At 45.1% G+C, this 72089-nt stretch overlaps 1 protein-coding gene, 1 long non-coding RNA gene and 1 pseudogene across 2 annotated transcripts in view; 1 reads left to right on the top strand and 2 right to left on the bottom strand.

The window, feature by feature from the left end:
* Positions 1-1112, bottom strand: part of LOC127295377 (probable apyrase 3) — a 12615-nt gene extending 11503 nt beyond the window's left edge. Inside the window, exon 1 of the mRNA XM_051325323.2 lies at positions 921-1112. The gene's annotated coding sequence lies outside the window, so the exon portion shown is untranslated. The remainder of the gene's footprint in view (positions 1-920) is intronic.
* A 29245-nt stretch (positions 1113-30357) lies between these two features.
* LOC127295370 (uncharacterized) lies at positions 30358-33768 on the bottom strand. The gene is made up of 2 exons (XR_007847744.2): positions 33185-33768; positions 30358-32074 (listed from the first exon to the last, which is right to left on the bottom strand). It is a non-coding gene; the product is annotated as an uncharacterized lncRNA (long non-coding RNA).
* A 3378-nt stretch (positions 33769-37146) lies between these two features.
* On the top strand, positions 37147-39789 carry LOC127331861 (stem 28 kDa glycoprotein-like; annotated as a pseudogene).
* Positions 39790-72089: the final 32300 nt, after the last annotated feature.

Below are 72089 nucleotides of genomic sequence, written 5' to 3'. Positions count from 1 at the left end.
GGCGGGGCCATCAAAGAAGAAGAAGAAGTAGTTTAAAAAAATTATATGTTATTTGATTATGTTTTTTTGAAGTTTTTATATATAATTTGTTTATGTTGCACCGATTTGAATATTAGTACAGAGTTTTCTTCTATCTATTAAAATTTAAAATACAGTGTTTTTAAAGTTTGGGGGCGCGTTTGGGGGACGCGGCTGGAAAGCGACATCCCCCAAATGCGGCACGAACGAAACACTTCCGCCAAACGCTCGATCCGGCGCCGTTTGGGGGACGGTTGGGGGACGTGACTGGAAATGCTCTAATAACTACCTGAGCCTGAAATAGTGTAACGCATTAGGATCTCGCTCGACAGGAAAAGAAATTACTAGAGCCAAACTTACAGAAATTAAATTTGAAACAGAGTATTTCTATTTCAGTATATGAATGCACAGTAAATCAGAAAATTGGGGATCTCTTGATCGGAAAAGAAGTGTGAATGTATGAAAATCGCAAGAAAAAATCATATTCAAATTTGAATAAACTTCTTACTTTTCTGATTCAAAGCAATTTTCCAGAAGTAATATATCTTGTACATTGCTCCTTTCCTTTTCCAATTCATTACGAAAATATGAATAACACTTAACTATCCATTCACAGGAAAATACATGTCCTGTGCTCTTATATATCTTCTGTAGTGCTAACGAATTGCTCAAACTGAATCGTATCTTTCTTTTTCCTGCAGAAATCAATAGACTCTTATAAATGTACATGTATTCATTCTGACTGCTTTCGTGTGCATTGTGAGATGATGAACGGTGCTTGCATTCTTCTTGAATCGCACTCCGCTAACAACACAATCTCAGCCTCGAATCTTCGCACATGATTCCAATAGAAACACAATCGCCTGATACACCTTGCTCAATGAAGGAAAATGAGAACGAACCTTGCGCAAGGAAGGGATGTTAATTCGGTTGGCACGTCCGCATGAGGAGGAGGGGGCAATGAAGGTGGCGGTCGATCTCGGCCTGCAGCAGCGATATCCTTGATATGCCGCGTTCCTGGAATACTATGGAGGAGACGGAGAATTATGCATGCGTGTCTTTAGCGGAGCCCGCGCCGGACACTACAGGCTACAAATAGCACACATGTTTGTAACACCACGAGGCATATAAAAATAGGAAAATATGTTTGAGCCAATTATGGCAACCACAGTTTATCCTACATAACATGGTAACCAATCTAAAATTAGTAATTAGTAAGTTACCATGTCGTAGACATATAACATGGAAAATGATCTGATTCCCCCGGGGGATCAGACTCGTCCCGTCCTCCGCCTTGACAGCATGACGCGTGTCCCCGTGTCTGGTGAAAAGAGTGCTCCACGTGGTGGGTCCCACGCTCCTCATCCCCATCGTTATCCTCTACCAGCGCGGGTGGTTGCTTGGCCGCGGGGATGGGACCCAGCGCCGGCGGGTGCTTCGCAGCGAGGACGGGGTCACGGCGTGGAGGCGGCCACCATCTCCACCGGCCGCTCGCCGGCGTCGCCTCCCGAGGCACGCGCTGCCGCCTCCCAGCCGCTCGCCGGCGTCGCCTCCCGAGGCACGCGCTGCCGCCTCCCGGCCGCTCGCCGGCGCCGCCTCCCGAGGCACGCGCTGCCGCCTCCCAGCCGCTTGCCGGCGCCACCTCCTGAGCCGCGCGCCGCCGCATCCCAGCAGCTCGATGCGTGCGCCATGGAGCTCTTGGGCGTGCGTCATGGAGGTCCTGCGGCGCGTTGCCGCCGCGTCCTTGGTGGGCTCCGCCGCGTGCGACCGCCATGTCCATGGTGGGCGAACCACATGCAGCTACGGCAATCCCAAGCACCTCCATGCGCCGGCACCGCGCTTCTCGGGGAGTTTGCTGTCTTAGATCTTCTGTGTTGCTACCGGCGGAGGCCAGGACCTCCGGCATTGCTACCGGCGGAGGCCAGCCTTTTGCTACCGGCGGAGGACAGCTTTGCTACCGGCGTTTCCAGGAGTTGCTGCCTTTTGGTCAGATGGAGTTACTTCAACCTTGGACGACGCTAATACCGGCTGCAGGCAGGTCTTCGTTGTTTGTCTCCGAGGATTTGCAACATATGAATATTTTTTTGCTACAACATTTTTACAAGTTTGCTACTATTGCAAAATATGTTTGCTACTGGGTCTCTAGGGAGGTTTCCGGTGAGTTCCCCATCGATGTCTCCGACGATATCCATTTTTGCTACAATAGCATATTTTTTTTGCTACACGCTCTCCGGCGAGGTCTCCGGCGAGCCCAGCCTTTTTATTTTCTTTTCTGAACGAACCGTTTTTTGCTTCAGTCATTTGCTGCCGGGGGTGATTTTTTGCTGCCGGAGATGTTTTTTTGCTACATGCAAATCTAACCGTCAAAATAGTTGATCCGACGGCTGGGGACCCGGGGGCTAGGGAATCAGATCCCCCGGGGGACGCCCAGCAGTTTCCATATAACATTTGAAAATAAAGAAAAAAGTGAACATCAACGTTTCCCACGAGCATGATGCTCTGTCATAGCGCCCTACTAATTTTGACCCGTCATACCTACATCGAGTCATAGTGGCACCACTTACACTTTTTTCTTCAAATAAGTCCCCACGGCCAATCTGAGATGAATTTGTTGTCTTTTGATTTCTGAAACGTAATATTTTAGTTTATGTTGATATATATGGAGGTGGCGTTTTGGCTCATAGGAGCAAATGCTTCCATTATACAAAATAATTAAAAAAAAATTAAAAATTTCAAAAAAATCTAACATAAATTTCTTGGTGTACATCGTGATATTCTTTGTTAGTGCACAAGTTTTTATGGAGAAACAATATTTTATGTGGCGTGTACAAAAAAGACAAAAAAATGTCCTGTACGTAGTCGTGTTATAGCATCAAAATTTGTATTTTTATAGGAGCCACAATTTTTTTTAGTTTCTTCTGAAAACTTGTGCACGAACATAAATATGTAGATGTACATGAGAAATTCTACTTTAGATTTTTTTAACACTTTGAAATGTAAATTCACATAGTGGGAGCAAATGTTCCTATGAGCCAAAGTGAATATCCCGATATATTGCACCTACTCAAGTAAATATTTGATGCGCTTTGTTGATTCTTCACATTGCTCATACACCAGTGCGTACATTTTGAATCTTATCTGTTGTGATACCAATTTCATTCATTGTAGTTCCTTCATTTGAAAATAGGGATTATTACTCTTGTGCTCCTCATTTTTTAGTTATGCTTAGTTTTCTTCACGCTTCAAATTTTTGCTCACTTTTCCCCATTTTTTTAGTTAAAATTCTCACAAATGCTTAGCAGACGCTTGCCTTCTTGACCGTTAACTCTGATGAGTAGGGCAACGTTGCACTTTGTTGACTATTGTCCATGGACATGACGAGTGGCTTTGCTTGTTCGGCCGTGTTTGTGTTCGCATGACGGGCCATTTAATGCATGCCCGGCTTTGGCAACGATTTAGCCTGCTATGCATGCTTTCCGCTCGATTTACGTGCTCGCATGCATGCGTGTCGGCACACACGCATAGTTTCACTACGCATCGCTGCTTCCCTGCCGCACCGACTCAGTCGTCCACACGCAGCCGCCAGATGTGCACGCGCTTGATTCCATGTTTCGTTGTTTCACGCATGGAGTCACGCACGCTCTCAGATGTTGCTTCCCTGCCGCCAGACGTGCACGCGCTGATGTAGTTGCTTCATCGTTTCACACGTGGAGTCACGCACGATCGCATACGCTGCTTCCATGCCGCCAGACATGCACGCACTCGACTCAGTTGGTCGCATCGATTCACGCACTGATGCATTGATGCAGTTGGTGCCTTGGCTGTTGGCTCACAGATCGTCACGACGCCGGTTCCTCTCCCCCGGCTATTTAAATCGCCCTTCGTCGCCTCTTCCTTTTATACATCCATATGTGCCCCCTCCCTTCTCTTCTTCCCCAAAAGCCAAAGCAAACACTTAGAGATGCGAAGAAGATGCAATTCAATGTGCCGACTTTCCGCGTGCCACCCACCGTGCCGGAGAGGCGGTACCACCCAACATCGTCGTCGGGTCCTCGCTCCGCATGTGGGCGTTCTCACGCTGGAGGGGTCCTCGTGAGCTTGCCGAGGGCTTCCTTCGTGCGGGCTTTCACCACCTCCCGCCGGGCTCGCTGTCCATGTTCCGACTCGAGGAACATCGTCACCACTCCTGATAAGGGCTAAGCCCAAGGATGTGCCCGATCTTCACGGATTTGGGTGGAATTCGTGGGGAGGTGGATGAACGCGATGAACACGAGGAACGCGAGGGGAATCGTGGGGATACAACACACACACGCACACAAATCGGTTTTCCCTCGTTGGCCCGAACCACCAACTCGATAGAGGTTGCGAGAAAAGACCTTCCGGTAGAAGTCCCGCAAAGAGATCGACAAATCGAAGCTCGAGAGATCTAGAAGGGTGAAAAGACCGGAAGGTTGATAGAAGTGCAAGCAAAAGACCAAATAGGTAGAAGTGCAAGCAAAAGATCAAACAAACGGTAGAAGTCACCAAAGAGATCTTCACGAGTCGATAAGTGACAAGGGATTAACTTGTCAATGCCTACAGGTTGTAGACTAGGGTTTCGTTGAAAGTAGAGGGCAAGTAGATCTCGAAGGTTTCAGCCGAAAAGTACTCGACGATTATGAAAACTAGAGTTTGAGAGACAATGATTCGATGATTTCTTTGTCCCTCGACTCCCCCTTATATAGGAGGTGGAGCCGAGGGATTCGTGTCGTACAAGTTACAAAGTCCGGGAAGGTTTACAACTCATCCCGCAAGATTACAAACACCACTTCTATTACAATTCTAACTTTCCTTAATATCAATTTGGGCTTCCGAATCTTCATATTCTTCGGGTCGTGGGCCTTCAGTAAACCCAGGGTACTATCTTCGGCAGGCCTATTGGGGATGCCTATGTCAGTAGCCCCCGAGATTTTGCTTGAATCGCAGAGTCAGGGAAAATCTCCACTGTTTATTTTTACTCGACAACTTAAAACTTCTCTATATTTCTTTATATTGATTTCTATATTGTACAGGGATAATGGTAGTTGGGGCTAGTTCATCTGATGGATCAGGTACTAGTTAACTGCTCTAGTGGCAATCCGCAAAAACCTACTTCAAGATCACGTCCCTGGACATGATTTCGGGATACTGGTGTAAACTTCGATAGGTGCCGCTTAAGGTCTTACCATTCCGTCGAGTCCCAGTCATATTTATCGGGTACCTAACGCGTCCGTTAGGATTTTCTTCGTATCTGTTGATACGGATAAAAGTAGCAAACCGACGTCAGAGACGGCGCCACGCCACACAGAACGGATCTGGGGTCTTACCTTCGCAAATTTGCGGCATTCAGAAATTGATCGCAACTTTGGCGTTCTGAGAATATATTGTCGAGTGCATATTCGGCTGTTGGAATGGCACATTTTATTGAGTCAACGGATGACTTTATATAGCTCTCCCGATGGGAGTATATGTAGAGTTAGTTATAACTCGAAATATATTCTTTTGCTCTTCCATCTTTCTTCTTCTTTTTTTTTTATAATTTCATCGGGCACGCGGACAGCGTTCCCGATGGGAGTAGCCCCCGAGGCTACAACCAAGGACTTGTGCTTGGGTGTAGGCTCCACGCCTTATGCTGCTATATTTTCTTTCTCTCCCGAAGTTTTCAAATTTCTCGGGTGCGCGAACAGCGCTCCCGATGGGAGTAGCCCCCGAGGCTATGAACAAATATTTGTATTTGATCATAGACTCACGCCATTTCTATTTTGTCTTTCTTGATCTTTTCATTTTTTCAAAGTAGCCCCCGAGCATTTTATCAAAAACTTGTATTTGATCAAAGGCTCTCCAATATTTTTCTATGTCGCCTTTTTATGAAGCTGCTAAGTCGAATTTTTCTCCTGCTAAAGTGACGTTATTGCTGACGATAGCCACGATTGCAAGTTCGAAAATCGCGAGAAGTCTTCTCCCGCTGCCTTGCGGGCCCAAATTCGGCCAGCCGGAACTTCCGGTCCGGAGGGGCGGTACTTCCGGTCCCGGGCAGAACTTCCGGTTCGGCCGGGCGGAACTTCCGGTCGCAATCAGATCTGCGGGCTGCTCGTCGATTTGGGCGGAAATCCGGTCTGAAATCCTTCGAATTCGAGGAAAATTTGGCACTAAAAGGTGTGGGAAGGTGGGGGAATTGCAGATCAACACCAAAGACAAGTTTCTATTGGAGCAAAACCACCAAAAACATAACAAATCGCGAGATCGATCCAAGGCCAATTTGGGGCTATTTTTTGGGAAAAAAAATTTGGAATTTTTTTTGGGTGAATTTGGTGGAATTGGGTGATGTGGGGGTCAAATCCGTGGCAACCAAAGAGCTGCTGATACCATATGATAAGGGCTAAGCCCAAGGAGGTGCCCGATCTTCACGGATTTGGGTGGAATTCGTGGGGGAGGTGGATGAACGCGATGAACACGAGGAACGCGAGGGGAATCGTGGGGATACAACACACACACGCACACAAATCGGTTTTCCCTCGTTGGCCCGAACCACAAACTCGATAGAGGTTGCGAGAAAAGACGTTCTGGTAGAAGTCCCGCAAAGAGATCGACAAATCGAAGCTCGAGAGATCTAGAAGGGTGAAAAGACCGGAAGGTTAATAGAAGTGCAAGCAAAAGACAAAATAGGTAGAAGTGCAAGCAAAAGATCAAACAAACGGTAGAAGTCACCAAAGAGATCTTCACGAGTCGATAAGGAGCCCGGGTGGGTACAAGATCAAAGATCTAGGTAGGGTTCCCACAAGGGTGAGCTAAGCTCAGGTTTAATTTCACATCAAGTCTAATCTCAGATCTGAGCCAACAAGGCTATTTATAGGTGGGGCGAAGAGGTAAGTTACACGCTGAAAAGTGATGTCTCGCTGAAGTTCGATGGGGCGGAAGTTCCGGTCGTTCTGGGCGGAAGTTCCGGTCATGGGCGGAAGTTCCGGTCTTGCGGGCCGGAAGTTCCGGTCGGGGCGGAAGTTCCGGCCAAGTTCCGGCCTTGTTCCGGAATTCGGCCATTGCCTCGCAGTAACATCCAGTATGGTTTTGATGGACTTTCGGAACTTGGGCGGAACTTGGGCGGAAGTTCCGGTCCTCTGGGGCGGAAGTTCCGGCTGGATCCTTTTCCCTGGGCGCTGGAAGGCATCTTGAGGGCATCTGGCCGGAAGTTCCGGTCCTGGGGAGCGGAAGTTCCGGCCTGGACGTTGTAGCTCCATCTTCATCATTTCCAGCTCTCTCTCCATTGGCTTGGTCTCCATGGCTCGCGTCTTGGTCGATGTACCTGATTGAACATAGGGTATTGGCATGAAGTAGCAAGCCATCCAAAGGGGTATCAAAAGCATACGTGGAGAGGAGCGAATTCACCTCTTGGTGTAGGGCTTGGGCTCGAGCTCGTGTCAATGGACCACGAGGAGGGCTTGTCGGTCTTGATGTAGTGTCGACCTTGGGCAGGGCTACATCAACTCCATTGATAGGGATCGTCACCCACTTCACCAACAGGTTCGATGCGTACTACCTGCTCGGCCAGGTGTTTTGGTGTGGGTGCACGCTCATCGCATTCACCACCTACAACATCTTCACCGACTTCGAGAGCATATTCCCCACTACCAACCGAATGCACAGCCTCCCGTACTACGTCGGAGAGAACGTCCTGGATGAGGAGCAGTGAAGATGGTGGTGATGCTAGCGGTGTTGTTGCCCTACCCTCCCCTATCTATATGTACTGTGAGTTTGGTGTGTTTGTTGCCCATGAGGCGAGTTCTATCTAGGTTTCCCTATCTACAGTTATCTATCTGTGTCGTTATATCTAAGAACTTGTATCCCCTTTATTTATCTAAGTCATGTGTTTTTATATCCCTTTGTATTTTGTTTGTCCCAAGTTTAGACAGGCCTAATTGAGGTGGGGAAAACCAACCAAACTAACTAAAAATGAAGCGTTTTGGGATGCCTTGCGAAAGAAAGAACATATTGTACATGGCTTATACTAGCTTGTGAACAAGGAAAAAAATATGTCGTTTAAAAAGCACATATGATGAAGGGAAATCACAAAAATCACCAAAGCTTCATTTTGTAGTGAATATGAAGGATCTGAACTTACTTTTTCATTTTCTTGTTTAAACCGTGTTATTTGACGATTTTCAATTAAAAGCATAGTTTTAGAAGAAGAAAATGTAGTAATATGAATATTAATTCAATAAATAGGGAGACTTTGTTTTTACCCTATATGTATGGAACATGTCTTAATAAAAAAAATATGCCTCATTTAGACAAGGTCGGAAAAATTGATTACAAATAGGGTTTTTCACCCTAGCTTTTGAGCTCATTTCTAGCATATTTCTCATTGGGATTGATGACCTTAAAACATTGGACTTGAAATGTTCGGTCAAATACATAGCACGGAGCTATGGACCTCATATGTTGGTTCAACTTCAATTTTGGCTCAAATTCAAATTTTGGCTCAAATTCAAATTTTGGCTCAAATTCAAATATTGATTCAGATTCATATTCAAATTTAATGAAAGCTTTTGGAATCGTAGAAAGAAAATCATCAAAGCTTCATTGTGTAGAGATTATAAAGGATCTGAACTTACTTTTTCATTTTCATGTTTAAAACATGTTATTTGACGATTTTGAATTAAAAGCATATTTTTTCAAAAAAAAAGTAGTAATATGAATATTAATTCAATAAATTGGGAGACTTCGTTTTTACCCTATATATATGGAACATGTCTTAATAAAAAAATATGGTAGAAATAAAATAAACCAGAAACAAAAAAGAACAAAGCAATCGTTCAAAAACAAAAACAGAGTCATTGCTTGTTTCTGGGCCTCATTTATCCTTTGTGGGCCTATTGCAGCCTAATTCTCTTTGGGCTCGCAAACTACGCTTTTTTGTGCGAAAGAGAAGAGATGAATTCGACGTATTTGTGTTGCACAAGTAATGCTTACTGTCATCTGAAAGTGTCAAAAACAACTAACACTAAATCGCATATATTGAGAGATCAAGAGAGTTGCAGTTCCCTGCTCTTGCATTTGCGATACACACGGTGAAAGCTAAACAGTAGCGTCCGTTTGCGTCGCACCGCTGGAGATGCCCTTATTGGCCCTTGACCGACAGTGTACCAACCGCATTGAAAGCCGTACATCGCTGCATAGGTGGGTGGATGTCTGGATCTTCTGTCCACAAATTGGGAAAAATAATATCAATTGCAAAATTGAACGGGGGAGAAAACATGTAAAACTATATGCATGGTACCTTGGGTGACTGAATGATTGGACGGAGAACATCTCCAACAACTCAACGCAAATGGAACGCAGCTGTCTATTTTTTTTTTTTTTGAAACGGAGGCGAAAGCTTTGCCTCATCTATTAATTAAGAAGGGAGTGCTCAGTTTTTAGGAGAAAACCGAGCGAAAACCTACAACAATATGATCAAGCCTATGAAAGACCCGAACAACACGGTCACACCCACACTAGCCAACAAAAGGGACCATGAGGCGACACGAACAAACTCCAAGCATGACACTCGAACACCGCGCCGATAAAGACACGCATCAATCAACCGCGGATCCAGGGTAGGCAGCAACCAAGGTGGCGAGAAAATAGCAAACCTCTCTTGCGACCACAGCGTCGGGCGCTGTCGCCAACAATCCCAACTTAGCAACTCCATCGCCAAAAGGAACCACATGCACGCCAGACTTAGGCGAGAGAGCAAAGACATCATCAACAACACCACCCTTCTCAAATCCAAGCGTCTCACTCGGTGGAGAAGCCACGACTGAGGTCTCGCGCGAGTCCAACCTCACTTCCTCGACAAAAGGAGGTATAGCCACATGTAATGTCCCAGGTTTAGAGACGATCGAGGGGTAGATTTTAGAAAGGGATGTGCATTGCATTGTAATTTACGGGGAAATTTCGCGCTTTTAAACAAAAACTGCATCGAAGGGGGACAAGTTTCTCTCTCGACACTTTACAGGGTTAGGGTTTCGAGAGTGCGACAAACCTGTTCCTTATTCAACTAAACTAGGGTTTTGAGAAGAGAGTGGAGAGTTTGCATCACAAACTTAAGTTGCATGATTGAATTATAAATTAAGATGTATGATTGAATTCAAACCAAATTTGAATTTGAATTTCAAATTCAAACATCAAATGGATATCACATAATTCAAACTTGAGATAATTTAATAAACAATTATCATTAATCAAGATTATAAATAATATAATAATCATGTAAAGCTCATTAAGGAAAACTTGAGCTTTATTAATAATCACACATGATACATTGTCAATTACAATATTCAGAATAGAAATATGAAATATTACAACACATTACACAAATTGGAAAAATAGAAAATGAAAATAAAAGAAAAGTACAAGGAAAGATTATATCCTAAATACTACAAGGTAATCTTCATTGATCTTGGACCTGATGATCTTCATGTCCATCTTGACCAATTGCTTGATCCCTGCACACAAACAAAACCAACACAACATTATGCCAAATGGCAATGCCACCTGGCAGGTTAGCAAAAATAATGTATCAGGAGAGGATATGAACAAGGCTGTCGAGCTGATCCATCTCACCACCAAGTTCCAAGCCTGGTGCATAGTATCAGGCTTACACACACACACTGCCTGCTCACCAGGCACTGTGCATGGAGCACACCACACACACACAGCTAGTGAGTCACCAAGTTGGTGCCAGGCTAAGCTGTCGACCAGAGAAGTAAGGGCCAGCCATATATAAGCTTTTCACAGCCAAAACCCTAGCCATTTGCTTCATCCATCGACAAGCAACAGGGTAAGTCACCAAGAACACCAAGAACAGCTAGAACAAGAAGAACAGCCAGTGCTGTTCAACCTATCCAAACTCACCACTGAACCAAACCAAGAATCACAAGCCACAAGGAGGAGCAGGGCAAGTCAAGCAAACCACCAGAAGCAAAACCTCTACACCAACACACTATTTCTAGGAGCTGGAGTGAGGTATACATATAATCATGAACAGACCAAATGGTTTTGTTCATTAATTCCACAGGCATGATATCAAGCACACCAAAAGGGTAGGAAGCCCTGTTTGTGTCATCATATGGCTATCTAGTCATTTGGTTCAAGCAAACATAGAAAGAAGCCAGTAGAAATCATCCAGGGAACACTGGTTGTGTCCACACAGGGACACAACCAGAGAAATCCAACATGGATTCAAATCCCTGGCTAGCTACCAAGTTCACTTGACAACCTATAGCTAGCTAAACCATCAGACAGTTAGACAATCAAGTGTCTACTCATTTTTGTCAACATCAAAAGCATCTGGCAACCAAATATGGTCAGGCCAGTAAGCAACAATCCACCACAGCAAGTCACAGAGAAAGGGGGGAGCTACCATGACAGCACCAAGTGGCTGTCAAGGCCACCTCAACCCACAGCCACACTTCCAGCCAGCACATCATCACCCAAAGAGGGTTCAGTAAGAGCTAGGGTACCCAACAGATGTTGGCATCTCTCTAGCTAAATCAATTCAACTGTAAGATGATCACAACTGCCAGCAGTTCACATCATTTATCCACTTAGTCAAGCAAAACAACACAGATAAATGAATATACAAGAAATCAATACACCAGAGCTTTGCAAATGATCCAGAGGATCACTGCAAGCATCAGGTGATGCTTGAGCAAGCAACAATACACATCAGCACAAGCACAAGTGTCACACAGACCCCAGTGAGAGCACCAGATAAACACAGGCAGCTAGCAAAGCATGCTAGAATCAATCACTGGCATCACACAGAAGCTTTATGAATTAAACAGCCACAGATAATCAACAGATGCCTCACAAATAATCACATAAATAAGTTATAGTTGTACCTAGAAGCATACATGAATACACTTGAGCAATTGGCAAGGATAAGCACCACACAGGGGCTCTGGCACATGCATAATATAAGGACCATGTATCATAATCAAGTCAGGGCCAAGGATGTGCATACACAGGATGTCCTCGTGGCAGTAGCTATCACAGGAGCCAGGCAGTAGGCCACGAGCATCACTGGATGTTCATGAATAACCACAGAAGGGTCACAGTAGGAGTCCAGCATATCACAGTAGTGCATAGAGCAAAACTAGTAAAGCAGCAGTAGCTAGCAACCCACGGCAGCAGCTCAGCGCAGGCCATAGCAGTAGAGCAACAGCAGCAGCTAGCCAGAAATACAACAGCAGCAAACACGCATGCACATCAAGCGCAAGCAGTGGGCTCGGCACAGCATCTCCATGGGAGAGGCAGGCCAACCCTTAGAACAAAGCGCAGAGAAGGAAGAAGAAGGGGATTAATGGAGGCGTGTACCTGGAGCAGAGCACCGGCGTGCCATGGCGGCACGGCGGCATAGGCCACCCACGGCAGCGCCAAGCCGCGCCTGGCCTGGCGTCGCCAAGCGCGTGCGCTCCATCATCTCCACGTCAACGCCCACGGCGGCGTCGCAGCACCAGGGGCGCCGGCGAGCGGCGTATCGCCGCGGAACCTTGCGGCCGCGTGACGCAGATGAGATGGGGGCGAACGGTGGCGGCGATGAAGTATAGATCGCCGCGGACAGATAGATGCGCCGTCGTGCGGCCGTTCTTTTGCGACCTATCTCGTCGCCAGAGATGGCCGGAGACGGCCGAGGTAATTCGGCGACGGCAGCGGCGACCACGGATCGCCAGAGCGACGGGAGTGGGATAGGGTTTGGTCGCGCGTGAGAGGAAGAGAGGGGAATGGGGCTGGTCGAGCCGGACCGGGCCGGTCGGTTCGATCTAACCACTGGGTTGCACCGACAGGTGGGCCCAGGGGCATTTTTGCCATTTCACAATTCAATTAAAATGCATAAACTTTGGAAAGGCACAATAAATACTTAATAGCTCTAAAAAAATAATTAAAAATATGAAAATAGATCAGCAAAAAATTCTCTATCATAATAAAATACAAAGGGGAATTTTTGAAGACAATTAAGAATAAGTCTTCATTTGATGATTTAAATAATCATTTAAATCACACATATAATTTTCAATAATAAAAATAAGTCCATTAATGCATTTGGACTTTAAAAACACCTTGACAACATTTCAAGGTTGTATATTACTTTAAATCAAGTATTCCCAAATTATTCTTAGTAATAACCTCCTACATGAAATAATAACGACATCGGAAGGGGGGGACAAACCCTAAAACTGGAACCATGCATAATTGCTTCTTTAACCATTGCCCTTATCGGACAATGATGCTATTTTTCAGAACCAGAGGACAAGGGTCAGTCCACACCATCCAACTGCAAAACTTTGCAGTGTTCAGGCAAGTTCATCACTTGCTCATGTCATTTGAGTATTTCTATCAAATTACTTGCAAAGTATTATGGTTATCACTATTGCATAAAAATCAAAACCACTACTTTCATAACTATGAATATGACTATGTGGTGGGCAATGGAACCATGGATTGTGTTGATATGGTGGAGGTTCCATTGCAAGGGTTGATATCCATCTAGGATTAACAACAAATGTCGTCCAGTGATTCTTGTGCCGTAATACCCGTGTTAACCATAGGATCTGGAGTGGGACGGAATAGTCAATTGTATTTCCACCTCTTGTACATCAACGGATGCGCTTACCGTAGACGGTTGTATCTTGCGGAGCAATTGGTGGGTGGGGAGCCCCTTCTAATTCCCCACGGTATAGCTGTTGCTTACCGTAGCGGTTGCTGCTTGCGGAACAATTGGTGGGTGGGGATCCCCTTCTAATTCCCCACGGTAATGTGGTCTATGATGGGTTGCAGCTACCGACGAAGGAGTTTGGTTCAATCCCAGACTGTCGTCGTGGTCGGGGTCCACCCTGAAATTACGGGAATAATGGGACCGGCGAGGACCCAGGGTCGGGGTTTGCAACAAAGGGTGGGTGTGCGAGGTAGCGGAGGAATATGATTGACTATGACCTTATACCGGGCCTCACACCGAAGGAAGTGTGGACGGGAAAGCTGCCCGGTTGGCACCAAGGTTAAGATCTCTTATGGGTAAAGCAACACACCTCTGCAGAGTGTAAAGAACTGTGACCTGTCACTCCCTGTTCCGGGATAAGGAACTGCGAACGTGGTCGGAAAGGAGCTCCATGAAGTTCTAGTAAACCGGTGAAGGCTGACGGACATAGCTCTTTCGAATAAAAGCAATCTCTTGAAGAAATGTTTATCAAAACTTTGTTGATCGCCAAAACCCACCGGCGGGCAGCGGCCTGTCAACACGGTAGAGCCGGGAAGAGCCTAGAGCTGCGGCTGGCTGAGACCCCTCCGAGCGACGGCCCGCAATGCTCTTCTGGTCACACGCGGCGATGCGAAGTGCAAGGGCGTGCCACCTGACCTATACCTGGTCAGGAAGGTGATGGGGATGCCTCGCTTATGTTCCTGCATGGCATACACGTAAACATTAAATACGAGCCTCGATCGGCTCTCAGGTTATCCTGTGAATCGGCTCAAAGAGCCGATCCACCCATGATCCGTACGGGGTGCACGAATACTTGGTGATCCTGCTTGATCAAGATGAAGCTAATGAGATCTACGACGATTTAGGGTTTTCACCGCATAATCGGATCATCCTACTCCAGGTTGGGCCTCGCGGCCACGCACGGTGCTCATAAGCCGATCCTAAACAAGGCCAAAGAACCAACAATGATGTTGATCCGCGGAACATCCTGTTTAGGACTTGCGAACGCCACCCTACGTGCCACTGGATCCTCCCCCCCTTTGTAAGGCCTAACTATTGCAGATATTAAACTAATCCTTGCATAACAAGGAGCAATCGTAACGGATCAGATCTACTAGATGATGAACAAGCAGGGTGCCGCCCCCACGCCTGAGATAGGCGTGAGGGCGGCTAGACATGCAAGGGTTGCACTACGTAAGCATGTTTATACGAAGAGCTATGCTAACCCTAACACATCTATGATAACTACGTTGCGCGCCATCAAAGACGCTTCAGTACGCGCAACGCATGAACAACGTGGGGCTTGTGCTGCCTAGATCGCAAGATGCGATCTAGGCAGCATGTCGCTTACCTGATTGAAACCCTCGAGACGAAGGAGTTGGCGGTGCGCCGAGATTGGTTTGTTTTGGGGTGAACGTTGTGTTGTTGTTTATTCCATAAACCCTAGATACATATTTATAGTCCAGCGGACTTTCTAACGTGGGAATATCCCACCGTGCACAGGTAAAACTCTAACTTCTAACTTAAGATACGATCTAATAAATTACGTATAAATGGGCAATCTAGCCCAACTTTGCATATAAGGCCGATCTTCGTATTTTCTCCATATATAACCTTCAAGCTTGTCTTGATCGTGGCCCACCTCCGCCTTGGTCAAATTCTGGTGATAACACATGCCCCCCTGGTTTTGGAAATGACATTTCCAAAATCATTATGCTTTTCCCGATCGGGTCATGTCGTGTGAGCAGAACCATTGCAGTATTTTTCGTCATGATACCCTGTCTTCTTGGCTGCTCCGCATGATTTGACCGTTGTTGATTTGACCGTTGTTTTATGGGCACTGCCTCCTCGAAAACTGCTGTGGCATTGAATTTCACCATAGCCCCCTTTTACTTAACCGCTCTGAGCAGTTCGCCACTTCACCATCCTGCTCTTGTTCTGGCCATCGGCACCCAAAAACCCCAATCTCCCACAGCCATGTCTTCCTCTTCTTCCTCTTCTTCGTCGGTCTTCCACGACTCCTCCTCCGAGCTTTCCTACGGGTCCTCCTCCTCCCGCGAGACGCCGCCGGACATCCGTGCCCCGTAAAACATGGGATCTGGAAGACCATGCCTCCTCGGTTTGGTCCGAAGACGACCAATCCCTGACCAGCGGGGACGAAGATCTTCAGTTCCTCGCCGTCGGGGAAACGGAGTCGGAGAGCGAGGACGATCAGTTCCCCTGGGACGGCTGCCCCACCTCTGAAGAAGAGGAAGAGGAAGACGACGATGACGACGACGACTCCCTCGAGGGCTACCCGCCAGCGAAGCGCCTCCGCTTGTGGTGGGACGACGACAGCAGCGACGATGAAAACGAAGATGAAGCTCCCGTAGAGGGCTATGGGAGCAGCGACGAGGAACCCATCGGCAGCAGTGCCGATGAGAGTTCCGAGGATGACGACGAAGGAAGCAATGGCCCGTAGATTAGGATCTACTAGTGTAGGCCTAGCAGTAGTAGATTGGTCAATAGACCCTTCTTTTGTTCTTCCTTCTTAAGAAATCGGCTCTTTCTTTGTAAGAAATCCCCTTATCAATGAAGAAAATCCCTTAACTAATTTCGCTCCCTTGCCGATTGTCGAATGGAGTCGTCGCACAGGGAGCCGATAGCATAACATCGGCTCATATCGCTGCCTGAAGCCAAGCTGTTGTATAAACTTATTTCGCTAAAGTCGATATCAGCGTATCGGCTTTGTTTTCTGAAGTCGATGCCCACGCATCGGCTGTACTTTCATACTGTTAATCTCCATATGTCTTCTCAAGTCGATGTCTGTACATCGGCTGTGATTTATCTTATTATATTTTTTTCTTACTGGCCGATTCTGAAATCGGCCCCAACATCTTACTGTCCATCATCCCACATGCTTGGGAAATATTTCTTGAGGTGTTGACCATTTACAGCCACTGGGAATTTTTCGCCGCTCAACTCCTCCAGCATGTATGCATTACCCTTCAAGGCCTGGACAACTTTGTACGGACCGTGCCAATTAGGAGACCATTTGCCATACGCCTTATCCCTGGTGCCCAATGGCAACACAGCTTCCCACACAAGATCACCAACTTGGAACTCCTTTGGCCTAACCTTTTTGTTGTAAGCACGAGCCACCCTGGCTTTGTTCTCCTTAATCTTCTCCAACGACCAAAGCCTGAGTTCTGTTGCGTCCTCAATAGTGTCGCTCATCAAAGCTGCATATTCTTCATATTTCAGATCATTCTGAAACATGACACGTCTTGATCCAGCCGTAATTTCCCAAGGCAATACGGCTTCCTGTCCATAGACAAGTTGGTACGGCGAAGTCTTTATGGCTCCATGGCACGACATGCGGTAGGCCCATAATGCTTCTGATAACTTCTCATGCCAATCCCGAGGGTTCTCGTCGATTTTTCTCTTGATCAACTTGATCAGACTCTGATTGGACGCCTCAGCCTGCCCGTTAGCTTGAGCATAGTACGGGGATGATCGGATCAATTTAATCCCTAAGTCATCACAGAACTTCCTGAATTCTTTAGAAGTAAAGACCGAACCTCCATCGGTCGTGATAGTTTGGGGAATCCCAAATCTATGAATGACGTGTTCTTTCACAAATTTGATCACATCTTCTGATTTCACCTTTTTCATAGGGACGGCTTCCACCCACTTAGTGAAGTAATCTGTGATAACCAATATCCATTCATGTTTTTTACCTGACGCCGGATGGATTTTACCGATCATATCCATTCCCCACCCCCGAAACGGCCAAGGTTTGATGATTGGGTTCATCGCTGATGCTGGCACCATCTGAATCTTTCCAAACATCTGACACGCTTGGCACCCCTTATAATAATTGAAGCAATCTTCAAGCATAGTGGGCCAATAAAACCCGATCGCCCGATCAACCACTTCATCTTATGAGCCGATCGATGCGTTCCACGGGCACCTTCATGTACCTCATGTAAAAGCCGATTAGATTCAGTCGGTCCTAGGCACTTGAGTAGCAACCCTTCCAATGTCCTGTAAAACATGTCGTCTCCTATAAGGACATACTTCATGGCTTTGTATCTTATCCGTTTGGGTGCCCCCCGAGCCGAATCTTTTAAATAATCGAAGATCTCGGCTCTACAAACATTCTGTTCCAGGAATTGTATCTGAACTTCCGATCCGTCGGCTATATCTATGTAGCCTGACGCCATCTGTGCGAGATTGTTGGCATCGGTATTCTGGGATCTTGGGATCCAATTAAAGTTGATGTACCGAAACTGTGTCATCAACTCACGGCATTCCATCCAATATGGGAAAAGCGATTCACTTTCGCAATTATATTCATCCGTGAGCTGGTTAACCACCAACTTTGAGTCTCCAAAAAGCTCCACAGCTTCCGCTCCAGCTTCCAATAGCAATTCCATTCCCTTGCGTATTGCTTCATATTCTGCTACGTTGTTGGTGCAAGGGGTAGATAATCTGATGGAGAAGGAGTATTCTGCCCCCCGAGGCGACACAAGCAGAATGCCGATGCCACAACCACCGTCACAAACCGATCCATCAAAGAACATAGCCCATGCTCGTATAGATAGTGCTGCTATATTGGTACTGATCCGTTCAGCGATGAGATCGGCCAACGCTTGGCCCTTGACTGCCTTCGCCGGCTGGTACCGGAGATCAAATTCTGACAGCGCCAACATCCACTTACCGAGTCGGCCTTTCAAAACAGGAGCCGACAACATGTGCTTGACAACGTCTGATTTGCAGATGACGGTGATTTCTGCCGTCAGAAGGATGTGATGAAGCTTGGTGCAGGTAAAGAACAGGCAGAGGCAAAGTTTCTCGACCTCAGGATATCTTGTCTCCGCGTCGAGCATCCTTCTGCTGAGGTAGAAAACGACTCTCTCAACGCCCTCGTAGAGTTGCACTACTACCGAAGCAATGGATGTGTCGCCCTGCGACAGTAGATGTAGAATGGCCTGTCTTGTGGGCGGAACTAATACAGGCGGTGTCGTCAGATATCGCTTAATTTCATCAAACGCCCGTTGCTGTTCTGCCCCCCAGTGAAACTCGTCGTCAGGTTTAGTCTTCACCAACGCCATGAACAGCTCGATTCGTCCTGATAAATTAGAGATGACCCGCCGGACGAAATTGATCTTGCCGATGAGGCGTTGGAGCTCCTTTTTCGTGGTGGGCGGCTGCATGGTACGCACCGCCTCCTGACTTTTCAGGCCGATCTCAATTCCCCGCTCATGAACCAGAAAACCTAGGAATTGACCAGCCGTCACGCCAAAGGCGCACTTCTTCGGATTCATTCTCAGCCCGAATTTCCGAGTTCGGTCTAGGACGCGCCGTAAATCGTCCAAATGCCCCTCCATGGAGACCGATTTGACCACCACGTCGTCGATATAGACCTCCACCAACTTGCCGATCAGATCATGAAATATATAATTCATGGCTCGTTGGTATGTTGCACCAGCATTCTTCAGTCCAAAGGTCATGACCACGTACTCAAACAAGCCTACTGCCCCTGGTACTCTGAATGCGGTCTTGTGTATATCTTCCGGAGCCATGAAAATCTGGTTATAACCGGCGTTGCCATCCATGAAGCTCAACACCTTGTGGCCAGCAGCAGCGTTTATCAATGTTTACGCACAGCATTGGATATTCGTCCTTTGGGGTGGCTCTGTTAAGATCTCGGAAATCGATGGCCACGCGCCATCGGCCATCCTTCTTCTCCACCGAACGACATCGGAGATCCACTCAGCATACCCGCATGGCCTGATGAATCCAGCGGCCAACATTTTCTCGATCTCCTTCTTGACTTCTTCCAGGATCTCGGCCCTCATCTGACGTGCTCGCTGTTGGAATGGCCGAAATCCTTTCTTAAGGGGGAGCCGATGCTCAATGATGCTCCTGTCCAACCCAGGCATCTCCGTGTAATCCCATGCAAAGCAATCTGGGTATTCCTTCAACAGGGCTATCATCTGTCCCCTGAGCTGTGGATCTAACTTCTTGCTGATAAAAGTGGGTCGAGGCTTGTCCCCAGGACCGATGTCGACTTCTTCTAGCTCATCAGCTGATGTAAACCCGTACCCTAGCTTTCCGTCACCTGTGAGGTCGACGCCACATACCGGGAGAGCACGTGATACGGATACTACGGGCCGATCGCTAGCATCGGCTTCTACCTTGATCATCACCAAGATGTTTTGGCGGTGTCGGGGCCGATCGCATGGAGCAGCCTCCTCCTTATCTTTGCCACGAGAGCAGTTGCCCTCGCCTTTTTCTCCATCCAGGGGGTGTCCCAGTCCTATCATGTTGATGTTGAACGAGTGCCCTGGTTGGCACCTCCCAAGGCAGGTACCGTTAATCCTGTCAACGGTGCGTGACGGTGAATGAGGTACTCCTGGTGCCGCCGATGTGCACGACAACGGCAGACAGGGCTGGAGTGGCACTTCTCCTCGGTAGGTCCTGAGAGTTGGCTCTAATAGAGAGTGCTGATTCTTCATGACCTCCTTGACCAACCGAACGGCGACGTGCTCCAAAGTATTCACCAGGCTCTCGGAATGGAGACGCAATGAGTGAGCCACCATGCCACCAATCTCCTGGCGCACGGCTCTGGTACGTTCTTCTGACGGGACAGATAGATCCACTTCATCGAGTGCGCTTTCCGGTGAGAACCCCTTCCGCCTGACGCCATGTGAACGAGTTCTGTGATATGAGCCGATGAGGTCGGCTTCGAGGGTGGCCTTGATCTCGTCATGTTTCTTCTTGAGCTCAGCAGGCAGCTCCTCGTAGGTGACTGGCGTGCCGTCCGTCGCCATCTCAGATGTAGATGGCGATGTGGTTGATGTAGATGATGAGTCCCACCGGGCGTGCCAGAATGTGTTGATCGCCAAAACCCACCGGCGGGCAGCGGCCTGTCAACACGGTAGAGCCGGGAAGAGCCTAGAGCTGCGGCTGGCTGAGACCCTCTCGAGCGACGGCCCGCAATGCTCTTCTGGTCACACGCGGCGATGCGAAGTGCAAGGGCGTGCCACCTGACCTATACCTGGTCGGGAAGGTGATGGGGATGCCTCGCTTATGTTCCCGCATGGCATACACGTAAACATTAAATACGAGCCTCGATCGGCTCTCGAGGTTATCTGTGAATCGGCTCAAAGAGCCGATCCACCCATGATCCGTACGGGGTGCACGAATACTTGGTGATCCTGCTTGATCAAGATGAAGCTAATGAGATCTACGACGATTTAGGGTTTTCACCGCATAATCGGATCATCCTACTCCAGGTTGGGCCTCGCGGCCACGCACGGTGCTCATAAGCCGATCCTAAACAAGGCCAAAGAACCAACAATGATGTTGATCCGCGGAACATCCTGTTTAGGACTTGCGAACGCCACCCTACGTGCCACTGGATCCTCCCCCCTTTGTAAGGCCTAACTATTGCAGATATTAAACTAATCCTTGCATAACAAGGAGCAATCGTAACGGATCAGATCTACTAGATGATGAACAAGTAGGTGCCGCCCCCACGCCTGAGATAGGCGTGAGGGCGGCTAGACATGCAAGGGTTGCACTACGTAAGCATGTTTATACGAAGAGCTATGCTAACCCTAACACATCTATGATAACTACGTTGCGCGCCATCAAAGACGCTTCAGTACGCGCAACGCATGAACAACGTGGGGCTTGTGCTGCCTAGATCGCAAGATGCGATCTAGGCAGCATGTCGCTTACCTGATTGAAACCCTCGAGACGAAGGAGTTGGCGGTGCGCCGAGATTGGTTTGTTTTGGGGTGAACGTTGTGTTGTTGTTTATTCCATAAACCCTAGATACATATTTATAGTCCAGCGGACTTTCTAACGTGGGAATATCCCACCGTGCATAGGTAAAACTCTAACTTCTAACTTAAGATACGATCTAATAAATTACAGATAAATGGGCAATCTAGCCCAACTTTGCATATAAGGCCGATCTTCGTATTTTCTCCATATATAACCTTCAAGCTTGTCTTGATCGTGGCCCACCTCCGCCTTGGTCAAATTCTGGTGATAACAAACTTGCATTGGTATTAGACTTTCTGGTCTAATATTGTTGCTAGAGCATTAAACACATCTTATCTATAATGAACTTGTTGAGTACGCTCGTACTCATACCACTCTTAAATCCCATGCTTAGATTGTCTGAATCGTCTGGAGGAGGACTACGACAACAATGAAGGAGCCGAGATCATCGGCTATGAAGAACCAGACCTCTCTGGAGGTATAGAAGGCGTAGACTATCTCATCGTCTACGGATCCGGGGAGGCTTCCGGGGGAGATCAAGCCTAGAGATATCCAGTAGTAGTAGTAACCGAGCAGCCCGAACTCTTAGTATTTAGCTGCTCGAGGAAATAAATATATAACTTAATGAGACTCTTATATTGTAAGCTATGTTGGGTTCGCCTCGAACCCAGGAGTATTCCTCTTAGGACCCAAGAGGAGCTCCGAGATGACATATGTATGATAGTTGTAATAATAAATGAATGAGTTATGGACCTGCTATGTTCTGTTGTACTACTCTGAGGGATGTAATATTTGCGGAATGGTACTTCGTGAATGTTATATCAACGACTGGCATACTACAACATGCAGTGGTATGCAGGGTCACCACACCACACCACCACTCAACTCCAGGGGCTCAGACTCCATAGAAGAATCCCCACACAACTCATGTAGCTTTGGCGTGATCTCAACTACTGATGACTTTGGCTCAACACAGCCAAGCGGAAACGAAGCCTGCATAGAGGCGAGCTCCTGCCCACCAGAAGAACCCGCCTCCATCGGCTCCAACGAAACACCAACACGTGCCAACAACAACTTGAGACTTGCCACCTCTTCACGAAGGGGGCGAGACACCTCCTCGACGCGGTTAGCAACCAACAGAGCGAGCTCCATGCGCATCAAGGAAAACTGGCATTGAAGGCGAGAGTCAAAAGTGGCATTCACATTGAACTCCTCACAACACCTTGGAGAGGGCCTTGGTGGCGATGCTGGAGGCGACGACGGGCGGCACACGACCTCAACCCAACTCCGGGGCGCCGAGAGGCGATGATGTTGTGCGGCGGGAGAGCGGCTCCGCTGGGAAGGGGCACAAGCATCCGAAGAACGAGCACGAGCGTCAGGAGAGCGAGAACGGGCGGCGGGAAAGCGTGCACGGCAGAATCTCTCCCGGTGACCTGGACGGCGGCATCGAATGCATTTGAAGGGCTCGCGACATGTGCTGACTTGTTGGCCACGCTCGAGGCACCGAAAGCATCTCCCCCGAGCCCAACGCTTGAAGGCGAGACTACGCTCCAAGCCCTCCTTCCGAAGAAAAGACGAAGGCTCACGGCCAGGGCGGCCGCCCCGACCCACCTGCACCCAGCCTTCCTCGTCTCCAAGAGCACCAACAACAGTAGAGAGGCCACCGCAGGCCTTCGCTGGCACCTCCTCAACATGGCACACATCAGCGGTGCCACGAACCGAGCCATAAACACCGCCTTTGCTGGAGGCCAACGGTGACCGCGGAGCCAACTCTTTATCATCGTCGTCCTCGTCTGAACTCAACGAAGCATCCCAAAGCAAGCTTGGAACCAGCAGCGCATCACCGACACGAAGGGGCGCAACGGCAAGGCCACCTGAGGCAATTGGCGGCAGCGACAAAGACCCGAGCCCCTCGATCAACACAGCTGGGTCGGAGAGCAGCCCATCGAGTAGGCAAGAAATAGTTGGAGGAGCGGCCACCATCGACACGGATGCAGCAGCCGACAGGGGGTTGTCCTCTCCAACAGACTTGGTGGCAGCAGGTGGCGTCTTGGGGGCCAACTCCTCTTCGTTATCTTCGTCGTCCCAGTCATTGTTAGCATCATAGGCCCACGAAAAGGGGGCTGGTGGAGTGGGAGCAGCCATCAGCATCGTTGACGGCAACCTTGTTGGGATTCGCCCACGAATCGATCACATCAAACTAGACGAACAAACGCGGAGACAAAACTTATCGCCAAGGGTGCGTGTCGCACGCTCTCAACTTTTCTCTCTTTATTGATTTTCTGGTTTCTCTATTCAACTTGTGATTACAAAACTCCGCCTCTCGTTGGTGCGTGGAGGCGATCTCGGGCATCTTCCGCGACACGAGGGCGCCCGGGGCAGCAGCCTTGGGTTTGATGGAGGAGGTGGCCTCTTCTTCGCCGGAGAGGGTCGGCTTGCGGTTGGTGGGGGTGGATTTTTGATCTAGCATCGCCATCCGGCGGTGAGACGGATGTGCATGGAAGTCGGCGATGGTGTCGCCGGTGGAGGGTTGGGTTGGCCAGCCCGGGATGGTCGCCGACGTGGGGGTCCGGCCTGAATAAAGGCGGCGGTCCTAGGGCCTCTCTTGCGTGAAGAGGAGGACCTACCGGGGGCCTGGACTCGTGATCTGGCCGGAGGGTTGAGTTCCGGAAGGCTCCGCCGGCGAATGTAACAGTGCTTTGCCTGGAGTTTGCTGGATCGGAGGTATTCGGTCGTGCGCACCCATGCGTTTATTCCGACAGTTTGGTTCTGGAGGGAGCGGCGCGAAGCTCTTTTTCTGTGTTGACATCAAGTGACTATGGATCCATGATGAAAGTCGGAAGAAGAGAATTTCATGAAGGCCGGAGGGGAGGACTAGCTAAGGGAGGTTCAAGTCTCCGCGCTGTTGAGGGGCTTGCTTGGTGTCCGGGCTTCACAGCAGCGGTATGAAAGTGGGGGCGACAATACATGTGAAGCGCAGAGTCCTACCTTTCAAGGTGAAAACCCAAGGTCTGGCCTTAACTGGTTGTGCCTGGCAGTGACCTTAGTGGAGGCATTGTTTTGAGAGTGGGGACTATCTTCAGGGTGAAAACCTAAGATCTTTGATCGGGCGACGACGGTGTTGGAGCACCGTTCCCTTCTTGGAGGCGTCGTTTTTTGAAGAGTCTGCAATTCAGGTGTTGTCATGGTGGTGGTTGTATTGCTGTTGTTAGGTCGGTGATACTGTAGCGGGACTTTTGTTTCTTAGTTTTCTTTTCCTTTTTTTGGCTGTGTGCATCCGTAGTGCCATTAGGGTGGTGCGTTGTTGCAGAGGCTGGGTGTAATTGGTATCTCTCGATATTAATACATTCCCTTTATCGAAAAAATATATATACACGCTCCAAGGCAACCGACCTAAGCGAAACTAATTCTACTCGTACTTGAACTCTACAGATCTAACACGTACAAGACCTGCCTAATTAACCTAGTTGGACTAGTACTAGATAACCGACTAGATTAACTAGGACTCAACTCACGTTGCAAGCCAGACCGACTAGCTTGAACCTTGCCGACTAAACAAATTCCTAACTAGACTCTGACACACTAAGGAAAGATTACTATTGCTAACAATCTCTTCCTAATCTTGACTTACTGTATCCAAGCACTTCTTCTGTTCTTGACTCCTCGCAGATTCGCGGCTTGTCGACTCAACTCTAACGCATGATCCGGACTACCAGCCCACACGGTCGCATCTTCGCGTGCAACGTGCAAGACCGGACGCACCATCAGTCTTCACGTCGTTACTAATTTAACTGGTCAGTGTCCCACTACACGCCAAGCTTGATCTTCTCGCCGAGACACGCAGATGGCCTCCTAACCACCTTGTCTTCGCCCACGTCGATCCTTGCTCCCGGGCAACTCCTCGAACGTGACGCGCTTCAACTGCAACGGATCCTCACAGAAACGAGCACTTGGACACAACGACGACTCACATAGACGACGCCGACAACCGCACATATAGACGTGCACACACTTGACTCCTTGACTCATCGGATTCCTCCGAACACCACCTTGACAAAAACCCGCGGATGGTGATCTTGACGAGACTCCCGGTACCACACCTCGGCACCACCTCTCCCATCAACGATCATCCACCTCCACCGTCTCGCCAACGACAACATCCTGTCGCCCCTTCCGTGTCGCTCCACCGAGCGACGATTGCCCGCCCCGAGGCGCTAGTACGGGTCGCCTCCCCGGGGCAAGTGTAGTTTCAAATCTTCGACCTCGCTCTGATACCAATTGTTGGGATTCACCCACGAATCGATCACATCAAACTAGACGAACAAACGCGGAGACAAAACTTATCGCCAAGGGTGCGTGTCGCACCCTCTCAACTTTTCTCTCTTTATTGATTTTCTGGTTTCTCTATTCAACTTGTGATTACAAAACTCTGCCTTGATGTGTGTATATATACACGCTCCAAGGCAACCGACCTAAGCGAAACTAATTCTACTCGTACTTGAACTCTACAGATCTAACACGTACAAGACCTGCCTAATTAACCTAGTTGGACTAGTACTAGATAACCGACTAGATTAACTAGGCAATAATGCTACAGATACGGACAGAAAGTTACAGAATCTACTTACGGAATGACGTGTATCAAATAAGAAGGATTACAACCCCTTGAATCACGGGAGGGAAAAAGTTTTGCACCAACCAACAACTTCCACCTATTCCCGTAAGTTTCATTCCGTAACAACAGTCCGTAGGTTTAGCATTTTCGTTAACTAGGACTCAACTCACGTTGCAAGCCAGACCGACTAGCTTGAACCTCGGTAATCCTGAACCTACGGAATCTTGCTTACGGAATAGTTTTACGGACTGACATGGATGTACATGATTGGTGCAGTTGATTCTGCTTTGCATGATTTCAGGGACATATAGGCTGCCCAACTTGATGCCACGTCTATCCGTAAGAGTGATTTTGTAGAAAATCATCCGTATGTGTAGCATTACTCCTTGAACCTTGCCGACTAAACAAATTCCTAACTAGACTCTGACACACTAAGGAAAGATTACTATTGCTAACAAACCTCGCTCCAAGAGAGCACGAACACATCAACGAATAATCTTCAGCAGGCCTGTGCGGGGAGCTCCTGCCTGAGCGGAGCGGCTGCACAGCCGGCAGCCGCTGGCCCGAGGAAACACCGGCGACGGGAGCAGAGGCAGCGGGCGACGGAGCCGGAGCTGCAGCTTTCTCGCCCTTGGGGAGGAGCGAGCACTTGGACAGCTTTCCTTGAATAGCTGCGTCGGACCTGCGGGAGGCGAGGGTGGCCGCGGCGAGCGCGGCGGCGGTGAGTGGCGCAGCCATGGTGGCTACCCCAGCGGGCAGGTGGAGCGCAGGGTGCAGCTGCTGCTGACCCGGCCGCTACATGCCGCTTGCCGCACCTTGCTTCTTACTGACAGGTGACGGGAAATGGAAGGCGGCCGCCTCGACCCTGGGAGGAAGCGCCGGACTTTGGGAAGATGGAAAGAGCGCGTGGAGGAGAGGCCGGATCTGGTCTCTGCGGTGGAGGAGGGTGCCGGCAGAAGGAGATCAGGCCACCGGCGGCTGCAATTCGCTCCTCAGCGCCATGGTCGCGAGAGCCCTATGCGTACCTGGGTATCATGGATTTTGGATTTCAAAGTGCAGTGTAACGCAGCTGTCTATTTTAATTCGTGCGAACATGAGGACACCAAAACAGAATGGAGGAGAAAACATGTAAAACTATATGCATGGTACCTTGGGTGACTGAATGATTGGACGGAGAATATCTCAACAACTCAACGCAAACGGAACGCATCTGTCTAATTTGATTCTTGCGAACATGAGGACACCAAAACTATAACCCAGCAGCCTGACGTAAATGGATCGATGCATCCATGACGATCCATTTGTAGCCTAAATTTGGACAACAAATGCGTCGACACGGATAAAAACGTGGACCACTCGCGTGTCTTTTCGTTGTCGCCCGAGCCGACATGGTATTAAGTCAGCGACCACTTCTGCTCCTGCGCGCTAGTCACTATGATGCCATCAATGCCCCACTTCAACTTCAGCGGCCATGCCAGGTCTAGCGTGCGGCAGCTGGTCTTTTGCGCCTCGATCAAAGGCATGTGCGCTTGGAGTCCAGTATATATTAACATTTATAGTGATCGTGTCCCCGTCCTTTTTAAAGGACAGTGCCCTCATCAACACTGATCCTTCGCCATTGTCACTCTCGCCTCCTTTCATCCTAAGAATACCGGCAGCCCCCTCGAGATGACCATGGGAAAGCGATCCAAGTCGTGGAGGAAGCCGAACACGACCATGAGGCCAAGTCGTCGACGAAGCCAAAGAACCAACCTGCCCGCACGTGCCCATCCACGTGGATGTGGGGTGGGTTTGTGAGGGGTGGGGCAACGTCCACCTCCCCAGCATATGGCACCTCCGCGCCCGGAGGGTGCCCATGCCGCGACAGCGTCCGGCGCGGCGCGAGGAGATTGCGCGCCGGTGGACCCTTCTACCTCCGGATCTCCTTATGGCCCCTCCCATAACTTCCAATCCATGTTGTGGGACACCTTCGGCAAGGTCGAGTGGGATCCTCGGCGCCGCTCTAGATTCTTCGGCGACGGTGAGTTCGAGTACGACCCTCCACCGGGCGTGGATGTGAAGATGCATGCCAAGGAGGAGCCGACGTTGCCCGAGCGGGAGCCCGAGAGGGATAACACGGAGGAATTCATTGGTCTACCTCACCTACTTGGCAAAGGAGGCCAAGGAAGAGGGGGCGGAGGACCAGCTCCCCATCTTGCCGGAAGGGGTGGACGAAGAGGAGACGCTCAGGCTCGCCATGATGGACAAATTCCTCGGCTAAGGCATAAGCAAAAGGCTAGTGGAAATGCAACCAACAAATTTCCATGTTCAATAAGAAATCATGTCATATTTCACTCACTTGTCACATGTGTCATATTACAGTGGTAGTTGTTGCTAGTTTACTCATTTACATGTATGCTTTATATTAACTAGGAAGTGTGCGGCGCGGCGCACGCCGCGCCCGTGCTGTCTAGGATGGAAGAAGATTTTGTTGTTGATGGTTTTTCCATAAAAGTGAATTGTTCTGCTTCGGTGATGCCCAAGACGATGAAGCTCTGTATACAGAGTTATTTGGTTGCGGGCAAGGCCAATTTCCGATTCGCTATTTGGGTATTCCGATTCACTATCGGAGACTTACAATTGCGGAATGGAAATTAGTGGAAGAAAGATTACAAAAACGCCTCAGTAGTTGGAAAGGTAAACTGTTGTCCCTGGGTGGAAGATTGGTACTCATTAATTCAGTACTAACTAATATGGTACTGTATATGTTATCATTCTTCATCCTACCCAAAGGAATTCTGCACAAACTCGATTATTATCGATCCAGATTCTTTTGGCAAGGGGACAACGAGAAAAAGAAATATCGACTGGTTAAATAGAGTATAGTTTGTAGTCCCAAAGATCAAGTAGGGCTTGGAGTTCATGACCTGGAGGTCAAGAACTCAGCGCTACTGGGTAAATGGCTTTTTAAGCTACTTACTGAGGATGGGATTTGGCAAACTATACTTCAGAGAAAGTACATCGGCTCGAAGACATTATCTCAAGTGGTTTGGAAACCTGGGGATTCACACTTCTGGACTGGTCTTATGGCGACAAAAAATGTCTTTTTTCGACATGGGACTTTCTCCATTAAGAATGGTGCACAGATACGGTTCTGGGAAGATGCTTGGCTCGACAATGCACCCCTATGTGAACAGTATCCCGCTTTGTATAGAATTGCGCGTCGCCAGGGTGATACCATTGCAACTGTAATGGCTACCTCACCCCCGAATGTGACGTTCAGACGGGTTTTACTAGGACAAAGGCTCGTGGAATGGAACAACCTAATTCTGCGGCTTGGAGATATTCAATTATCGCCAGAGCCAGATGAATTTCGATGGAACCTCCACGTAGATGGTTCCTTTTCTGTAAAATCTTTCTACAATGCGATGCTGCTCTCTGATTTACCAGTTGATAATAATAAGAAAATTTGGAAGATGAAGATACCATTAAAAATTAAATTTTTTGGATGGTATCTTCGTCGTGGGGTTATTCTCACCAAAGATAATCTTGTTAAGCGGAATTGGCACGGAAGTACACGATGTGTCTTTTGTCATCATGACGAAACCATCAATTATTTATTCTTCCAGTGCCAGTTTGCGAGATCTATATGGTCAGTCATCCAAGTAGCGTCTACCTTGTATCCCCCGACTAGTGTCGCTAATGTCTTTGGCAATTGGCTGCATGGTATCAACTCAAGGTTTAAAATGCTTCTTAGGATGGGGGCGCTAGCAGTTATCTGGGCGCTCTGGCTATGTAGAAATGACAAGATCTTTAATGACAAAAATTGCTCTTTGTTGCAGGTTATCTACAGATGCACAGGTATTCTCCGTTCGTGGTTACCTCTTCAGCGGGAGGAGAACCGAGACCTGTTTACGGAGGTCTGTACACGGTTGGAGGATACGGTGAAGGATACTTTTTCCCTACATGGGTGGCAGCATAGTCTACGGATAGAAGCTCCACCTAGCTCTTAGGCGTTATATGATTCATCGTTCTGATATGTATTTCGCCTCTTTTGTTTTATGTAACTTTGGACACTTGAGACAACAAACGGATGTGTGCATCCTGGTTATGCAGGCTGGATGTAATTGCTTCTTGAAGTAATAAAGCATCCTTTATCGAAAAAATTGTCTGAAAAGAGAAACAATTGGATTGATAACAGGGTGACTTGGAGAAGCCTGGTAACTATGTAATTTTATCAAAAGATGACTATACAAATGTAACGTATATAAATGGTGAACAATAGAAGGATTTTTTTTCTCTGCAGAAGTTTATAACTGAAATGATGGCCCCAGTTTAGTTCCACATGACATCTTCCTGAAGAAGTTCAGAGTGACATTGCAGATACATCTGTAAAGAAAAAAAAACCCAACTTAACTTATCATGTGAAGTAGGTCTAAAACTGATATTGGCACTTATCTACCCAGTTAGAGCGCATGCAAATTGCGCCATAGTTGTATCATGTATAGGTATACAGTGTACATTCGGAAAAAATCATGATGCCACAATAAGATCTCAAGATAAAGAGACAACAAAGATGCATTAAATTATTTACATCTAGGTATGAAATCTGTATAGTGAAAGAAGACAACAATTTATGAAGATATGCACCGCGGCACCGCTGAAGCCAAGCTGACAAAAGAGTATATGTCAAACAATCCGGTGCAAAGCATAATGAATTACATGATATCTTATGAAATCATGAGAATCCAAATTAAATCATGCCAACATGCATGAAGAAATTCAGCTTGCATACTTGTCCCATGCAGAACTTCAGTGCAATACAATAAAATACCATTCCCTGAAAAAAATTGCAAGCCAACCTAAATAGTCCATGTCTCAGTTATCTATGATAAATTTGATTTATCTAAATAAAAAATAAATCATGAGCACAGGAGTAGGTTGGTACGAACAACTAAAATCTGAGAATCAAAACATAGTATTTATTCTTTCCTCAAAACCGTCAGCTAAATAATATATTCTTGCTATCGACAGAACTGCTCCCCAACAATAGTGACATCATTTCATAAGGAATATTTGAAGGCAGTGGTCTACCTTAGACAGAGGATTCAAATGTAAGCAAGAATAGGATGTAATCGTATTCATCAGATTAAATTGCCTACGCAAAGTGGAAAAGAATTAACCAGGATTACTCTTTCCAGTACACAATGCCCGAAACCGAGGGGGTGAGAGAGATGATATTTCAAAAGAGCTACCTAACACCTGCTGCAAAATGAGAATTATGGTCAGATAACGTGCCAAAATATAATAGAGTAGATCTAACATGTACAGCAGAAACCTATCTACAGTAAAAAATGAGAGTATGAGATTTACGTCCCAGTTCACACTATTTCAGAGTTGAAATCCTGTTTATGTGCAGCTTACATATTAATAGGAAAACAGATTGATGGAAGGGGGAATTACTTTACATGTAGGTATAAGAACTACCAACTCTGCAACAGCAGAAGACCACAGGTAAAATAAATATGTGGCAAATAGTATTGTTTTAAGGTATTGCAGAAAGCCTTTTAAAATGAACAAATGAACGCAGTCCAACATGGGACCAAAACACTTCTAACTTTACTGGTGGTAAGCAAATATAAATTGATGATTATCAGCGAAAACCATAAAAAAAAGCCCACATATGTGTCAGCTGACTTTCATCTATCATCATTTCACCAAGAGTAGAAGAAGCTATGCACTTACTGGGAGAGAAGATGATAAGACAAAATACGGAATGCAAAATTTGAAGATGTTGACAAAAAGGTATATGATCCAATATAACAGGGGAGGGAAAAAACCTGAAGATCCTAATAGGAAGATTATACGACCCAATTCAAGAACAACACTTGTAGCATTTGAAATACATATAGAATTCGAACATTAATTATCTGAAAAGAAGAAAATATGTCTTGTTTAACACACATAATTTAGTAGCATAGTATAAAGAAAATTAAATATGAGTGCAAATTACGAATCATATACTAATCGTAAGATTTTTTTGGTTTCTTGAAGGGCATAACTAAAATGGTCCTCTCATCTATTGGAATACCAGCAGATGAGTATATGAGATACATGGGTATATACAGGAAAATGAGCAGCCATAAGTAAGCTACGACACCTAGACACCAATTATCAAAGGTGCATTCACAAATCACAATAAGAATCACTCCCAAATATGTTTCAAACTGATCTCTCATCGGTGTTATGCAATTTCCTATATTCTTACAGAAAAGGAAGTAAAAGATAGACTACTTTTTTGTAATAAATGGGAACGCATCGGTGCAAACAAAGAAACATGAATATTTCCGTAGATTCAGTTACGTTGCGAATAATCCAGATATGAAAGGATTCAAGGGAAATGAATGAGTTTACTATATTATATATTGATTTCATTGTAGGATGAATATCTCTGTTCTCCGAAAACAGCAGGTCGGACAACAGTAGAGGGAAAGAAGTAGGTACTGCTAGTTTTTACAAAAATCGTAGACATAATTACACAAGGCTTGCTATTAAACATATGACACTAAAGCCTTGTAAAAATCTAACCATATATCCACAGATCTAAAAAGTGCATGGCCATGTTTTACAAAACTCATTTCGGCTATACTACTAAAATTGAATCCTTTCTTTCACGTTTGCCAAAAAATTCTTACAGAAGACCAAATCTATATGTAACTACATTGCTGGAATTCCAACGTAGTACAAAGAAATGACCGCAATAAGATAAATTCAGCAGTTCATGAAACCAGTTAGTCGTCAATCAATTTTAACTACCAAAGAGAGCTAGAACTTAATCACAGTTTATGTGGATATACACATCAAGATAAATCGAATGACCCTGTGGTCCGTGAACACACCTTATCAATGCTCAAAGAGGAAATAATGTGTACTGGTGATGACGTGATTTTCTAACTTGACTGAACAGAAAAGTTAGGAGCGAGATGAAGAGATCGAGAGGAAAGCGGAAATAATGAACGGTGGAGAGATGAATTTGTCACCTGGGCGGGCACGGCAGATCTCCCGCACCGGTGGTCGTCGGACTCCACCGCCACGCTTGTGGTCGACCGTCCACGTTCCTGTGGTCTTGGAGCTCCTGAATCTTGATCTGATCGGTTGCCATGCCGCCGGCTTTTGTCCTGTGTCGCCAGCGGCACTCCTACCTCTCCTCTGCTTTCTTTTGCACGAAACGGCGACGGCCGCTGGGCGAGATCACGGGGAGGCAGGAGCGGAGGACGGGAGGAGGGCGACTGGCTAGCTGGACGCAGTGACCGATGACGGCGGCACGCCCGCAAACGAATCCCCAAGCGACTGCATCGGAGACCATGCTAGATAGTGTTCGCCCAGGAGGCCTGCCGCCTGCGCACCTCGTCGGCGAGCTCCGTCCGACCAGGCGGAGACCGCAACGGCTGGAGGGATGCGGCCGCCCTCTGCTTCGCCGGCACCAGGCGACATCAGCGCCCGTTGGCTCAGGCTGTCTTTCGATCCCGCCTCTCTCCTTCTCCGCCAGCCGGGAGCCCTCCTGTGTGTGTATGGTTTCGCTTTCGCTTTCGCTCGCGTTTTCATATATGGGAAGGCCGCTGGAGATAACGGGACGGACTGACGGAGAAAGAGATGGACACTCCCAGAAAATTCGAGAGATAACCACACCGCTTGACCTCCGTAGGCAAGTTGGAACGGAGCGCCCATCTATCTACAGTAAAAATCGCTGAGACGTCGAAATTTGATTGGATGAAATGCTACCATCAACAGTACCTAAATGCCCAAATGCCTAAGATTTCAGCAAAAGGGGTCAGCTTTTATATATAGTATATGTGGTTTAACATATAATAATCTATATACACATTTGATGGTAAAAAAATGTATGTCTGCCTAGGCCATGCCTAGGGCGCTTAATCACTGTCTAGACACTAGGCGAAAGCCAACCGCCTCATTTACGCTTAGCATCTTTTCCAACCTTCTACAGGAGACGCCAAGCGCATAGAAGCATCATGCCATTCCCCACATGCTGGAAGGGACAGACGAGGCGGAGACCAATAATACTTTTCAACAGAGACGGTCGGAGGTAGCATTTCGCCCATGTGTCCGTATTTGCCGAGTGCATGAATGTGGCACTCGTCATATATTTTCTATTTACCAATCGTCGGCCACGTGGCACTCAGAAAATCTCTGGGGTTCAGCCACTAATAGGAATGGCGCATCAAAAGAGTGGTGCACCACAGCTATTTAGCCGTGGCGCATAGGCATGTGGTGTGCCACACCTATCTACCCTAGTTGTGACGCATGTGCAAAAGTGGTACGCCACGCCTATTCGTTGTCCTGGTTAGTAGGTTCAACCACCCTTAGTCGTGACGTGCCAGAAGGAACTGTGGCACGGGTATCGTTGGTGCCCGTGGCGCACCAAATATAGATGCACCACAACTGTACAAAAATTAAAAATTTGAAATTCGGGTCAGCATAGGCGTGGAACACGGGGCTTGGTGCGCCACAGGTAAGCTTGCCAGGGTTTGGTCCCCCACCACACCCACCCACCCCCACGCACCCCTGGATCGCCTTTTGAAGTTTAAGAAAATCAGAGAAAATGATAGAAATTTTAAAAAATAAAATAATTTGAGATGGCCATGTGTTATATCATCTAGTTTTAAGTAAAATTAACAAACATGAATTTTGACTTTTGTTGCAAAATGGTGCCATCTTTGGTAAGCTGGCTTCAGATTTTGCATATGACCTCCAATGAAAAAGTTTTTTGTATGAAAATCTAACTACAAAAAAAGTTATATCCGAATTCAACCGACTACGACCATTTACCGATTTTTTAGATTCCTAAAAAACGAAAAATAAATAGAAGTTTTTCATCTTTTGGTTTTCGTACCAAAAAATTCTAAAACTTACCCATGGCGCACCAAAATGGTGGTGCGTGACGCCTAAGCTTAAATTGTTCACCTACCTCTCTCTCTCCATCCACACGTATCTTATCCTCAAACTTCTTATGCCCACGCTCCTACCTCTATTTATCCACATATAACTTCTTCCTCCCTCTCGCTCTCACCCAAGCTCAACACTCTTCCTCCCCTACGTCGGCCTCCACGTGTCTTGCCCCGACCTCTGGCGACCTCCACCTCCATGTACCTCCCTGCCATGATGCCTCTGCCTCGAGGATCTCCGCCTCCATGCACCTCCCTCTTCCGCACGCCCTACCCCGAGGACCTCCACCTCCGGCGACCTCAGCCTCCAACTCCACGCGACGTCCACACGCCCTGCCCAAGAGGCATCCACCTCCACGCACGCAGAAGCAACCGCCATGGAGCCAAAAAAAGAGAACAAAAGAATAATTCAAAAAAAATGAGCAAACAAAAACTCAAATTTCAAAAATGTTCCGTGGTATACCTATTTTCCTTACCTGTGGCGCACCACCTATGCATTATCTATGGCGCGCCCAACCGTGTGCCACGCCAACCGTGGTCCGCCATGGTAAAAAAAATAGGTGCACCACGGGTAATTTTTTTCCTATTAGTGAGGACACCCAGGATGTGCGACCTGACGTGTTGCCAATTATATATGCTAAATTGCTAATACACTCGGCAAAGCATGGCCGTTCTTACAAGTGTACTGACCTATGCAATTGGCAAAGGCCCCCCATGAGCTCCCAGATGGTGCCGAGCGTCCATTTTGCCATGTGCAAACAGTCGACAAATTGACCAAAAACAAATGTTTTTGGAAATTCGTGTAATTTGAAACATATGTATATACATAATTGAAAGCATGGCACACTAATTACACTAAAACATGGCACACTAATTATATAATTTTCCTGCAACATTCTAAGAATCATGTGTTCCAAATATGCCTTCACGCACATGGAATGCTTTAGAGAATGAGATAGACCAGTGCACCGCTGCATAGATGAAGTTGAATATTCCTGGATCCTCACAATATCATCCATTAATCCCCTATTATACCGCAAATTATTTGTGCATGAAAGTACCACGAGACATCTCGATCGGATCACACATCCTACACATCATTCCTCCAGATTACACAACTTTATATGGTTCTTCGAAATATCAGATAAACCTTTGTGCGCACATTAATGACTGCAAGGCCCCTCCCTCTGCAATAATCTAATTTTTGAGTTTTCCCTAGCTTGCAGATGATAAACTTTTTCACAATTTTGTTAAATTGTGCATATGATATCTTGGAAAAGCGTTATTGTATCAGGATCACATGACGTTAAGTTTAGTGAGAGGATGTTAGCATAGGAAGCCCCTAATATTAGTGGAAATTCATTTCGGCCCATGGGTGCGCATGAACTCATTGTTTAAGACCATATTTTAAAATGTAAAAAAATCACATGTACATCCGGACATTATTCGCGCACAATTTTTCGAGATAAAAAGAACATTTTTATATCCCCTATGAAAAAGATAAATTTTAATGCTCCAACATGCTTATTCGCGAATCATTTTTGTGTGTTTTTTTACGCAGGTCATGGCCGTGTCAGCATTACAAACGCACACAACGATTTATATTATTTAACATAGTACAGAGGAGAGGCACACATAGTCGATTTTGATCAAATGTGAGGTCGATGCATCATGCACCACCTACAGCCAACCCAATAGGTAGACAATGTGCCAACTGGAATGAAGGCCGTACAGTGCTGCATAGGTGGCTGGTTCTCTATTTGCTTGCTTGCTGTCCTTGTCTCCACAAAACTGACACTGGTCCAGGAAAAAGATTATGAATATATAGCAAATTCGAACGCAGGAAAATAATGTCTACAGCGTTCTACATGGCTTATTGGACTGTGAATATAGCAAATCAGCATCCCTCGATCGGATTACATCATACACAGCCTATCCGTGGCCTTGCGCTTCATGCAGTCACAAAACGTCTAGCGAGCTACCAAATCCTGAAAAAATATCGTCCCAACGTGTTGCACGCCCTGAATGCGACCCCGACAATGTTACCCACCAACCCCTCCTTTGTCAGCTATTTCCTCTCAACCTCCCTCGATCGGACCACCCTCCGGCTCTCCTATTTAGCATGCTAGCCACAGCACACTCCAGCACAAAGAGCAAGCTAGTAGCAGCCTAGCACACTGGCAATGGCAATGGCTAAGATGCTCCTCCTCGTCGCCATGGCTCTCGTGAGCTCCTGCAGCGCATGGGAGCTCAACATCCAGATGCCGACCAAGAGGCTCCAGGCCATGGACGAGGCCGTGGCGCCGCTCATCCACGCGCTGAGGCCGCTGCTGGGCTCTGGCGGGGAGCTGGGTGCTCGGCGTGGAAGCCCACAACGTGCGGGACTGGAAGACGGTCCCGGCCAACTGCGAGGGCTACGTCGGGCATTACATGCTCGGGAGCCACTTCCGCCGCGACTCCAAGATCGTCATCGACGAGGCCCTCGCCTACGTCGAGACCCTCAAGCTCGCCGGCAATGGCAAGGAGATATGGGTGTTTGACATCGATGAGACCACTCTCTCCAACCTCCCCTACTACGCCAAGCACGGTGGATGTGTACAAGTATATTGGTAGACTTGATGTTTATGCAGCTTCATTGAGGAGTGATTTTGCAGGTATTCCTTGCGGTCAGATAAAGTAATGATTTTGCACTTGTGAAATTTAACTAACGGAAAAGATATTATAGCACCCATAAACGTCGGTTCTGAATAAAGTGAAAAGTAACTAAATAAATGAAACATGGGAATGCAAAGGTATATGTTGGACATCATTGCTGGTCATCTCCAACGACAGAGATATCAGGTAGGACCATATGTCCTATGAAAGACGAACAAAACATATTTATTATATGCCAGATAGTGATGTGATGTGTATGTGATGGCTGGTTGGTTGTCCACTTGGCTACCTTATCTGCATACTTCCTCGGTCTAATCAAAGTTGTTTAGATTTGTCTAAATTCAAGTTCATCTAGACACTATCTAGTATGTGGATACATCTAAATTTGGATAAATTAAAGCCAAGTTTTATAGGATGGAGGGAGTATTATCTTTTATACATTAATGAAATGACATGCAATCTTGCATGCTCTTGAAAAAAATAACATATTATCTTTATGAAATAACATTGTGAGTTGTGAACATATATGAGCCTTCATATACTAATAATCACGTCATGATAAAAATAATAATTTGTACGTAATGGTAAATATGTGTATATAGTTGTTTTTGTTTCTAAAAGGACAAGCAAGCTAGTGCATTACAATTTAAAGTAAATATTAACTATTAACAAAATTATAATGATTATACATTGAGGACATAGAATATATAGGTCGCTCATGCTTTTGTCATGAACATGATATATCAAAAAAGTAGTAAAGCCTAGGTAGAAAACATAAAAGATGTGCAAAAAAAACCTTATCACATACAGTCCATCTTAAACGAGGATTCGAGTAACTTCTCTTCACCATAATCATGACAAAATCAACCTTTTGTTGAAAGTTAGTTAAAGAGACAAAGTTAAAAACTTTGCAATAAAGCTGGATGGGCCAATGGTTGAGCTGCTGCAAACAGTGCATGATATATACGCTCTCACAATGTGGGTGAATGATTGAGGTGCACGATGAAATTAAGTACTCCATTGTACAGTGGCGTACTTAAAAAGCAGTAAGCTTGACATTGTTCTTGGTGCACAATATAGTGGCGTGGATCGATAATGATATGATGTCGGAGTAGCTAGGATCTCTTATATACTAGTAGTACCTGTTACTTTACTGTCTTTACACCCTCCACTTGGCCGCCGTATCATCAGTCTCTGTTCGTCGACAGCTACACTGATCATGCTTTGGAGCTGGAAACGTACCAGAAAATCTCGAGTTTCTTAAACTGTGTCACTACTCACTAATCAGTAATACATTGTGGCATGTATTCGCACGCGCAGGACTACGCTGTTCAACGCGACGAGCTTCAACGCGTACGTGCTGGAGGGGAGCGCGCCGGTGCTGCCGGAGACGAAGCGGCTGTACAGCAAGCTGCTGAAGATCGGCGTGACGCCATTGTTCCTCACGGGCCGCACCGAGGACCAGAGGGCCATCACCGTCGCCAACCTCCGCAGCCAGGGCATCTACGGGTGGAAGGACCTGCTGCTCAAGCAGCCCGGATTCAAGGGCTCCGCCGTGGCGTACAAGTCCGGCGAGAGGCAGAAGCTGCAGGACGCTGGGTACGTCATCGTCGGCAACATCGGCGACCAGTGGAGCGACATCATCGGCGCGCCTGAGGGCGCCCGCACCTTCAAGTTGCCCGACCCCATGTACTACATCGGCTAGACCAGCTCCGGCTACGGCCAATCGCCATTGGTTGCGTGTGATGAATAAGCTAGCTCAATGCCTTGCTAATAGCATGCTATAGCGCGGTATTTTATAACGCCCTATTTTGTTATAGCGTACTCTCTCCGGTTCATATTAATTAACTCTAATATGAATGTATCTAGACATATTTTAGTTCTAGATATATCTATATTGAAGTTAATTAATATGAATCGAATGGAGTATTATAAAATCGATGCTATTTTGTTATAGGGTCCTATTTTTTTTTCTTCATGTGCATGCTTCATTTTAACAATAATCACATGTATTTTTGCTTCGTTAATTTTCTGAGTTGAGATTTGGTTGGTAGCGCTTCCAAATTAAGAGTGCAACTAGTTCTCATTCAACGAAAAATTAGCTTAACTCTCATTCGGTGATGTCATCCTCACAATATTATACAAGGTGTGGGCCGGCTGCAAGACCTCACCGGCCCCAAGCTGCCCCTCCCCGCCGATCCCGCTTCACGTGAGGCCATCCCGCGGAGTCCACCCCTACTCTCGTGCGAGGGCCTTTCCAAATCCTTTGTTAGATTTGGTGGGCCGTGGGCAAGCTGTGCCGCCCTCCGGAGGCCAACATCCGGTGGCATGTGTGACGGGGTCGCGGCTCCAACCAGCTTCGTTGTTGCTGGGCTTTTCGAACGAGGTTGTGCATGTCCAGGTTGGCCCCTTGTGGTGAGATCTAGAAGTTGCATTCCGGTCGATTTTGTTGTTGGTGTGCGGGGCAGGAGCACCATGTACTTGGGTTGGTCTGCAGCTGTGGCCGAAGCTTCGTCTTTTCTACGTCCTCATGGTGGTTCAAGGCCGTTGGTGCTTAGGTGAAAACCTTATCTGACGGTGGCCATTGCTGGTGACGACGACACCTTGCTGGTGTCGTTTCCTTCCTGAAGGCGTCATCTTGAAGCCCATCTACCTTGTTTGCGGGATTCCACCCCTCCGCCTGAACCTGCCCTCTCGTGGCTCTTGTTGGCGTGCTCCCCCATGGCCTTGCCCTCCTCATGGTCCTCTAGCTTTGTCAGTCTGGCTCCTTATACACAGTGTTTTTTTTTGGCATTTGTCCCGCAGCCTAAGGGGGGCTTTCCGGGTGACGTCAATCCTTGGGAGACACCGGTGATTTCTTCATTATGTTGTTGGTTGACATGTGTTGTTTGGTCGGTGACTTGGTCGAGTTCTTTGGTTCGAGGCTAGGATTTGGTGAAAACTTTGTAGGATTTTTGACAGACCTCTATGGAATTTGGAGATTTGGAGATGCACTTTTAAAAGGGAACTTGCAAAAATCTGGACCGTGATTTCCACTAGATCAAATCCAAGTCCCAAAAATTTGAGCCCAGAGTTCCATTCGCATTTGGAGCAAATCTGCAAGATCTTGGCTTCCCAACTACACGTACTGGACACCAACAATTTGAATCGTCAAGACATTATAAATTACCCCAGGAAACTCAAATCCCAATGAATCCCTACATCCCTTGGCTCTATATGGAGGGAAAGCAAGGTGACCCTGTGAGCGGCCATAGAAGGTGCCAGAGATATACTTGGAGAGGAGATAAAAGTAGAACGAAAATGCAAAGGTTTATAAATCTAATGCATATGTCGTAGAGTATGGCGTGCATTAACTTACTTTTTGAGTGTTCACCGGGGGAGAGCAAAACTCCCAACTCATGTTTTCATCCGTTTGTCTCTACGAACTTCGGCGTTTTTTTCCCACCGGGGCGTGCATTAACTTAACTAGAATGCTACATTAAGAGTAATTATCAGTGACCAATCTCTTTAGTCACAAAAAGAGAATAAAACTGCATAATGCCAGCAAACCAGTTAAATTATACAAGTCTTTAGTCTCTCAAAGTAGAGCATGGTCCATGAATCAACTACTCCCTCCGATCCATATTAAGTTTTGCTAATTTAGTACGAAGTTGTACTTGGGGAATGGTGTTTTTGCACCCGGGAGCATATGCTCCCGGTTGTTAAACTTCATTTTAAATACACTTTCAAAATGTTGAAAAATTCAAACACAAAATTTAGTGGGTACATTTCGAAATTCTACACGTTCACAAAGTGGTTTCACAGAAAACCGACATTTTGAGTGTCATTTGTAAAAAAAAGACAAATTTTGATGTAGAAAAAGGTTGTGTACGAGACGTTTTGTTTCTCTTTTTCACACAAGTCACGAAAATGTCGATTTTTCGTAAAACTTGATGTGCGCACGTAAAATGTCGATACGTAAGCGAGAAAAAATTTGTACGAATTTTTTCGACATTTCAAAATTGTTTTTCGGGTGGCAGGAGCATATGCTCCCATGTGCCAAATTGAATTTCTGGAATGTACTGAATCAGCGACACTTATTATGGAAGAGTTAAATTCTACAGGTTCTGTGACCACTGAATTCCACCAGGCTAGATGTACTATTTCGTCTCTGTTTCACTTCAGAGCTGACAATGGAACATGGTAGCATCAGTCCATCACATGCCAAAAAAATGGAAAGGAATTGCACCACGCTGTCAAGTTAACTCCCATCACCTGCGAAGCAAGCAATCCTAACCGTGAATATGGCTTTTACTACTTACCAATACAAGTATAAAACCTATCTCCCCGCTACTTGGATTGGAAGAAAATAACAGGTTCCCTTTACCAGATCGGATTGAGATCAATGAAAATAACAGGTTCCCTTTACCAGATACACGGTACTACTGAGACAAAATCGAGAAAAATGGGGGGGGGGCGGGGCAACATGTTGCAGTAGCTACTGGTACTAGTATACAGCATATGCGTGCCAATGGCCGGGATAAATACATGATTAATTAGTCCACACTTGCTTAATCGCTTCCGTTCTAGTCGAGGCAACAGAAGCCCAGCAGCCCATCTTCCCTTATGGCGCTTGTTAGAGTTGTATTTGTTTTACCTTTCGTATACCATACAAACTGTGTATTGGATACGGTTTCGTTGTGTACTTCTATACCCCTATATATTAACACGTAACCCGTACTAGCTCCACGTACGGTTCAACCCTAAAATTCACATGGTATCAGAGCAGCCTTCTCCCCTCTAGCTGTCTCGCCGACAATCCGCCGCCGCCGCCATTGGCCGGTGAAGCACCAAACAACCACAAAACTCTCCGGCCGCCACACGCCGCCAGGAGCCTCAAACACCAAACCAGAAAACACAGACAACCCTTCCGATCGTCCTTGATCGTGATTCAGAAAACCAAAACCCAAAACCAAGAAAAAAAAAACCCTAGATCGATTTGCCCGGCCGCCGCTGTTTGCCGCCGTGAAGCACCACATCCCACACACAACCAATGGCCTCGTCTTCGTCTGCTACCGCCGCCGCGAATCTTGCGGCCGCCCTTGGATCGCCGCCTACAGAGAAACTCACCCGCCAGAACCATCTGTTTTGGAAAACTCAAGTCCTCCCAGCCCTTCGTGGTGCTCAAGTCCTCGGTCTGCTTGATGGATCTGATGCTGCTCCCTCCAAAACCCTCGAAGTTGAAGACAGCGAGAAACAGAAGTCCACTGTTCCCAATGAAGCCTACGCTGTTTGGCTGGCCCGAGATCAAACTGTCCTGAGCTACCTGGTGAAAGGGCTTGACATCGATCTCCTCTCTCATGTTGTTGGTCTCGAATCTGCTCATCAAGTCTGGACAACCATTGAAGGTCTGTTTACCTCTCAGTCTCGTTCTCGCGTTAATATGCTTCGAGGTGCCCTTGCCAATACCAAGAAATTAGAGCTGACAGTGCCACAGTTTATCTCCAAGATGCGCGGCTTTGCATCTGAGCTTGCCGCCGCCGGGAAAATAGTTGATGATGATGAGTTAAAAGGATACATATTGGGAGGACTTCAGGGGCCTTATACCCCCTTTGTTGCATCAATGAACGCCACACCCAACACCACCCTCACGGACATGTGTGCTCAGCTTCAAGCGTTCGATGATCGTGAGGTATTGCTAGCTGAGTCCAATCAGATTAATCCTGTTTTTCAGACCTCTGCCAATGTTGCTGCTCGTGGAGGTCCTCCGCCTCGTTCAAACGAGCCACGTCGTGAGGGTGGAGGATACAGAGATGATGGTGGTTACCGTGATGGTGGCTATCGGGACCGCCGTGACGACTATCGTCGTGATGACCGTGGAGGTGGATACCGTGATCGTCGAGATGATCGCGAAAATTGGAGACGTGATGATCGTGACCGTGGCAATTACAGGCGTGATGATCGCCGTGATGTTCAGCGCCGTGATGGTGGAGGTGGTGGCCGCGGACGTGATGACCGTGGTGCACCCAAGGGAGGTCGTGGTCGAGGCCGGACCCCCACACGATTTGTTGATACCACATGCCAAATCTGTACCAAGTATGGTCACCCTGCAAATGAGTGTTGGTGGCGCTACTCTGATCGTGATGATGATGATGATCGCCGCAATGACCGTGACCATGCTGAAAAAGGAGCCTATGGCGTTGATACAAATTGGTATATGGACACTGGCGCCACTGATCATATCACTGGGCAGCTGAACAAGCTACATACTCATGATGATTATCGAGGTCGCGATCAAGTTCACAATGCAGGTGGTACAGGTATGGCAATACAGCATATTGGTAGATCAACATTGCATACACCTCATAGTTCCCTTCAATTAAATAACATTCTTCATGTTCCTAGTGCCACCAAAAATCTATTATCTGCTCATAAAATCACTCTAGACAATGATGCCTTTATTGAAATTCACCCATTTTTCTTTTTGATTAAGGACCTGGCCACCAAGCAAACAATGTTTAGAGGTCCATGTCATGGCGGCTTATACCCTCTTGTGCCCACTACTGCTGGTTCTGACAAGCATGCTTTCATCACCATCAAGCCGTCTTCATCCACTTGGCATCGTCGTCTAGGTCATCCGTCGTCCTTCATTGTTCAGCAAGTCCTTAGAAAGAATAATCTCCCATATTCTCCAGAAATAAGTCCCTATGTGTGTGATCCTTGTCAACAAGCAAAAAGTCATCAGTTGCCATACCCCACTTCTACTAGTGTATCTACTGTTCCTTTGGAACAAGTGTTTTCTGATGTATGGGGCCCTGCTCCAGTTTCTGTTGGCAAACACAAATATTATGTAAGTTTTATTGATGACTATAGTAAGTTTACATGGATATACTTGATTAAGCAAAAGAGTGATGTGTATCAAGTCTTTCTTAATTTTCAGCAACTTGTTGAGAGAAAATTTGGTTGCAAAATCATTACTATGCAAACTGATTGGGGTGGTGAGTATGAGAAACTTCATGGATTCTTTCAGAAAATTGGTATCACACATCATGTCTCTTGTCCACATGCTCATCAACAAAATGGTTCTGCTGAACGCAAACATAGACACATTGTTGAGGTTGGCCTTGCTCTTCTTGCCAATGCCTTTATGCCTTTGAAATTCTGGGATGAAGCCTTCCTCACTGCTACCTTTCTAATTAACCTTCTTCCCACCAAAGTCCTAAATCTTCAGTCTCCTGTTGAAAAACTTCTTCAAGTCAAGCCCAACTATGATGCTCTTCGCACCTTTGGCTGTGCCTGTTGGCCAAACCTTCGCCCTTATAATCAACGCAAGCTCTCCTTTCGCTCAAAACGCTGTGTCTTTCTTGGATACAGTCCTATTCATAAAGGAGTCAAATGCTTAGATATCTCCACAGGGCGCGTCTATATTTCTCGTGATGTTGTTTTTGATGAAAACATTTTTCCTTTTCAGTCATTACATCCTAATGCTGGTGCCCAACTTAGGAAAGAAATTTTGTTGCTTCCCGAACATCTCACATCATCATCGCATGCTAATTATGAGGGTGCACATGTTGATCTTCCTATGCATATTGTTCCTGTTACTAATCCTACACAGGTTCATGCTGGTAGCCCTGAAGAAAATCGCTCAACTTCTGATGCCAGTACTGAAGATTTGAGCTCAAATGATGAAGAAATTAATTCGCCACATAATTCCCCTGGCGCGGATCCCGAAGCAGATTCTGCTCCAGGGACAGAACCTTCCTCGCCTGCGTCGCCTTCCTCGGGTCGCGCCACGTCGCGCCCTGTCTCCAACCCTGCACCCGACCAAGCTGGGTCCCGCCGCGCACATGCGGAAGATGACATCGTCGAGCGCGGGAATTCCTCTCCGCCTGGGTCCCGCTCGCCATCATCACCCCCTGCGTCCACTCCTGGTTCGTCACGTGGCGCGTCAGCATCAGGCACGGCAGGCGGAGCTGATTCCCCTGTCGGCCAGGACAGTGCGGCCGGATCCTCTTCGCCGGCCTCTCCTGCGGCTTCTCCTGTGGCTACTGCCACGCCAGCGCCAGCTCAACGAAGACCGACTACACGTCTTCAGCAAGGGATTCGCCAACCAAAACAATACACTGATGGAACTATTCGTTATGGTTTATTTTCTGCTGCAGGAGAACCTGACAACTTGAATGAAGCACTTGCTGATACTCAATGGAAACAGGCAATGACAGAGGAATATACAGCCTTGATGGACAACAGAACCTGGCATCTTGTGCCACCAAGTGCAAATAAAAATCTTATTGACTGCAAATGGGTCTATCGAGTAAAGAAGCACGCAGATGGTACCATTGAAAGGTATAAGGCACGCCTTGTTGCCAAAGGCTTCAAACAGAGGTACGGAATTGATTATGAGGATACCTTTAGTCCTGTTGTTAAGGCTGCAACTGTTAGACTTGTGTTATCAATTGCTGTGTCTCAAGGGTGGAATCTAAGACAGCTAGATGTCAAGAATGCGTTTCTTCATGGCGTTCTGGAGGAGGAAGTCTATATGAAGCAACCCCCTGGTTTTGTTGATCCTCGCTTTCCGCATTATATTTGCAAATTGGATAAGTCACTGTATGGTCTTAAACAGCACCGCGTGCGTGGTATGCGCGGCTCAGTTCCAAACTGCAAGAGTTGGATTTCACTCCATCCAAGGCTGACACATCTCTTTTCTTATACAACAAGAGAGGTATCACTATGTTTATGCTTATATATGTTGATGACATTATTGTTGTGAGTTCATCTGATGAAGCAACAACAGTCTTACTTCATAATCTCAGTACTCACTTTGCTCTTAAGGACTTGGGTGAGTTACATTTCTTTCTAGGCATTGAAGTTAAGAAGTGCTCAAATGGAATTCTTTTGACACAAGAGAAATATGCTAAGGATTTGCTAAAAAAGGTTGGGATGTTACACTGTACATCATGTCCAACTCCATTGGCTACTGCAGAAAAACTCTCATTGACAGATGGTACACCTCTTGGCTCTGAGGATTGTACAAATTACAGAAGCATAGTTGGAGCATTGCAGTATTTGACCTTGACACGGCCAGATTTATCTTTTTCTGTCAACAAGGTCTGTCAGTACCTTCATGCTCCCACCACAGCCCATTGGACAGCTGTGAAGCGCATCCTGAGATATATTCAAGGAACTATTCAGCTTGGTCTCAAGTTTCATAGATCATCATCTACTCTACTTAGTGCCTTTTCAGATGCAGACTGGGCAGGAGATATTGATGACAGACGTTCCACTGGTGGTTTTGCTGTTTTCTTTGGTCCAAACTTAATATCTTGGAGTGCCAGAAAGCAAGCCACAGTCTCTCGCTCTAGTACGGAAGCAGAATACAAATCTTTAGCTAATGCAACTACTGAATTAATATGGATGGAGAAACTTATTCGTGAATTGGGAGTACCACTAAGGCAGCGTCCTTGTATTTGGTGTGACAATCTTGGAGCAACTTATCTTTCTGCTAATCCTGTGTTTCATGCTCGTACCAAGCATATTGAGATTGATTTTCATTTTGTTAGAGAAAGAGTTGCTGAAAGACTTCTTGACATCAGGTTTATCTCTACAAAAGACCAAGTAGCTGATGGCTTCACAAAAACCTTAGGTGTTAAAGATCTAGAAAAGTTTAAGCATAATCTCAACCTCTCCCGAGGTTTAGATTAAGGGAGGGTGTTAGAGTTGTATTTGTTTTACCTTTCGTATACCATACAAACTGTGTATTGGATACGGTTTCGTTGTGTACTTCTATACCCCTATATATTAACACGTAACCCGTACTAGCTCCACGTACGGTTCAACCCTAAAATTCACAGCGCTGTGTCTTCCCTAATCAAAAGGCAATCGGTACTTTTGGGCTTAGCAGATCAATTGATTTCCTTCATCGATGCCATCAGCGCCCTCTACATTCGCCACTAGCCGCCGCCGGCCGTCGCCACTCGCCACCTTATGACACTGCGCCGGCCAAAAGATCTAACATGGATACGGCCTGGCCGCCTCATCGCTCGTCGCTCCGGCAGTTCCTGCAACGCATCTGCATTACTGCATACTCCCTCCGGTCCTTTTTAATTGACTCGAATTTAGTACAAAGTTGTACTAAATCTGAGTCAATTAAAAGAGACCGGAGGGAGTAGTACAACCAGTGGTGTGCAATCTAGTCTCAGCCTCTCAAGGTACCTAATGTATGTGTATTAGTATTAATATCTAATCCGTATATACCACTAGTTTGTTTCTTGTTAGATCGAATATATACTACCATTACTAGTTGATACATAGAATCAAGAAAAGAATGGAAATTACAATTTATTTTTCTCAAAAAATGTGCTTAAAAATGATGAGAAAGAAACCAACGTTTTATCACATTTCATATTTTGATTTTGACACTATATTTAAGATGTCATCCACCCTGTTATAGTATCTTCTATGCCATTCAACCCTGTCAAAAAAAATTCTTCGACGAGTCAGTGGTTGTTGTCTTCCTCGCCCCCCCTATGGTCAAATCCTGGCTCCGCCCCTGGGCTTCGGCACGGGCCGGAACCGCCGCCGTGGCGGGGGCCTCTCGGCTGATGAAGATGGAGCCGGCGCTGCCCCCACAGCTGCTAAGCGCCGCCTCGACTCGGAAAACTGCGCCCCGCCGGAGCCCCCCGCCACCCGAGTTAGCTCGGCCAGGAAATCCTCCTCCTCCTTCGCCCGAGCTAGCGCGCACCGCCGCCGACCTCCGCCACCAGAGCTAGCTCGGCCAACAATCCGTCCTCCGCCACCCGACCTAGCCCGCAGCACCGCACTGCCGCTGCGGCATCACCGCGCGCTGGAGCACTCCAGCCGCCAGTTCCACAGGGTCGGGGTCGACCTCTTCTCCGCTTGGCCTCGGGTCGAGCAGGATTTTCGGGGAGAAGCCCGTACCCCAATCAGTGCGGAAGAGGAGAAGGAAGGGGAGGTGGCTGCGGAAGGTGGAGGCGCTGGATGGCGAGGAGGAAGAGATGGGAAGGAGCGATGCGGGGCAGAGGATTTAATGCCAATCAATGTCACGCGTCGGTGAGCAGAGAAATACACACCACATACCTCATATACCTGCTAGGAAATACACATGTAGTCTGACAGATGTTGCTCTCAAATTGGGTGCACTTTCATCCTCGCCGGTACCCGGGTTCCATTCGGTATTTTCGCCAAGCGGCTACATTATATTCCCTCTGTTTCACTATTACCTGTCATCAACCAACATGCACAGATGAGAAAAGCCTAAAACTGTGAATGAGTTACTATTAAGTTTCTACAACTACTTCACCTTTTCAAAACAATAACTATTACACAAACTGTAGCATTGGATCCATTAACGGACAGATATTTTGAGATAGTTCTTTTTCAGGCTAGTGATAGTTCTAGCGAAAATGAGTGTGTGCAAGTTAGACTTGCTAAGAGAATATCTGCCACCAACTGTATAGCACTAGAAATGTGAAAAGTCAATGAGCACAATAGTGATTTTCACCAGTAAGATAGAAATTGGCCGGACCCCACATGTCAGCGACACAAAGGGGGGCATATGATGGAAGGCGCGCGAAGGGGGGGGGGGGGGGTTATCGTGTATTTTCCCAGGCACTGTCGCCGGCGAGGCGGGGGCCTGGGAAGGGCGGCGGCGGATCATCCTGACTGGACTGTGTAGATAGGAGAGGGGAAAGAGTACGGCCCTAGGCCTGCCTGTGAGTCTGGCTTGGCCCGAACAACAGTAACAACACGACGAGCCCATTGCTCCCTTGACCGATCTGGCCTGCTGGTGATTTTGACAAAAATAACCCATATGTTAAAGAAAAGCACGGAATAAGCCTCTAGCCAAACTATTTCACTGGACTAACCCTTTTGTGTGGCGTCCTTGCGAGCGGCGCACATTTGTCTGTGTGGCGTCTATGCGAACGGCGCCACACATCCAGGCCGACGTGGCGTGGTCGACGCTGCGTGTCGTTGACCAGCCGACGTGGCACGACGTATGGCGCCGATCCCATGTACGTCACACATTGAATGTGTGGCGCCGCTCGGAAGGGCGCCACACATTCTATTATGTGTGGCGGCCCGAGCCAACCTAGCCCAACCACACCACACTCTCCACCCAAATATTCTTCCTCCTCGTCCGACCAGCCACCCCACCTCTCCCTCCCCCCACCCAAATCTCTCTCAAATTTTGGTGGATTTTGTTGGATCTGTCTGTGGAGTTTGTTCCCAACCCGTTCCTTGAGATAATCTCCTTCGTTCCCCTTCTTTTCATCCAATGAATTGATGGATTTGGTTGGATCTAGATGTGAAACCCTAGGTATAAAACCTTAACTTGATTTGGCAAGTGAAGTTGATGGATTTGGAATCTTAGGGTTTGTTGAAGTAGGACAACTGGTAGGGGTAGGTTGTATGGGTAGAAACCCTAGGTTGATTTGTTTTGACTATGGCTAACTAATGAACACATGTATGTATGTGTTGTTCACATTATGCTAGGGGGTGGAAAGAATTGTTCATGTTCATCATGTGGACAAGGATGCTTTCTCGAAGGGAAACCTAGAACCGGACCCGGAAGAGGTTGACTTGGTGTTTGACCGCAGCCCTAGCTTTGTCGAGGTGGTAGCACAAGTGAGGATTGACTTGAATTGGAATGAGCCAAATGATGATGTTGAGCTAGAGAAAAGACATAATGTATGGTCCGGAATGCACATCCGTTGGAAGACAAAGCGTATCAACTCCGAGCAACGTTGGTCTGTTTACAAAGAGATGGTGGCTGAATCACAAGATAAGGCTCTGGAGTTGTTTGCAACCAAGACGGTTGATGCTCATTTCCAGCTTGACCTTAACCGATGCTCCTCTCCCGTTGATGCTAGGAGTCCACCACCCATGAACCAAGAAGAAGCCACGGAATCTCCCATTATCCAAGAAGCACCGTTGGAGAAGGAGTATGACGATCATGATGATGGTGACAATGATGTGAAGATGAATTACAACAATGTTGGTGATTTGGACGCATACTTGACGCAAGAGGACATGGACCACTCCATTCCTTATTCCCGATATTATGCATCGTACTCGGATGATGATGGTCCCGATGAACAAGTTGATGAGGATGGCTTGATGGCTAATGAAGCCGAAAGAGCCGACATCTTCAAGAAGGTAACTAGACAGGATATTCGGATACCGTTGTTCCAAGATGTTAGTCTTGCGGATGGGGTCGTGGTTGATGGTGGCAAGAGTTTGGTTCTTGGAGCTAGGCCAATTTCCAAGCGGGATGTGGATGCCAGGACGAATGTGATAGTTAAAGGGTTGACGTTCGATACATTCTTGGAATTGAAGGTATGGATCAAGGAGTTCTCGATTAAGCATCATCGCCCTTACACCGGTGTTCACTCGGATTTGAAGAAGCGGTTCCCGGTAAAATGTGAATATAAACGGTGCCCATGGGTTGTCCGTGCAAGACCTTTGAAGGGAGGGACCTCTTGGCACATAACAAGTTGTGTATCGACTCACATGTGTCTGGGGAAGAAGCTTGATGGCACGGATGCGCAGCCGGACCACCGTCAACTCACATCTGAGTTCATTGCATACAAGCTCTCGGCCGAGATATCATCACTTCCAACCTTGAGCATTAGGTCTGTGCAAGATACGGTGAAATCCCGCTTTGACTACAACGTCAAGTACGGGAAGGCATGGAAGGCCAAACAAGCCGCATTCAAGATGTTGTACGATGATTGGGAGGAAGCATACAACTGAATCCCTAGGTTGTTGCTAGTGATGGCCGCTACTAACCCGGGCATGGTTCATGTGGTGGAGCCTTCTACTACCAAAATGACATTGCATAACGGTAAAAGAGTGATAGTATTTCACCGTGCATTTTGATCGTTTGAGCAATGCACGAGGGCATTCGAACATTGTAGGCCGGTCATCGTCGTCGATAGTACCTTCTTACCCGGACAGTACAAGGGCACACTATTGGTGGCAATAGGAAATGATGTGGCCAACCGTTTGGTACCTTTGGCTTTTGCATTGGTAGAGGTTGAGAACAATGATAACTGGGAATGGTTTTTCCACATATTGAGAATGAGGGTCATACCACCTTCAAAGGAAGTGTGTGGCATCGATGTCTACGCACGCTTCTATTCTTGTAGACAGTGTTGGCCCTCCAAGTGCAGATGTTTGTAGAACAGCAGCAAGTTCCCCTTAAGTGGATCACCCAAGGTTTATCAAACTCAGGAAGGTAGAGGTCAAAGATATCTCTCTCAAGCAACCATGCAATTATGATACAAGAAGTCTCTTGTGCCCCCAACACACCCAATACACTTGTGAGGTGTATAGGTGCACTAGTTCGGCGAAGAGATAGTGAAATACAAGTAATATGGATAATTATAAGTGATAATTGCAATCTGAAATAAAAATAGCAGCAAGCAAACATGTAGCAGAACTGGTTGTAAACGGTGTTTTAATGCTTAGAAACAAGGCCTAGGGATCATACTTTCACTAGTGGACACTCTCAACAATGATACCATAACTGAATACATAGATATTATCACTTCACTATGCTACTCTGAACCACTCTCCTATTTGATAATAAACACAAATTCACTACGTAGGGATACATAAGCATTCGTTAAAGTTCTCATTCCCAATCTATGGACACCCCACAATATCACCTTGAGCATACAAAGATGATACTAACTAGACACCACAATTCATAAGTATTTCTGTAAATTAAGCTTAAGAAACAAACACAGTGTGCACGTTGTCAGCTTCACACCGTTGGACAAGATGTCCCCGGAGATCACATAATAAAACCACTTGAGTAGCATAATAGTTGAAGAATAACATCTACATATTTAACTAGATTACAAAGCTCATGATCACATAAAGATCATACATGGAGAGATAGATAGACCACATAGCTACCGGTAAAGCCCTCAGCCTCGGGGGATAACTACTCACTCCTCATCGTAGGATTCAGCAACGGCGATGAAGATGGCGGTGGAGTCGATGGAGATGGCTCCGGGGGTAATTTCCCGTCCCAGCAGGGTGTCAGAACAGCGACTTCTGACCCCAAAACTTGTCTTCAGCGGCGGCGGAGCTACGAAACTTTTCTGGACGGAGGCTGATTCTTTAGGGTCACGCGTCGGGAGGCTCCTTATAGGCGGAAGGGCGAGGTCGGTGGGCGCTAGGGGGGCCACACCATGGCTAGGCGCGGCCACCACCCCTAGGTGCCCCCTTCATCTCAACTTCGGACTTCCTCTTTGTTACGGTAAAATATTAAATTCGGCTTTTGTTTCGTCCAATTTTGAGAATATTTCTTGTACAACTTTTCTGAAACCAAAAACAGTAGAAAATAGGGAACTGGCACTGTGGCATCTTGTCAATAGGTTAGTGCCGGAAAATATATAAAAGTGCAATGAAGTGTAAGTAAAACATAGAGGAATTGGTATAAAATAAGCATGGAGCATAAAAAAATATAGCTACGTTTGTGACGTATCAAGCATCGCCAAGCTTAACTCCTGCTCGCCCTCGAGTAGGTAAGTGATAACAAAAAAAAATTACGTGACATGCAACTATCAGAATCTTGATCAAGCTTTTGTAAAGCATTGTAAGCTTGCATCAAAGTACTCTAAATATAAGCATGATAGATATAATTCTAACAATAGAATTTAGCAACTATTACAACATGAAAAGTAACTCAAACAAAGGATCACGAATAATTATGCAATGAAAGCAACTGTTTGTTTATGAGCGTAGAGAAAACATAGCAAAGTGGTATTCAGCTTGTCGTTAATGGAATAGCAAAACATAAATGTTAGGACACAATTAAAGTTCAAAGGGTGACTAGATACAAGTAATTTAAGAACAAGCAATAGCATAATCATGAATCAATCAGTAAGTCTTGGGACTATGCACATTATACTCAGAATAACAACTATGCTCTCTTAATTGGTGCATAAAGCAAGAAGATGAAGACTCAACATAAAAGTAAGAAGTGTCCTTCGAAGAAGGAAGTAAGAATCAACAATTTTGATGGAGCTTTCAAAAAGGTAAGGCACTTATTAGCTTTGATCTCTCATTGCCCCTATCATAAGCATCTTGAATGGTTAAAGTTAATGCGAGGGAAAATATGAGTCATATGCTTGACAAATCATAAGTTGAAAATCTCATGCCCCTTGAATACGAGTACTTACACCTCATGCTACTCAACTTAGGTCCCAAATAAGTTCTTGTCATTGTAAGAATACATGTATTATTAAGAACGCAAAAGGGGTACCTCTTGCCCCATGATATAGAAGTACTCCTTGAGATATAGGAGCAATCCCACACCAAAATGACAAGACAAACAGACAATGAGCATCTCAGCAATCCTTTTATTTAAGGGTATAGCTTTTATTGAAGATGCTTCATAGAATGCTCACCATTGAATGATGTAAACTTCCACCACGAATGATGCATGGCTTAGGTTAGCGGCCCAGCGTTTCTCTAACACATATACAACCTCCATGAAATTACAAGTTTCCTTTTTATTTAGCATCGATAGACATCCATAAACAAAAGATCATGACATCAATTAAATAAGAATAAGTGCAATATTGAAAGCTTGCCCCATGAAAGCATGGTTGTGCCAACTCCCAGCTTACAACTTGTAAGCATATAATCTACATAAGATAGGCCCAATGGTTCAAGTTTATTAAGTGCAAGAAAGTAAATGTGCCATCAAGTTCATGAGAGCTTTACTGACTAATTTTCTCATAATCAATTTGAAAGATATATAAAAACATGATGAATATACTTGGAATAGCAATAATGCTAATAGGTAGATATGGTGGACACAATTGGAAAACTTGGGTTTTTAGTGGTTGGATGCACGAGTGTAGCTCATACTCAGTACAAGCGAAGGCTAGCGAAAGATTGGGAGCGACCAACTAAGAGAGCAGTAATGGTCATAATCATGCATAGCGACAAAACATTATTAATCAAAGAAAAAGTGATATTACAAGTCAAAACTAAATGATCATAGAGGCTTTAGTTGATTGGTTGTAGTCATAACATGGTATAAACATGTGCCAAGTCAACCCAATAAAGCATCAAAGGAGAATACCACAATATTATGCTTTGTATGATGGAAACAATACATGATTCTTTCAATAGCACATTAAGCACTCTCAGCTATTTGAGACTAGGCATGGTACAACAATAAGTACTAAGCATATAATAAGAATAACATCCAACATGACATACCAAAGTCTATGCCACAGTCTAGACAAGCTTTCTTTTGCATCACTGTAGGCATGAAAAACTTTACTCGTCTCCCACACCAATCAACTTATTTGAAACAACTCTCAGAGATAATAATCAATAAAGACCAGAGAGCTAATCATACATAAATAAAGAGAACTAACAAGCTCTAAACAAAAAAGAATGGAAAACCAAAAGCTAAACGCGGTACTAGCAAACTAGAACACCCGCATAACAATAAGAGTGAAAACTAGAGTGTTCTATGCAATGAAAACGGAGCGTGTCTCTATCCCACACAAGAATGATAGAATCCAACCATGTGCTACAGCAAACAAAACTAAAGGAAACTAAAAAAAATACGCTCCAAGAACAACACATAGCATATGAAGCAATAAAAATATAGTGTCTTGAAAAGATGACCTGATATTTTTTTGATGAAGAAAGGGATGCATTGGGCATCCCCAAGCTTTGAAGCTTGTACCTCTTGAATATTTCTTGGGGTGGAAGGAGCATCCTCAAGCTTGAGATCTTATCCATTCTTCACCTCATTACATCATTTTTCTCTCCCTACACTTGAAAAATTCCTTCATACAAAACTTTACAAAATTCTTATTAGCAGCGTTAGTGCAATCAAAATAACAAATAATTTTGTTCAGTTTCAACACAAGTAAAACATCCATTAAAACATTAACTACTATAGCAACTTATTTTAAAAGTTCTTTCTCACAAAAGAACTCAAAAAGAAAGAGATTAAGAAGCAAATTCAAATAGTGGCAAAAAACTGTCAAAACAGAACATCGGGTAAAGATCGATTTTTTTCAAAAATCCTTTGTTTCTCAAATTGAAAAATGCAAAACTTAAAAAGTTAGATAATAACTCGGGGCATATGCTCAAAATATGACAGATCAAAATTACATTCTGTGTGGGTGTACGAATATTTATGGTGACGACATAGAATCTATTTCAGGTCAGCAACTTCCCCAAATCTTACTTTCTTCCTATTAGAGGCTATTCTTGGAACAAAAACAAAATAAACATGATAAGGAGAGGTTATTATAGAGGTAACAACTTTCAAGACTGAACAAAAGAAAAAATACAGAAATAAAATATGGATTATCTCCCAAGAATGCTTTCCTTTAACGTTTTTCAGCTAGGCTCGGTAATTTAAGAAGATGCTCACGTAAGAAATATGAATTGAAGCAAAAAAAAGAGCATCAGGAGGCAAATATAAAACAAATTTAAGTCTAACCCACTTCCTATGCATAGGAATCTTGTACACAAATAAATCCACAAAGAACAAAGTGACAAGCATAGGAAGATAAAACAAGAGTAACTTCAAAACTTTCCGCATATAGAGAGGTGTTTTAGTACCATGAAAACTTATACAACTATATTTTACTCTCTCATAATAATTTTCAGTAGCATCATGAATAAACTCAACAATATAACTATCACATAAAACATTCTTATCATGAGCCACATGCATAAAATAATTATTACTCCCCACATAAGCATAGCCATTCTTATTAATTATAGTGTGAGCAAATTCAACAAAATAGCTATCATTATTATTCTCATCACCATAATCATCAAATATAGGAGGCATATTATAATTATAATTAATTTTATCCTCAATAGTAGGTGGATTGAAAATAACATAATCATCATTGTAATCATCATATATTGGAGGTATAGTATCATCAAAGTAAATTTCCTCCTCCGTGCTTGGGGGACTAAAAATATCATGCTCATCAAAACAAGCTTCCCCAAGCTTATACTTTTCCATAACATTAGCAATAATGGTGTTCAAAGAATTGATACTAATAGCATTGCTACTAGTATGGAAATAAAGGTCCATAGGTTTTTAAATTTTCTCTTCGAACACCTCATGTCCTAACTCAAGATAAATACTATAAAGCTCTCTATTTTTGTTGTTGTTTTCCATTAAGCCTAACTAGAGAAAATAAAAACAACAAACAAAAAATAATAATTGCAGAATCTAAAGGAAATAACTTCGAGCACTCACTATCAACTAAAAGACTTAGTAGCCATAGGATGTGAGTACCTTTTTCCTTACCTCCCCGGCTACAGCGCCAGAAAAGAGCTTGATGTCTACGCTTCTATTTTTGTAGACAGTGTTGGCCCTCCAAGTGCAGAGGTGTGTAGAACAGCAGCAACTTCCCCTTAAGTGGATCACCCAAGGTTTATCAAACTCAGGGAGGTAGAGGTCAGAGATATCTCTCTCACGCAACCCTGCAATTACGATACAAGAAGTCTCTTGTGTCCCCAACACACCCAATACACTTGTCAGGTGTACAGGTGCACTAGTTCGGCGAAAATATAGTGAAATACAAGTAATATGGATGATTATAAGTGGTAATTGCAATCTGAAATAAAATGGAAGCAAGCAAACATGTAGCAGAACTGGTTGTAAATGGTGTTTTAATGCTTAGAAACAAGGCCTAGGGATCTTACTTTCACTAGTGGACACTCTCAACAATGATACCATAATTGAATACATAGATATTATCACTTCACTATGGAACTCTGAACCACTCTCCGATTTGATATTAAACACAAATTCACTGCGTAGGTTTGCATAAGCATTCCTTAAAGTTCGTATTCCCAATCTATGGACGCCCCACAATATCACGTTGAGCATACAAAGATGGTACTAGACACCGCAATTCATAAGTATTTCTGTAAATTAAGCTTAAGAGACAAACACGGTGTGTACACTGTCACCTTCACACCGTTGGACAATATGTCACCGGAGAACACATAATAAAACCACTTGAGTAGCATAATAGTTGAAGAATAACATCTACATATTCAACTGGATTACAAAGATCATGATCACATAAAGATCATACATGGAGAGATATATAAACCACATAGCTACCAATAATGCCCTCAGCCTCGGGGAAGAACTACTCACTCCTCATCGTAGGAGTCAGCAATGGTGATGAAGATGGCGGTGGAGTCGATGGAGATGGCTCCGGGGGCAATTCCACGTCCCAGAAGGGTGCCAGAATAGAGACTTATGTCCCCCGAAACTTGTCTTCCGCGGCGGTGGAGCTACGAAACTTTTCTGGATGGAGGATGATTCTTTAGGATTCTCTCATCGGGAGGCTTCTTCTAGGCGAAAGGGCGAGGTCGATGGGTGCCAGGGGGCCCACACCATAGCTATGCGCGACCAGGGGTGGGCCCGCACCTAGGGGTGGTTTGGCCACCCTGGTGCCCCCCTTCGTCTCTCCTTCGGACTCCGTCTTCGTTACGGTAAATATTGACTTGGGCTTTTGTTTCATCCAATTCTGAGAATATTTTCCCGTATAACTTTTCTGAAACCAAAAATAGCAGAAAATATGGAACTGGCACTATGGCATCTTGTCAATAGGTTAGTACCAGAAAATGTATAAAAGTGCAACGAAGTGTAAGTAAAACATTGTGGAATTGGTGTAAAACAAGCATAGAGCATCAAAAATTATAGATATGTTTGCAACGTATCAATCATCTCGGATTGTCATCAAGGAATTCTCAAAGCGGTGGAGCTTGACATTGCCGGGCATGCTCCCGTGCACCACCGATGGTGCAGGAGGCATTTTTGTGCAAACTTCTACCGGGCATGTAGGAACAAAGAGTTGTCTGACCTCCTTCCAGATTGTTTCCTCGCTTACTCCGAGCGCCGCTTCGCAAACCTATACAACGCTTGCTGAAGCACAAAGAGCTCAACGCAGGTGGTTACGAGTTTCTTGATAGGCACCTTATATTTCGCTCAAAGTGGGCTTGAGCTTATGATGATGATGGGATGAGGTATGGTCAAATGACAAGGAACATGGCTGAATGCTTCAACAATATGCTGAAGGGTGTTCGTGCATTGCCCATGACGGCAATAATTCAGTACACATTTGACAAGTTGAATGTCTATTTCTAGAACTACACCAAAGAAACGGAGAAGGAAATTGCTAGGAACTGCGAGTACCCAACTAAGGTAGAGGAGTTCATGAAATTTCAGTCGAGGAAGGCGGACTCACAAACAACTACATGTTATGATAATGTTGAGTGGGTTTATCAAGTGAATGAGCCGAGAGGCACCACACAAGGTGGTGTCCAACATGGAGGCCATGCTTTCCATGTGTCCCTAAAGACATGTGAATGCTCATGTAGGAGGCCATGTTTGCTTCATTTAGCTTGCTCTCACTTGCTCACAGCGGCACGCACTAGATGTGTGGACTATAATCACCCGCTAACCGTTCGGGAATCCGAGTTCTCCATCGAAGCGACAAAAAGGACATGGGTACCAAGGTTTTATTCCATACCTGGACCAATCACAATGGTCGGAGTATCATGGTGTCCAAGTTTGGCCAGATCCGGAATGGAAGGTTGTGAAACATGGCAGAAGAAAGACAAAGAAGTATCACAGAGATATGGATAGATGGGGCCATTCGGGAAACAAATTATTTCAAGAGGCTCGCAAGCCTACGCATTGTGGATCATGCAATAGTAAGGGGCACAATAGTAGAAAATGTTCAAATGGGAATATGTCGAAGGGCAATAATGCTATCATAAACCAAGAAGCTTTGATGACCCACAAGTATATGGGATCTCAACAATCTTCGAGGGAAGTAAAACCCAAATTTATTGATTCGACAGAAGGGGAGACAAAGAATACTTATAAGCCTTAACAGCAGAGTTGTCAATTCAGCTGCACCTAGAAAAACACTAGTAACAAGGGTGATGTGAAAGAAGCAGTAATATGAGAGTAATAGTAATAGTAACGCTGGAGCAGTAGCAGTAATGCAGAGGCAATGGCACCGGCAAATATTCGTGTGCATAGTTGACTGCAGAGCAATGATGATGACAGAAGGACCGGGGTTCCAGCTATCTACAATAGTGGTAACTCTCCAAATAACATGTGTTGGGTGAACAAATTATAATTGGGAAATTGATAATTGTGAGGGCATGACAATGCATACTATGATAAGATAAAGTTTACTGTAGTATTTAATTGGGCATTACAATATGATACATAGATCGTAATCCAACTGCGTCTATGACTAATAATCGACCTTCCGGTTAGCATCTGCACCCCTTTCAATATTAAGTTGCAAGCAACAGATTATTGCATTAAGAAAAGTATGTAAAGTAAACAATAGAATTATCCTTAGATAAAACATTGGTATTTTCTCCCTAGTAGCAACAACACATCTACAACCTTAGAAGTTATTGTCACTCTCCCAGATTAATATAGGCATGAACCCACTATCGAGCATAAATACTTCCTATTGGAGATACATGCAACTACTTGATCAGGGTAATCACAAGTACCGGAGAGCATTGATACGTCCCAAACGTATCTATAATTTTTTATGCTCCATGCTTGTTTTGTTACAAATCTTATATGTTTTATGTGCACTTTTCCACACTTTTTAGCATTTTCTGGGACTAGCCTATTAACGCAGTGCCACAGTGCCAGTTCCTTTTTTTTGCTGTTTTTGTGTTTCAGAAAAGTTGTACATGAAAGTTTCTCGGAATTGGACGAAACAAAAGCCCAGAGTCTTATTTTTTCGGGACGAAGACGGAGCCAGAAGGATACGCGCAGGAGAGCTGCCACGTGGCAGTACATAGGGCAGGCGCGGCCCCACCCTTGGCCGCGCCTGGCCCATGTATTGGCGCCTCATCGCCTCGTTTGCTCCGCCCTTCCGCCTATTTATTCCTCGTATCGGGAAAACCCCAGGGACTCGAGCCTCCATCCACGAAAAGTTCCGACACCGCCGTCAACCGAAACCCCAGTTCGGGAGGGTTCTGCAGTCCATCCCGGCACCCTTCCGGAGAGGTAAATTACCGCCGGAGGCCTCTACATCGCCATGTCTTCATCTGAGGTGAAATGTGAGTAGTTCTCCACGGGACCATGGGTCCATAGCAGTAGCTAGATGGTTGTCCTCTCCTTGTTGTGCTTCATGTATAGATCTTGTGAGCTGCCTAACATGATCAAGATCATCTATTTGTAATTGCTACATGTTGGTTTGATGTGGATCCAATTTATAGAGAGATTGCTTTGGTTGAGATTATGTATTATGTTATTATGATCTTGCATGCTCTCCGTTTCTAGTAGATGCTCTGGCCAAGTAGATGCTGATGACCCACAAGTATAGGGGGTGTATCGTAGTATTTTCGATAAGTAAGAATGTCGATCCCAACGAGGAGCAGAAGGTGTTGACAAGCAGTTTCGATGAAGGATTCACTGTAAATGCTCACAGACAAGTATTCAGGGGGTTTTGATGTAACAGTTGAATAAAGTACGAGTAAGTAAAGTGCGAGAGTAACAATTGCAGCGAGTGGCCCAATCCTTTTTAGCACAAAGGACAAGCCGGTTTGTTTACTTATAATGACCAAACGTTCTCGAGGACACACGGGATTTTAGTCTAGTGCTTTGGCTACATACGGCTAAATAATCTTCATTGTTATGATAAGTGTTGTGTGGGTGAACCTATGCTAATGTACCGCCCTTCCTAGGACTAATACATACTTGTGATTATACCCCTTGCAAGCATCCGCAACTACAAGAAAGTAATTAAGAATAAATCTAACCACAGCCTTAAACTCTGAGATCCTGCTATCCCTCCTGCATCGATATACCAACGGGGGTTTAGGTTTCTGTCACTCCGGCAACCCCGCAATTGGCAAACGAATACAAGATGCATTCCCCTAGGCCCATAAATGGTGAAGTGTCATGTAGTCGATGTTCACATGACACCACTAGAAGAATAACACCACAACTTAAATATCATACCATTGAATATTACTCAACCATAGTTCACTACTAACATCTAGACTTCACCCATGTCCTCAAGAACTAAACGAACTACTCACGAGACATCATATGGAACATGATCAGAGGTGATATGATGATGAATAACAATCTGAACATAAACTTGGTTCAATGGTTTCACTCAATAGCATCAACAACAAGTAGAGATCGATACCGGGAGAGTTTCCCCTATCAAACAATCAAGATCAAACCCAAATTGCTACGGCGGTGACGGTGTCCAGCGGTGGAGACGGCGGTGATGATGGTGGAGATGATGATGATGGTGATGGTGATGATGTCCAGCTCGATGACGGTGACGATGGCGTCGATTTCCCCCTCCCGGAGGGAATTTCCCCGGCGGATTCCTGCCCGCCGGAGAGCTCTTTTCTCTCTTGTGTTCTCCGCCCCGCAGAGGCGGCTGTAACTCTTCGCGAGGTACCCTCTGTGGCTTAGGTTTTCGGGACGAAGGGTTTCGCGAAGAAAAGGAGGCGAAAGGGGCTGTGGGGCCCCCACACCACATGGTGGCGCGGCCAGGCCATGGGCCGCGCCGCCCTATGGTGTGGGCCCACCCTGGGTCCACCTGGCTCCTCCTTCTGGCTTCCTTCGTCATCTTGAAAAATAGGATTTTTGGTATAATTTCCTTCCACAGTTGATCTTCCGAAATATTGCGTTCTGACGGTGCTTTTTCCAGCAGAATCCTGGCTCCGGTGCTTGATCCTCCAATAATGATGAAACATGCAAAATAGATGAAATAACATAAGTATTGTGTCCCAATATGAAATATATCAATGAATAACAGCAAATTATGATATAAAATAGTGATGCAAATTGGACGTATCAGATGCTAGCGACTCCAAGAGGGAGTATTTATGCTCGATAGTGGGTTCATGCCTCTATTTGACCATGGGAAGTGACCTTGTTCTCTACGGTTGTATATGTGATGTTGCTACTAGGGAGAAAACAGCGGTGTTCTATTCAAGGGTAGTTTCATCGTTTACTTTACACACACTGCTTAAAGCGATAGTCCGTTGCTTGCAACTTAATACTGGAGGGTGTCGCGGATGCAATCCTCAAGGTGGATTATTAGTCGTAGATGTAGTTGGATTACGGTCTATGTATATTGATGTAATGCTCGCATACTTTCATAGCATGTATTCTGCACTAACTATTAGTTTAGAATCTCTATTTGTCAATTGCCCATTTGTAATTTGTTTACCCAGCATATTTATTTTACTGGGGAGGCGCCTCTAGTGAACTGTGGAACACGGCCATTCTTCTTTTAATTGCAATCTTCTACAACATTTTTCTGTTCTGTTCTCTGCAAACAATTCTTCTTCCACACGGTTTGTTTAATCCTTTGTTTTCAGCAAAACCAGTGAGCTTGACAACCTCGCTGAAAGTTGGGGACAAAGTACTTGGTTGTTTGTGTGCAGGTCTCCACGTTGCTGCTGACGCCGGCAGTGCACCCTGCCACGAGTTGGTTCGCAACACCTCGGGAGAGAACGTTTTTCTCCTACTAGTCGATAAACCTTGGTTTCTTACTAAGGGAAAACTTCCTGCTGTGCTCATCATACCTTCCTCTTGGGGTTCCACTCAACGTTGCGCATAAATTCTCCTTCATCAACTCCGCGCTCAGCAAAGACTTTTTCTGGCACCGTTGCCAGGGAGAAAAGCATCTCTTCTGCGAGGGGATCTCTCACTCTCAACTCTTTTACTTTGTTATTGTTTTGCTTGCATATTTTATTTTTATCTTGTTTGCATTTTATATCAAAAATAAAAAAATAGTGTAGTTGTTATTTTTATTGCATTTAGTTTACCATGATTATTCCCGAGTTTGAGTTTAGGAACCTATCTATAGGTGATGGATATATAGTAGGGATAAGTAATATTGGAGAGTTCCTTAATCATATTAGTAAGTATGAGAAAATCCCATAAAAATCCTTGAGTTCAACTTGCTCCCGATTATGAAAACGCTATGGCTTGCCTAGTTAAAATGCTAGAGAGTAAATTTATTAGCCTTCACCCATCCTTACAATACATGTTTCTTAAACTGCATGAAATTGAGGATGGTGAGAAAAAAGAATTTATTCTTGAAACCTTGCTTAGAAAATTTAGGTATGAAGCTATAGAAGCAAGGAAAATATTTGATCATTATGGCATGCTAGGATCAAGCATAGATATTCTGAAATTATTTGGTAATATTAGTAAAGTTAAACCGGAGGAAATCAATATGCCAATACCTCTTAAAATTTCAGCAGTGCATGAAGCTTACGATAGGAATTTTGATTGGATTGTTCCTGAGAATTTATTTGATGAAGAAAGTAAACCTAAAAGTGCTGAGAGAGGAACTTCAAAAACCACTATAGATAGCATAGAATGTCTGGTTGAAACTACTTTCATTCCCGATCTTAATGATTTCTCTCTTGACAATACTTGATTTGCACCCTTTTTGCGCCTAGCTCAAAGGCGTTAAAAAAAGCGCTAATAGGAGACAACCCATGTTTTATTTCTGTTATTTTTGCTTTGTTGAGTCTTGGAAGTTATTGCTACTATAATAACCTCTCCTTATAGTTTTTATTTCGTTTTTGTGCCAAGGGTAGCCTCTAATAGAAAGAAACCACTGTTTGTGGTATTTGCAATTCTGAAACAGATTCTGTGCTGGTCACGAAAAAAATTCTTAAAAATCGCCAGAACGTTATTTTAAGATGCAATTTTTTTTGCTTATGCCCCAGTGTGTTAGCTAACTTTAGTTAGTTTAGCATTTTTCGATTTGAGCAACAGGACTATTTCTTTAATGTCGATCTCTGCCTGCTCGTCTGTTTTGACAGATTTCTGCCATGTTTTGCATTTGCGTCATATGCTTCGTCTTTTTGAGTTCTTTTGTGAAAAAGAGCTTTGGGAAGAAGTAGCTACAGTAGTATATGTTAAAATGAGTATTTGATATGTGCCATTACTGAAGCCTTGCTGGTTTGATATATTTTTATTTACACTAATGTTGCTAATCAATTGTGCTGAGTTTTGTGAGAAGGAAGTTTTCAAGTGTAGGGAGAGAAGAATGATGCAATAAGATGAAGCATGGACAAGAGCTCAAGCTTGGGGAAGTCCCCTGGACCCCCAAAGAAATATCCAATAAGTACAAGCATCAAAGTTTGGGGATGCCTGATGTCTACTTCCCCCTCCTTTTCCAGTAGACAGTGTTGGGCCTCCAAGAGCAGAGGTTTGTAGAACAGCAGCAAGTTTTCCCTTAAGTGGATCACCCAAGGTTTATCGAACTCAGGGAGGAAGAGGTCAAAGATATCCCTCTCATGCAACCCTGCAACCACAAAGCAAGAAGTCTCTTGTGTCCCCAACACACCTAATAGGTGCACTAGTTCGGCGAAGAGATAGTGAAATACAGGTGGTATGAATATATATGAGCAGTAGCAACGGTGCCAGAAAATAGCTTGCTGGCGTGTAGTTGATGGTGGTAGTATTGCAGCAGTAGTAACACAGTGAAACAGTAAACAAGCAGTAGTATCGCAGCAGTATTTAGGAACAAGGCCTAGGGATTACACTTTCACTAGTGGACACTCTCAACATTGATCACATAACAGAACAGATAAATGCATACTCTACACTCTTGTTGGATGATGAACGCATTGCGTAGGATTACACGAACCCTCAATGCCGGAGTTAACAAGCTCCACAATTTGTTCATATTTAAGTAACCTTATAGTGTAAGATAGATCAATAGACTAAACCAAGTACTAACATAGCATGCACACTGTCACCTTCATGCATATGTAGGAGGAATAGATCACATCAATATTATCATAGCAATAGTTAACTTCATAATCTACAGGAGATCATGATCATAGCATAAACCAAGTACTAACACGGTGCACACACTGTCACCTTTACACACGTGCAGGAGGAATAGAACTACTTTAATAACTTTGCTAGAGTAGCACATAGATAAATTGTGATACAAACTCATATGAATCTCAATCATGTAAAGCAGCTCATGAGATTATTGTATTGAGGTACATAGGAGAGAGATGAACCACATAGCTACCGGTACGGCCCCGAGCCTCGATGGAGAACTACTCCCTCCTCATGGGAGCAGCAGCGGTGATGAAGATGGCGGTGGAGATGGCAGCGGTGTCGATGGAGAAGCCTTCCGGGGGCACTTCCCCGCTCCGGCAGCGTGCCGGAACAGAGACTCCTGTCCCCCAGATCTTGGCCTCGCGATGGCGGCGGCTCTGGAAGGTTTCTGTGGTTTTCGTCAATTGGTGTCGAAGTTTTAGGTCACGACGGCTTAAATAGGCGAAGAATCGGAGTCGGAGGGGCCACGGGCTGCCCAAACCATAGGGGGCGCGGCCCCCCCCTGGCCGCGCTGGGGTGTGGTTTGGTGGCCCTGTCCCCCTTCTCTGGCGGTTCTCGTGTGTTCTGGATGCTTCCGGTGAAAATAGGAACTTGGGCGTTGATTTCGTCCGATTCCGAGAATATTTCGTTACTAGGATTTCTGAAACCAAAAATAGCAGAAAACAGGAACTGGCACTTCGGCATCTTGTTAATAGGTTAGTTCCAGAAAATGCACGAATATGACATAAAGTGTGCATAAAACATGTAGATAACATCAATAATGTGGCATGGAACATAAGAAATTATCGATACGTCGGAGACGTATCAGCATCCCCAAGCTTAGTTCTGCTCGTCCCGAGCAGGTAAAACGATAACACAGATAATTTCTGGAGTGACATGCCATCATAAACTTGATCATACTATTGTAAACACATGTAATGAATGCAATGATCAAAACAATGGTAATGACATGAGTAAACAAGTGAATCATATAGCAAAGACTTTTCATGAATAGCACTTCAAGACAAGCATCAATAAGTCTTGCATAAGAGTTAACTCATAAAGCAATAATTCAAAGTAAAGGCATTGAAGCAACACAAAGGAAGATTAAGTTTCAGCGGTTGCTTTCAACTTATAACATGTATATCTCATGGATATTGTCAACATAGAGTAATATAATAAGTGCAATATGCAAGTATGTAGGAATCAATGCATAGTTCACACAAGTGTTTGCTTCTTGGGGTGGAGAGAAATAGGTGAACTGACTCAACAATAAAAGTAAAAGAATGGTCCTTCAAAGAGGAAAGCATCGATTGCTATATTTGTGCTAGAGCTTTTATTTTGAAAACATGAAACAATTTTGTCAACGGTAGTAATAAAGCATATGTATCATGTAAATTATATCTTACAAGTTGCAAGCCTCATGCATAGTATACTAATAGTGCCCGCACCTTGTCCTAATTAGCTTGGACTACCGGATCATCGCAATGCACATGTTTTAACCAAGTGTCACAAAGGGGTACCTCTATGCCGCCTGTACAAAGGTCTAAGGAGAAAGCTCGCATTGGATTTCTCGCTATTGATTATTCTTCAACTTAGACATCCATACCGGGACAACATAGACAACAGATAATGGACTCCTCTTTTATGCATAAGCATGTAACAACAATTAATAATTTTCTCATTTGAGATTGAGGATATATGTCCAAAACTGAAACTTCCACCATGGATCATGGCTTTAGTTAGCGGCCCAATGTTCTTCTCTAACAATATGCATGCTTAACCATAAGGTGGTAGATCTCTCTTACTTCAGACAAGACGGACATGCATAGCAACTCACATGAAATTCAACAATGAATAGTTGATGGCGTCCCCAGTGAACATGGTTATCGCACAACAAGCAACTTAATAAGAGATAAAGTGCATAAGTACATATTCAATACCACAATAGTTTTTAAGCTATTTGTCCCATGAGCTATATATTGCAAAGGTGAATGATGGAATTTTAAAGGTAGCACTCAAGCAATTTACTTTGGAATGCCGGAGAAATACCATGTAGTAGGTAGGTATGGTGGACACAAATGGCATAGTGGTTGGCTCAAGTATTTTGGATGCATGAGAGGTATTCCCTCTCGATACAAGGTTTAGGCTAGCAAGGCTTATTTGAAACAAACACAAGGATGAACCGGTGCAGCAAAACTCACATAAAAGACATATTGTAAACATTATAAGACTCTACACTGTCTTCCTTGTTGTTCAAACTCAATACTAGAAATTATCTAGACCTTAGAGAAACCAAATATGCAAACCAAATTTTAGCATGCTCTATGTATTTCTTCATTAATGGGTGCAAAGTATATGATGCAAGAGCTTAAACATGAGCACAACAATTGCCAAGTATCACATTACCCAAGACATTTATAGCAATTACTACATGTATCATTTTCCAATTCCAACCATATAACAATTTAACGAAGAAGAAACTTCGCCATGAATACTATGAGTAGAGCCTAAGGACATACTTGTCCATATGCTACAACGGAGCGTGTCTCTCTCCCATAAAGTGAATGCTAGGATCCATTTTATTCAAACAAAACAAAAAAAAAACAAAAACAAACCGACGCTCCAAGAAAAGCACATAAGATGTGATGGAATAAAAATATAGTTTCAGGGGAGGAACCTGATAATGTTGTCGATGAAGAAGGGGATGCCTTGGGCATCCCCAAGCTTAGACGCTTGAGTCTTCTTAGAATATGCAGGGGTGAACCACCGGGGCATCCCCAAGCTTAGAGCTTTCACTCTCCTTGATCATGTTGCATCATACTCCTCTCTTGATCCTTGAAAACTTCCTCCACACCAAACTCGAAACAACTCATTAGAGGGTTAGTGCACAATAAAAATTAACATATTCAGAGGTGACACAATCATTTTTAACACTTCTGGACATTGCATAATGCTACTGGACATTAGTGGATCAAAGAAATTCATCCAACATAGCAAAAGAGGCAATGCGAAATAAAAGGCAGAATCTGTCAAAACAGAACAGTTCGTATTGACGAATTTTAAAATAGCACCAGACTTGCTCAAATGAAAATGCTCAAATTGAATGAAAGTTGCGTACATATCTGAGGATCATGCACGTAAATTGGCTTAATTTTCTGAGCTACCTACAGGGAGGTAGACCCAGATTCGTGACAGCAAAGAAATCTGGAACTGCGCAGTAATCCAAATCTAGTACTTACTTTTCTATCAACGGCTTAACTTGGCACAACAAAACACAAAACTAAGATAAGGAGAGGTTGCTACAGTAGTAAACAACTTCCAAGACACAAAATAAAAACAAAGTACTGTAGCAAAATAACACATGGGTTATCTCCCAAGAAGTTCTTTCTTTATAGCCATTAAGATGGGCTCAGCAGTTTTAGTGATGCACTCGCAAGAAATTGTATTCGAAGCAAAAGAGAGCTTCAAGAGGCAAATTCAAAACACATTTAAGCCTAACATGCTTCCTATGCAGAGGAATCTTGTACACAAATGAATTCATGAGGAACAAAGTGACAAGCATAAGAGGATAAAACACGAGTAACTTCAAGATTCTCAACATAAAGAGGAGAAACTTAATATTATTAAGATGCATATAACCATATTTCCCTCTCTCATAATAACTTTCAGTAGCATCATTGATGAAATCCACAATATACCCATCACTTAAAACATTCTTATCATGGTTCATATGCATAGAAGTATCATTAATTTTGGCATAAGAAGAGTTATTCTCATTAATAGTAATTGGAGCAAGATTATTATCAAGAATTTGAACATGGTAAACAAGTTGCATACTAAGGGAATTGTTCTTGGTAATCCAATCATGACTATGACAAGTTTCATAAGGATAGTTATAACCTATATCATAGCATTCTTTATAATAATCATCAAAGGTCGGAGGCACAGTGTCATCATAAGAAATAGAATAGTTATCTTTCACAGTTGGTTTATCTGTGTCCATACCATCATTGTTATTAAGAATGTGAATATGATATATGTCCATCACAGGTAGAGGGTGCACCGCCTCGTGTTCCATCGGATGTGAATATGTCTGAAGCCCCTGGTGAGAGTGGAGATGATGATCCTCAAGCAAATGGGCAAGAGAAGAAAGCTGAGTCTGATCGCAATGCAAAAAGGACTAAAAATGTTGAGGAAAAAGATGGTGCACAGGGTGGAGATATGTCTGCACCGAAGTCAAGTACTACTGCTGCTGGGTTGAATGTAATGAATTGCATTTCGCCACATGTAGCAAGGTATGATAGTAATTGTGTTAACATGAATAAATCTTACTTGCGTCCTAAATTTTTGTTTAATGCATTCAGTGAGGTCGCGGATGTTGTTGGCGAGTGTATGCCGACACCCGATGCTGTTCACTCGCCTGGTGTTCAGGTTGATTGGACAAAGAATGGAGACGGAGATATTGGCTGCGAGCTGCCAGGGCGCACATCACTTTTGTATGGCGATGCTGTTTCCAGGCATGCAGGGAAGTGTCTGGATGTCCCAGCAGTTCAGGTGCTGCAGGCGTCTGTGCCTGTCCCCAGTCCTATCGGCTCGCCGGCGAGGTTGGAAGGCGGCCCAGGTGTTGGGCGGCCCGGCACGTCATCGAGGCCTGTTTGCGGCCCAGGGACGGAGCGGCCCAATTTGCATGGTACGCCAGCTCCCATGCGATGCACGCCCAGGATTGCGACGTCGATCGCGGAAGCTCAGGTGATTGCATCACCTATTTTGGATGGCTCGAATATGAATCTTAACATTCAGAATTTTGATAAAAACAATGGTGTTCAGGGTGGTCTGACGGTTGGGGGTACGCCTCGTGATATGCACAAGGGGCTGCCAAGGACTTCACCATACACTCAAGAGCAAATCATTGCGTTTGGAGGAATTAAGGAGGAGAAGATGCGAGGCGTGAGGTCGAGTGGAAGACTTCGCGCCCAGCCTAATTCCGACGTCCCGCTACTGGAACGAGCAATGATGCTAGCGGAGAAGCGCGCGGAGATGCCGGCGATTGGTACGTCCGCATCCAAACCAAACTCTTTTATTGATTTTTCTGATAATCATATTATTGATAGTGCTATATCTTTGGGAGTTTCGTTGGGACAATCTCATTCTGAGTGTATTAAAGCGGCTGCACTACTAAAAGATGTAGAAGCACAACGAATTCTAACTATGTTAAAGGGTACTGATCAGTTGGAGGGTAAAAATGGGAATAATACCTCTTGCTTGGTAGTTTCTCGGGCTTCGGATTTGTGTGATGATTTGGAAGGAGATGATGATTTTTTGTGTGATGAGGATGAGGTAGTTGTGCCTCCTACTATTAATAAGGAGAGGAAAACACGTAAGAAAAGGTCATATGATAAGAAGAATATTAGGAAAAGCAATCGTATTAGAATTAAATCTACAAAATTACAATGATGAATTTAAAAGGCTTAACATGGAATAGCGAGGGGTTTAAAGATCCAGGGAAACATTTGTTTGTTAAGGAGTCGATTAGGGAGTATGACCTCGACTTTATTGCGCTTTTAGAGACGGGACGGTCTAACTTTGCGGTACATTTTTTGCGAGATTTAGCAGCCGGTAAGGATTTTGCGTGGTTCTGTTTGCCGCCTCAGGGGAGGTCAGGGGGAATTTTGGTGGGTATCAATACCAATACTTTGCTGGTTAATAGTGTAGATAGTGGAGAATATTGTGTTAAACTATCTATTACTTCAAAAATGGATGGGTTTCAGTGGGTGCTTGTTCCAGTGTATGGAGCGGCACAGGATAAGAATAAGTATGTATTCCTGGCGGAACTGGTTAGAACATGTGAGGCAGAAACATTGCCCTTGTTGTTAGCGGGGGATTTCAATATTTTAAGAAAGCCGGAGGATAAAAGCAATGATAATTTTAATCCACGGTGGCCTTTTATTTTTAATGCGATCATAGAGAACTTAAATCTTCGAGAAATTGGTATGTCTGGCCGGCAATACACTTGGGCCAGTAGAAGGACAACACCTACATATGAGAAACTTGATCGAGTGTTGGCAAGTGTCGAATGGGAACAAAAATTCCCTATGGTTTCTGTCAGGGCTTTGACTCGCTCTGGCTCGGACCACACACCGCTTTTGATTGATGCGGGGATTCGGGCACACGTGGGTAATAAATCACGTTTTTCCTTTGAATTATCATGGCTTGAACAGGAGGGGTTCTATGACTTGGTTGCAGCTGAATGGGCAGCCGGCCCTGTTGGGAAGACACCAATCCAAACCTGGCAAAATAGAATTAGACATTTGCGACGATTCTTACGGGGTTGGGCAAAAAATTTGAGTGGGAAATATAAAAAAGAAAAGGAGCGATTGTTGTCCATTATTGATTTTTTGGATATTAAGGCTGAAACTATTCCTTTATCAC

This window comes from Lolium perenne, chromosome 1 (assembly GCF_019359855.2).
Source record: "Lolium perenne isolate Kyuss_39 chromosome 1, Kyuss_2.0, whole genome shotgun sequence".
NCBI lineage: Eukaryota > Viridiplantae > Streptophyta > Magnoliopsida > Poales > Poaceae > Lolium > Lolium perenne.
Note: the sequence above shows the minus strand (reverse complement) of the source record. Positions and strands in the feature narration are given on the sequence as shown.